The sequence below is a fragment of the Amblyomma americanum genome, chromosome 6 (genome assembly GCF_052857255.1).
Source record: "Amblyomma americanum isolate KBUSLIRL-KWMA chromosome 6, ASM5285725v1, whole genome shotgun sequence".
Taxonomy (NCBI): Eukaryota; Metazoa; Arthropoda; class Arachnida; order Ixodida; family Ixodidae; genus Amblyomma; species Amblyomma americanum.
The window spans coordinates 95530613-95602324 of NC_135502.1; the positions used below are offsets into that span (position 1 = coordinate 95530613).

General features: G+C 48.9%; 1 protein-coding gene across 1 annotated transcript; it reads left to right on the top strand.

The window, feature by feature from the left end:
* The first annotated feature begins 4065 nt into the window (after positions 1-4065).
* Positions 4066-26767, top strand: LOC144093869 (uncharacterized). The gene is made up of 10 exons (XM_077627606.1): positions 4066-8552; positions 11224-11512; positions 12251-12412; positions 12740-12969; positions 16101-16243; positions 20897-21051; positions 21811-21889; positions 22410-22578; positions 24457-24616; positions 25811-26767. Exons 1-10 carry the CDS (start codon positions 8433-8435, stop codon positions 25987-25989), a joined length of 1686 nt encoding a protein of 561 aa, XP_077483732.1. The 5' UTR covers positions 4066-8432; the 3' UTR covers positions 25990-26767.
* Positions 26768-71712: the final 44945 nt, after the last annotated feature.

Here is a 71712-nt window from a genome sequence, read left to right on the forward strand (position 1 = left end):
AAGAGTTTAATTGATTAGTTCTGATGTGATTCTACGCCGTTACCTGAGCAAGTTAACGTTTCTTTAGCTTCGCAGCGCATCTATTGCGACGAAAGTCTTGCGGTCGAGATTGTGATGAACGTCTTCGACTTCTGTGGGTGAAACTCTTCTTCCCTTTTTCTCCTTTCTGCGCACGTCTATACGATCGAGAGTACGCGTGATTCGTACAAACCACGACTGCGATGCGCGATGAGCCGTGACGCCAGCGGTCGTAGCCCAAGGAATGCCACCTTCGAGTACCACGGTTGTCTTCGTGAACTGTGGGCGCTCTTCGAAAATGCTGCGCGCCAACAAATGCGCACTCGTGTAGTGTGTCCATGCGTCTGTAACCAACACGGAGGCACCGACATTTCAAAGGAATCCATGTTCAGCATTCTTTTCAAGCGGGACAAGCGGCCTTCTCAAAAGTCCGATGTAATGACTTTTCAATGGAGGACATGGTTGCAAGAACAAACGCAAAAATACAAGGACACAAAACTGAGAAAGACTTGGCGCTCGTGTAATGACAAACTCAGTGACTATACATAAGCCGCTTTATAAGCATCACCATTGAAAAAAATTGCTAGCTCGTTGAGACATAAATGCCATGCAGCCACCATCCAGGGTTCAAAGCCACCAGCTGGAGTCTGAACGATATAAATTGAATGTTTTCTTCTTCTTAACGCGGCGGGTGCTTTTAATTTGCCGTGTCATTGTTCCAACAAACAATCTCGACCTCCTGTTGCCATATCTCAGCTACTCTTGTAGTCAGCACCTTGCCACAAGCCATAGTCAAGGTAAGCTGCGCTCAGCGACCGGCATAACATAGGCACCGGATATCGAATTAATAAAACATTCTTGGCGTCCCCCCTCAACAGCCTGCCTGGCTCTTTATAGGACTGTGCTGCACAGCTCGAGAGATACGCTGTGTAAGAAAACAACGCTGATCGAAGCCACGAACAAAGAGACCCAGAGGGCGGTTCTGGGCGCCTCGAAAGCGCGCACGTGTCAATGCGAGGAAGCACCTTGACACTCGCGCAGAGAAAGCGCCTCTATTGCCAAAGCGGCAGCCTTCGATTTCTGCCGCGACGAGCGTGGCGAGCGGGGGGGTGACACAAAAGGGCACCGCCGGAAGAGCGCTCGCCTTGACACCACCGCGCTCGCCCGTCCCGTTCAAGCCGGCGCTGGGCGCTCACTGTACGCGGCTGCAATTGTCTAGACCAACTGGGTTACCCGCCGAGACACGGGAATCCAATGTCGCCGCCGGGCGGGGGAGGATGAAAAGGGAGGGGGTGTTCGAATTAATGAGGGGCTCTGTGCCTTCGGGCCTTGGCCCTTTAGCACATGCAAAGATGAGCAAGAAAGAAGCCCTGCAAGCGGACGGGCTTGCGGAGACAATGAAGACCACGCAAAGGTTACTGGTTGATGAGGCAACGGTGTCGGTATGGGACACAAATGCTTAAGCGCTGTGGTTGGTAATGCAGTGTTTGGTTCCGATCCTGCTTAGGAGCAACATTAGACTTGCGAAGTTGAATTCGTGAAATTGAAGCTGAGGTGTCATAATTTTGTGAAGGGGAACCGAGTACAGCTGAACCTCGTTATAATAAAGTTTAAGAGGACCGGCGATTGCTTCGTTACAGCCAGAGCTTCGTTGTAAGCCTGTGTAGACCAAGTTTCCAAGAGGAATCATCATTTCTTCGTTATATTTATTATTTAGTTATTAACCGCTTCTTTATAACGAGGTTCGACTGTATATGCACTCTGTGGAATTAAGCTGGCCGCGACTAGTAGGCTGAGTTTGCTTAAAAATTCTGCGATAAACTTGCGCTTCTTTTTCGAATGTTACCACCTCGTGTGGGCAAGCCTTTCGTCTTTCGAGTATGTCTACGATTAAACGAGAGAAAAGGAAGAAATTACTGCCTGGCACTTGAAAACTGGTGGCGTGAAAGTGGAGTGGTAGACCGTCGATGCGCGTTTTGGAGAGAATTTAAAATCTGTGCCGTTGGCTATGCAGATACGAGTACAACGGGCGAATAACAAAAATAGGAGCGCTACTGGTAAGCGATACTCGGCCGCTGTCATACTGCTGGCGACAAAAAAAATGCTAGAAAAGCTTGTCATTCACTGTCGTTTGCGTCTCTAGTAATAAAGCGGCGCCCTTTTATGCTTCTTCGTTCTCATAAATTTAATTGATCACATTCTCCTTCAGATACGAATGTAAATTTCTAATGTGCGTACGGGTGAAAAGCGAGAACTCCTGGCATCGCCTCCTGCGCAATTTTTTTTCCCAGAGCAATCAACCATGTCTTCTGCCCTCATTTTGTTTGTTAGCAGTGGATGTAGGCATGTAATGAATGCAAGGCCGCCACGAAACAATTCAATTCGTTTGATTCTATTCGATTATTGCCATCTGCCCAGCTGTCTGACTGACTCTATTGACAACGAGGGCATTTGGCCATTAAGATAAAAAGAGCAAAAATTAAAGCAAATTCTAATTAACTCACCGTACCCACCCTCTCAATTTTTTCTGTGGAATAATCACCATACATCACCATACCACATGTCGTATAATGCCTGTTTCACATGCGAGCGAAAATGCTAGCGAATCCTGCCGCCGCGACGGAAAAACCTGTTTTGAGTCGTCGCGGCGGTGAGCGGCGACGTTCCAACAAGTTGGAAATATTGCCTGCGACGCGTCGCTCAATCGCTCAATCGCTTGCACGTGAGCCAGCCTTGAGGCCTGTCTTTGCAGGGGAAGTCATGCACGAACTATTTACTGTTGAAATGTGCCCATTAAGAATGCGTGCTCAGATATATTCAAGAAACAGCGTCTCATGTTTTAATAGACTCCTCTAATCCTCCAAGTCATCTTTAGAACTATAGGTGCGGCGCCTGATAAGAACTGTGCTGTTATGCTCCTGCAACCATTTCACCACAGCAGGAAAAGTATGTTGGCATGTTCTCTCTCTAGTCTCGGCATCAGACAAATCACACAACTAAACCTGGCTCATCTTCCATGTGGTCAGCTTGCAAACAACCACACAAGGAATATACCTTTCCACGAAAAATATGACAACAAACGGAGTGTGCCGACGAAGCTCTCGCAATGGAGAAAACGACGTAGTTTTTCGGGAGAGCAAGCTGCCGGGCTAGTTGATGTTGCATGTTGTTTACTAGGAAGCGCAAAAATCCCCTACTCCGTCCCTCGTCCGTTCTTTTTTTTCTGCGCTTCGTACTAAACGACGTATTTTTTTCACCCGGCGATCCTTCCTAGACTAGTTCATGGCGCCGCTACAGCGTAGAGTTTATTACGTTAAAATTGCCAATACTGCACTTTCAGAATAAGAGCAAAGCAATAAGCCCTTCGCACATGTACCAACGTAATAATAAGCTCATCGATGCATGTCATGTGCGTTACTGAGTTCTTTCTTTTGTATGCTTTATGTAATGATTTGGTTTATGGGGGTTTAACGTCCCAAAGCGACTCAGGCTATGAGGGACGCCGTAGTGAAGGACTCCGGAAATTTCTACTACCCGGGGTTCTTTAACGATCACTGATAACGCACAGGAAACGGGCCTCTAGAATTTCGTCTCCATCGAAATTCGACTGCTGCGGACGGATCTAACCAGCGTATTTCGCGTCAGCAACCGAGTGCCGTAACCACTTAGCCACCGCGGTGGCGCTTCATATAATATACACTCCAACCGCAAGTCCTCGTGGAAGACACAGATGCAAACTCCGCGGGAGTGAGAGGAGCTGTGAGTTATTAGTTTAGATGTAGGGCTGAAGGGTATATGGTATAAGTGACCCTGGGAGCGGGTGCTTTAGAGTGGGGGGAGGGGGAGGAGGGAGGTGGTGTTTAGTTTGCGCAAACCATTTCTGGGATTTTCTGCGTCGAAACGCTGGGGTTTCGCATAGTTTAGATTTCCCATTGAAAATTTCGCTATTGCATGAGGCAGCCATCCCCCCCCCCCCCCCGCCCGCGCCTCCCCCCCCCCCCCCCCACGCGACCCTGAACGGTACCCTTAACGCTTTCGCGTTAAATGTTCCAAATTTCGGATTTTCTTTTCAGGTAAATTTTTCACCAAAAGAAAATTTATTGTAATAGTTAGCCTTTGTGCGAAACATGCAATGACTTATTTTCGCCCTTATTTCATAAAGTACGTCGTAATCGCTGGTTGCACCTGAGAACTTCATTAAATGTGTTCTTTTTCTCCGGCCAAGACCAACGCATTTTTGTTTGTGCAGCTCGAAAATATTCCTTTACCATCACGGTGGCCATTCTGAATGCGCAAAAACGTTGGAGCAAGAAGTCGTTATCATGGATACCACTAACAGCAAGACGCTGCCCAGTACCCGTGTTGTGGCCTGAAGCTTCTGAAACTTGTATTTTGCAGTTGTTTTAAATTAGGTTGCTTCATGAATAAAATATGTTAAAAGAGGTCTTTGAATCACCATTTGACGGAAAACTCTCGCATAGAATAGGCGGAGGGTATCCACTAATTTTTAGCTCGATTTTAAAGAAGCCTGTTCGGTCTGCAAGAATCGGGTAAAATCGGATTTTAACAAACACGAAAGGCCCTATTTATAAATTGCAATTACCATTGGTTTTATATTGCCTACAAAAGCCTATCGAGGCGTCTTGATCTAATAGGTGTAGTTCTGCATAATTTTGAATTGTTCATAACAGAGTTGCACATATTTCTTAACAGGCGCAGATCAAGTGTGACCTAGTATGAAACTCTCGTGTTTGCCGCCTCGTTGTTGTTGCTAATACTGCCCAGTAGTTTATATTCACGAGGTCAATATGTCTATTGCCGTTTTATGTTTTTTTTATCCTCATATGCAGCTAGCTAGCTGCCATCTTGAGCGTTAAGACACCTAAGTTTACTTGATTTTGATGCTATCGTGTCTAATATTTATGCAAAGACGGAGTTTTATGGAAACTTGGACCAGCACGTCTACAGAAACTTTCGCGTAAACCACTGGGATACAGAAAACTAATAATAAGTATTTCAAAACGTGATTTTTAGCAACAATTTGTGCCCAAGTCATTAAAGGAAAGACATAGCAACCATAGTCCTGGTAAGCCCGGTTCCAATCTTCACGAGCTTACATGACTGTAGAAAGGCCATGCCGGTTTTGAAATCAAGAACAAGAATGATCCTTCCATGAACATCGATTTCCTGTCGTTAAAGAACGTTTACCTTTCCTGGTCTACAAGAGAGCGGTCTTTAATATCACTCTAGAATATGACACGCTGAAAAGTCGAGCGGAATGTCAGCACAGGAAGATGTCCCACTTGTTTCTGCAGGAAGCTTAATACAGAGGGAGAATGCTCGCACATTCTCTTGTGGCGGCACTGTTGCATCACGGTCAGGGTGGGAGTCACCCGAATGGCTGGTGACGCAACTCACCACTGCTCAAGTGAACGGGCACGTCCGCACACACACACACACACATACACACTAGCGGTACCAGGGCAGGAGGCGCCAAGGAACCCTCCAAGGCTGGCTGACTGCGGGTCCGGCAGCGTCCGTCTGGCGGTAGAGGGAAGAGAGGAGGGGACGGGTTAGTATGGGCTTGCAGGGATTGCGTCGTTCATTAGGGTCAGCGCTCTTGTGGCCGCTAATTGGGCGCTGTCAGCTGCTGGAGGACGCCGCCGCTGTGGCCCCGAGGACCACTTTCGCCACGGATGCGGGCAAAGCAGCAGGCAGCCAGCGGGGCACGGATCGCCTATGACCACACCGCGACACGGCGAGCCGCCACGCTGGACAGGTGAGCGCCCCTTGACAGGTCCCCTCTGCCGTGCACGTTGGGTGAAAACTTTGAGACGTCAAACTCACTTCTCTGGCTCAAGAGTTCGTCGTCCTCAAGTCTCCGGCAGCAAGGATTTCGAAAAGGATACTTCTCCCCGGTACGTTAGGATATTTGCTTTGAGGACAAGGTCTGTAACGTTGCCTATTTAGAGCCTTGTTTTCTACCAGTACGCCGCTGGTTAACGGTTCACGTATGGTGCTGGTTACGTTTGTCAAAGAACGCTCGGCTCAGCATCGTGGGTTCTGTAACTGTTTTACTCTCCTCGGAAAACCGCCACTGTGCTGTCATTAAGAAAGAGTGAATTGCAAAGCTCAAAGAAATGGATTTCAGCCCACAATTCTCTCTTCACGATGATAGGCCGGCAAAGCTTGAGCTCAACGATCAGTCAGTCTGTGTAGTCATGTCTCATTTTTAACATCTGGACGTGTCTCACCTTTAAGCCAAAGAGAAACGCCAGAAAACCCAATACCTGAGAGTATGTCGGAAATCACATCGGAGTTACAATTCTAACACTACGGGTGCCTCCTCCTTTCGAGTTGCTTTCGGAGCTGACACCCAGGTAACCAACATGAGTTGGAGATGCTGGTTCATTGCCCGTATTTATTTCCTGCATGTCTAGTCTTCTGAAAGGGTTGTTCTGTAGTTGGGAGCAAGTGTACTTCAGCATACTGTCCTATTATTACAAGCTTGAATAAAGTGTCTGTGAGGCTTTGCACTGCATGCATAATGACAAGGCACTGGCCTTGCCTTCAGGAATGTGCCTGTGACACTAAAAAAAACTAAGACATGGAAAAACTCTCTGCAGTGTTGTTATGCAGTGTAGCGTTGTATTTTGTATTGGAGATGGCAATGCGTGATATACTGCCGATTCCTCATAATAGCCCTGTCTACATGAACCCGACAGGACCGGGTAGAGTCAGCGTCGGGCTAGGTGACTCGCCTCTGACTCGCCCCGATTGGCGTCTACATGAACTCTGTTCAAGCGCGTAAGTATCGCAGCGGCGCCTAGCGTCGAGGTTCGCAGTTATCGTGCAAGTTTCCGGTTCCTGTTTTTGGCCCGCGGGTTCCCGTAGCGCGCTCATGTGGTTATACCACTTCCAAGCCGACGGTGCAGCTCCACTTCTCTCTTACTCCAACCGTTCCTGTCACACAAGACATAATTGTGCTGCAACGTCGTATCATTCCGTATGGGTGTCGAAATTCGGGTGAGGGAATGTTTATACTCACGGCCGTAAATCTCTTCTTCAAATTCTTCCAGCAGTTCCGCAACTGCTGCCCCGTCCAGTGGTAGCCGAGATTGGCCATTTCGGCCTGCAGATCTTTGAACAGATCTTGGTTGCGGTGCCGTCTGCTGTCCAGCGCCTCACTCACTTTGTTTTTCATTTATTAGCCCCAGAAAACATTCCACTTCCCGGTCGGTCCAAGAAGCTCGGGTGGAAACAGCGCGGGGTCCGACGGCGGCTGCAATTTTGGTCGACTGATCACATGACCGAAATCTTTCCCAGGGTTCCCTGTTACCCGACTCTCTGACCCGACTGCGTATACATGGTTTTTGGAAAGGCGGGTTAGGCGAGTAAACCTACCCCCTGCAGGCGAGTTAACTCTGCCTCTTATTTTACTCTACCCGACAGCGTCTACATGAAACCGGCAACTGGTTTTTTACCCGACAAGCAAACTCTACTCGACTCTATCAGGTTCATGTAGACAGGGCTTATGTGATCGTAGGCGTAGGAAACGACCGTCCATGGCATGCCGCATGACCGCATGTAGGCCTGGTCGTCGTTGCTTGTCAATTTTGTTCGTTCGCCAAAATTTCCAAGGAGTAAATTGCAGCAGATTGCTTTTGCAATTCTGCTGGTTCAAACGTTAAGTTACATTACCTTTAGTAATTTTCGTTACGTTTTTCTTGTTTTAAACAAACACTCTCACTCTAATGTGCATTATCTTAAAGTTGAGCATGCATGCGGTTGAAATAACTCTTGAACCAGGGAGTTTTTACATTTTCGAACATTATGTGCAGATATCTGAAGTCAAACATATACTTCTTGAAGAAGTTTTCTCTGGGCTACAAATTGAGGACACAGAAAGAAAGAAGTACATAGGACGGCCGCTGACTCCAACCAACTTTAATGAAGCAGACACATTCTACATTTATACAAAATGAGTGACCAGAGCGCATAGGGGTAGGAAATTTCCGGTTGATTATGGAGAGCAGACTGCGTGTTATCGTCTATCGTTATCGTCTTGTCAATTTTGTTCGTTCGCCAAAATTTCCAAGGAGTAAATTGCAGCAGGTTGCTTTTGCAAATCTGTATTCGCTGTCTCGCAGGGAGACTGATGGGATGCTGACGCAAGTGTCGCCCCTTTGTTTGATAAAAAACGCTTCGGACAATTCGCGTGCTAATCTGTCCTTATTTCTGCTTCGAATTTTGATACGCTCAAATATTATACATTATGATTAGGGTGCAACAGTTGTACTAAAAGGAAAAAAATACAACCATATAGCTGTGAACGCTCTTTTCGTAGCGGTAATTTCATTTGCTTGTTTGTCTCATCCACGTTTTCTCTACAGGTCTCTGGATTGTCACAAACTATGAGCGATGCCCAGTATGCAGAGATGACCAAGTATATCACTGTTTCTTGGCGGCGACTACTCGACTCACCGAGGACAGCATTGGTGTTAATTCTCGCGCTGGAATGTTTCCTTCACAAGGTAAATCAACCGCTAATTCTGAGCCATGTTGTTTTATAACATTTCAGAAATATATATGAATCCGGACAGCACATGTTCTGCGACTTCTGTGCGTTAAATAGATCATAGAGTGTACCACTAAAACGCATACTAACTTCAGTGCAGCACCGTGCAATTTCTACAACATATAATTCGTTGGACACCAATTATGAGAGGGTTGCTCATCAATTCGTCACAACTATATATTTTACGGGCAAATAGATTATTACAGGAAGATCTAATTGTAAATATGACAAAAGGCAAAGTATAAAGTGAATCAAGGACATTTATACAAGCAAAGAGTTGTGACAGGTGAGAGAAAAGCGGTGATGCCAACACACGCGCCTGCTCGTCCCGTCACAACTCTTGTCCCTTCCCAGTAACAAAAGCGCACTTGATCACTATGGAAATCTACTACCATCGCATTAATGTTCTTTCAAACAAGCACCTTGGAATACCTATCACTCGGTGCCGACGGTGAGGGAGATGGTGGAGTGTACCCCACCTGGTCAGGCCCTAAGCTCGAACGCGGCACGATAAACGCCTGAATAATCACTGAACGACCTTTAAGGTGCCTTTCGGCACACGCTACACTCCAGCGCTAGAGTGGTGCAACCCAAAAGCTTCCACACTCTATAGATAATTATGAAATTCTGTGGCATACCTATAGCAGTGTTTTTTCTCACAAAACTGTAGCGGGGAGTTTTTAACATTGTTCCAAATGATGGACGTCTCTTCGCTACTATAAAGTTCAACTCACAACTACCGTTTGCATGTGGCAGCCTTCATGCTCATAAATCTATAATGGCATATTGTAGAGCTCTTCAAAAGCACAAGCATCACTGGGCCAATTATACATTGCCGCATCATTGTTTCGCTTTAAATTTTTCCGCACTGGCATGTTGACGTGACTTAGCAAGTAACCCTTGTACCCGAGTCGTTAAATATTTGAGGCATTCAAAACAAACAAAACGAATTTCAAACTAAAGGAAGTTCCTTGTTATCTACGTGTACTAATTATTATTGGGCACAGTAATTCATGGTGTTCACCTGAACCTTCACGTCTTCAATTCTACGGAGAGGACAGTTTCTCGTGAAAAAGTCCGCTCGTTACACCTCCTCCCACGTTGCTGAAGATTGCGGAGAATCCAAGATTCTCGGCGGCATGTGTGTTAATTTCGAGTGCAAGACTCCTTGCGTGCTTTTACTTTCTCGGCGAAGTCGTCGTGAGTTCCATTTTTTTTTTATGCCCAGGACCTGGGTACTTCTTAATCCTAGTTCAAAGGTTAAGATTATGATGATGGCAACGATACGACAGTCTTAGGAATTGGTGGCAACGGCATGGTAGAGATTCCAGTATTGTACACTGTGAGGCCAGCCCCATGACAAGGCACCAAACGATCACCGCTTATAGTGGCTCGCCGGTCGATACCGTTCACAACAGCCCAACCAATCGCTCGCGTTACGTCCATCTAGTTGACCATTATAGTCAATGCTTTTCTTTATTCGTATCATTAGAAATTTCTAAGAGTCATTAGCGTGTTAAAAATTGGCTGAAGGCTTAGCTTGGTTAAGCCTGGAAGATTGCGAAAGCAATACCCTTGGCTGCGCCTTGGGTCGGCTGATGGTGTGGACACGGTTGCCCTTTGTTAAACTTATGGCTATACATTGTTTTGCTTGGTTTCTGCTATTGATATCCTTGGTACACTTATGACTTATCTGTGTTATGACTTATGACATCTATGTTATGTCGCTTGGCCGCAGCAGATCGTTCCAGCCTCGCCTTGCACACATCATCCGACATTGCGCAAGGCAGCGCGCCGACCACTGCGAGGAGCCGAGCTGTAGCCTCATTTATCCTCCTAGCGTGACGTCACACCAGCGAGCGCCCTCTCTCGGTAGCGCCGCAGCAGCGACGCGCAAGGCTTCGCCTCTACCATCGATGCCGCGAGCTGGGGCCCCGTCTCTCGGTCTGGCGTGACGTCACACCAGCGAGCGCCCTCTCTCGTTAGCGTCGCAGCAGCGGCGCGCAAGGCTTCGCCTTCACCATCGATGCCGCGGAGCTAGGGCCCCGTCAGGTTCAGAAAAGTCGTTCTTCTCGTTCTTCTTCCGTCTCCGTAGCTCGCTGATGCTTCCTCTTTGCATTCTGCCGAGCTGCCTTGTTCGTAGGCACCATCGTAACATCTGGCTGTATGACTGCCTTGGCGAGAGGAGCGGAGCTGTTTTATACAGCTGGTGTGACGTCACTCTGACCGTAGCGCCCCTGGTGAGAGGAGCGGGAGTTAGGCCGCCGTTGGTGGCTGCCGCCTCGCCTCGCGACGGCGTGAGATGGGGCCCCGTTTTTACACATTATCGCGCTGTAACTTCGTTAATTTATCTTTTACCATGCATTTAATGGCGCTCCTAGCCATTGATAAATGCGATGCTAGCTTCTAGAAAGAGGTAAGCCCCGTCTAAAAACAAGATAATTGTCGAAGGTGCCCTTTTTTCAGTATAAATTGAATTTTGGCTGGCACCCTATTCTCAGCCATTAAATTTTGTGCCTCAATGTCAAGTCAGCGAATACCGCTGATACCTCCATAAGCCGCCCTTTATCGTATGTGTGTGTCTAAGATTAATGTTTGCGCAGCTATACATTCATGTTGTTTTACAGGTGTCTTCCCAAGGCGTCACTACTACCGTAGCATCCACAAGCTATACCTTGTCAAACGAGACAACGCAACCTTTGGAAGCGTCCAACTTTACCCTGGTGAATTTTTCTTCAATCCTGTTAGAAAAAGAAATTTCGATTACAAACTCGTCACTCGAAGGCGAGCTCAAAGCAGAAGCAACATCAGTTTTGAAGACAAGTAGCGGATGGCAAGAAAATGTCAACAAAACAAACTCCAGCGTTGATTGGCCGCAACGTGACGACCCTGTAATAAGAGGTCCCACAGGTGAAGGTAAGTGTATATGCATTAGCTTTGCTGCCATCTTTTGCATGAGCCTTGAAGGCTTTAGTCAGGTACAGTGGCGCCAAACTCAGCATTTACTACGCTGAATAACGGTTCAGAGCAAAATACAGCAAATGTAGCTCGGACCACATAAGTCAGTTTAGGTATGTCATAATGTTCTTTGTCAAAGCAGATGCACTATGCTGAGAACAAGAGTGAAGTCTTAGATAAGGAGAAAATGTTAAATGGGGTGTATAGCCTTGGTCAACTCCACGCAAAAACAATTTTATACACTATTTTTGGTTACAGATCCCGAAAAGTTTTCTTAAATTAATGACTCACAAGTGTGAAATTGTGGGTACATTGGATTTTTGCTGGCCCATGTAAAACGCTCGATCTATGGTTTGTTTCATGCTTGGCTGCACCGGCACATGTTACCCCCCGCCCCGTAGAGGGATGACGGAGAAAGAAAAGAAAGAAAATAGGAAAAGGCAAGATGTAAATTTATTTCCAAGACTTTTAAAGCTGCTAAGCTACCGAGATAAAACACTGACTTCAGCTGTATTGAGCTCCGTAGACTTATCCTTGCCGCTGCGGCGGTCGCAATAGTATAATCAGGCCAGATAAAGTGCTAAATGTGATGCAGTATATATAAAATTCCGCCGCATAGCTCCTGTCTTCACTTTTGGGCGAATTTCGGCAAATGCTGCCACTCAACTCAAGCCAAAAGCTGTTGTGTGTGCTCAGGCACTGTGGAAAGACTGCCAGTAATCAAGAGGGTGAAGAAACGGCCTACAGGAGCAGCGGCGCGGAGAAAGCCGCTCTACGACCACGGCCACGGGCACATTGACGAGCCTGGGTACACGCCTTTCATCAAGGACGTCGGAGACGTGCCAGTTCGTGTCAAGGGTAAGTGTTTTCCACGAAATTACACTTTACCACCATTATAGGCAGTGTTTGTACGCGTACTTCCAAAGCCAATAGAAAAGTCATGTCCCAAAGATATCCAAAAAACATCCCAATATCTTGTTTCGTAGTGGATATTATGAGCACATGCCGTGCATGTGCTAGCTTGGGACATCCCCCGAAGGGGATCCACGGGATATCTTCTTAGCCTCCCTCTTGTTTAGGCACTCTAAATGCCCAAGTTCTGCAGCCGCCTCTGAGCGCGCTCGAAATATGACAGCGACAGTAAACGTCGTTTCTCTCTCTCCCTCTACCCTCGCCCTCGCGCAGTGATATCTGCCGAATGCCACGAGGGCGTGATGCGCATCGAGCTGCGCTTCAACGGCTCCTTTCTGGGCCTGGTGTACAGCACAGGCTACGCTCACGACCCGGACTGCGTGTACGTGAACGGCTCCGGTGGCGCCACCTACACGCTTGACGTGCGCGCCAACCGCTGCGGCACACTCGGCCGGAGCGACCTGCTCGTGCAGCCCGCGCAGCCTTCCTCCGCCGGCGAGAAGGCGAGGGCTTTCTGTTTCAAAGACGCGCGTTGTTGCCTACATCTCTGCATGATGTGATTGGGGCTAGGAAGCGTAATCGCCTTGGCAGCCCTGTCCTGGCCTTAATTAGTACCCTTGTATTTAACGTCTAATCCGGCTCAGAGATTTTGTCACGGATGAGGTGCTTCAACGACGTTCACGTGCTCGAACCGCGGCTGGGTCACTTCTGCGCCAATATTTCAAGTACGAACACTGTCCCATGATGCCACGGATTGTGCGCGTTTGAAACTCCAGACCGTCTCAGGACGGGAATAACGAAATAAATGCTCGGTGGTTAAGCCAAAAGACTAATATCAAGTACAATTCACGAGGCGAGGTCCTACTCCGCTGCGTAACGCAGTCTTCTTGCATATCGTAAGATTTCACCAAAATAATAAATATATCAGCACATCCCCCCTCGGGGCGCTTATAGTTTTCTGCTATTTATTGTTAAGAAATGCACCCCATTGGTTTTGAGTAGCAGCCTTGCTTACTTCATTCGAGCGCAGGACAAATTTTAAAAGCGATATTTTGTGACGCACTGGGCGATATGATCATTCCCATCAACATCTTCATAACAGTATCCTATAATATTCCACAGTTGTCTAAGAATTAAAAGTGATGTGCAAGGAAGGTGGACTCGTTACTCGCGGGGCTTCTACGCGTCGCGCATTGCCTAATTATTTCACGCTATGCCCAGACTTCGTGCTCCGCTCAACCTTGCTCAGTTTATTCGCCGTGGCGCCACAACGAATGGCCAAACTGCAGGCACAAGCTTGGTTTCATGGGGTTCATCGTCCCAAAGCTGCTCTGGCCATGAGGGACGCCATAGTGAAGGGCTCCGGAAATTTCGACCACCTGGGGTCCTTTAACGTGTAACTGATATCGCACAGTCCACGGGCCTCTAGAATTTCGCCTTCATCGAAATGCGACCGCCGCGGCCGGGATCGAACCCGCGTCTTTCGGGTCAGCAGCCGAGCGCCGTAACCACTGAGCCACCACGGCGGAAGATGCAAGCCTGCTTATCCTAGAATATGTTTCCGCACACGGCACAGGTTCGTATGAACGAATGAAAAAAAATATAACGTTGATCATATTGGAAGCACTGTGCTCTCTGTTAAGCAGTCGTCCTTGCCGAGGGCTCCACCTTCAGGTGTTTTTACTTTCACATTTAGCATTACGAGGTAATTCGGCAATACAGCTAGTTTTTGCGCACAACATGGCCCTTCTAATAACGTCGTCCCCGAAAGTTATCGACATCTGACCTCTGCAGCCCTCTTGGGCCGCTTAGCGGTGGTGTCAGCGATTCTCCATAGAAAGCCCACTTTGGCGACGAATAGCACAAAATATTATGAATCTTTTCATTTACAAATTCACGGCTTAGCAAGGTGGTCTCAGAATTGTTCTGTGCAGAACTTGGTAAAGTTATTAATGGTTCTGTTTATTCATATGCTTATACTGCGATGAAATGTTGTGCACATATTTCAGTTTACTGCTTCTTTTGCACACTTATTGCTGTGTGCCAAAGAAAAGTACAGCCTTTTATATCTTGCAACCTCTCACACTTTATGAAATGAACATTAACTGTTCGCTACGCTAGAATTTCTCTTAATAAAGCAAAGCAAGCGAAAACTATATGGACTGCTATATAGCTTTCAGAAGCCCGAGATAAATGTAGGACTGTAGCTTACATTAAGCTATAAATTTTTCGTGTGGGTCAATCGCGGCATCCTTGTGCTATAGCTCTGCGGCTATTGCATTTCACTAGTGAGAACAAGGACCTGGGTTCGATCCTGGCCGTGGCGGCTGCATTTTGATGGAGATAAAGCTAAAAAGCGGTCAGGTGTAATAAAACTTCGGCGCATGTTCAACAACCTGTGCTGGTTTAAATTAATCAGGTGCTCTTAATTCAACGCCGCATACCCCGATAATTATGGTGCAGCTGTCAATGGTATTTGGTTACCACAATTAACAGCGCCAAGAGAAATCGTTTTCGAAACAGCAACCTGTGCACAGACCCCTTTAGACTCGCGTGGAAATACTAACATTTGTCTCAGATGCAAATAACACAGTTCTGCGGCTCGAAATCACCAAATGCGGCGGTCATATTGCTCGTTTTGTTGCCTACATTAATACAACAGGACTTTCCCCCGTCAGGGCTACAGCGGTAATCCCTTGCATGTATTAAAAGAGGTTATCCTGGTTTCCAGTTTACACTAGTTGGATAATGGCGGCAGTGAGTACGAAGCGGTGCGGAAAGAACAAAAACCCTGCAGCATACTCTCGCGTAATGGTGAAGCAGTACGGCGCGCAGGAAGACAGCGAAAAGGGCTTCCAGACGAAACTCTTTATTAGGTTGAATTGCGGGACTGAATGACTCGGCGGCGGCGTAGCAATAAGCGTGCTCGGCGGTCGTCGAGCAGAATACCCGCCGCTCTCGGGCATTCTGCTGATAGCGAACTTTCGAGATACGGCGTGCAAAGTTATCACAACATCCTGGAACAACGTAGAATCGGCTTCGCCTGGATGTGATCAATCGAGATAAATATGGTCGCGTCCTGCATCACAAACAAAGCGATAAATCCGTGTGCCGGCAGCTTGGAAGGATGAACGAACAAACAGTACGAACATTTGTGGCAATACTCACAAAAGGCGACAATGTGGCGGTTTTGAAGGATTTTTGCTCTCTTGCGTTGCGTCAAAGACGATCTGAATAAGTACGCTACTGTCTTCGTATACAGCTATGGAATAGTACTTGATGGGTGCCGTTCATTTCGACAGAAAAGGAGCGCGAACGTGGACGTTAGACGAAGAACGGGAAGTGCTCACTACAAGCGAGCAGTCGCGAGACAGCGCTTGTAATGTGTATTTCTCGTTCTTCTTCCGGCGTCTCCTTTCGCGCTGTGTTTTTTCCGTTGAAATATCTTCGTATACTGGAATATGTTACTGAAAGGGTGTACAGGTAGCCCGCATTTTCAGGAAACTTTGCGAGGTGTTCTGTAATGAATTTGATTACGATGTTATTCTGGCTGAAAATGGCTGCAGTGGCAGAGGTTACGTTCACTGCTCTATGCCTAACATGCAGCCGCCCATTGGCCGGCCTTCAACCGCAGGTGCGTGGCCACCAGCTGTGGAACTCGCTGACGGTGCAGTACGACCGCCAGATCGAGGACTCGGCTGACGAGCGATTCCGCGTCACGTGCGAGTACGCCTTCGACTACTGGAAGACGGTCTCCTTCCCGCTTCTGAACGTCGAGTGAGTCCACGGGTGTCTAAGGGGAAAATTGCTGAGGGATTAAGTGTTTCTGTTGCCTTTTCAGGGGACACATACTACACCATTGTGGTCCGGCTTGGTAGCGGTATTCAAGCGTTGCTACTGTCGCTCGGAAGGTTTTCTGTTGCATAAGAACCTCTACGCGATCAAACTGTGGAAACTCTTGAAAACAGGAAAAAATAGCTGTTAAAAGAGTGTTTACATATTGCCTACATTAAAGAACAGACACAGGAGTTAACAGTGGCCGCTTTTTATATAAATGCGGCAAGTTGCGAGTCGGATTGCATCAGTCGTCGAGCGCATCGTGTCCATGTAAACGAAAATAACGCGCTAGAAAGACACATCGCATAATACGCATCACTCAGGGGAGGACTGACAATGGCAAGTCTACCCTCGCGACGCATGCAATCGATGGGTAGAGAGAAAGAGTGTGTGTGATTATTGTGCGACGGCTCGTGAGCATTCATTGCTCGCCTTATGTCACCTGGCAGATGACGAGCTGCGTGCAAACCCTGCATGACGTGTGGCATTACAGCGACGCACCAAGACATGCGTTGCACTCCTGAGTCCTGTTCTGTTAATGTAAACACCAAAAATGAACATGTATATTATTTAGAATCATTTGAAAGTCGCTTGTTCGCGTTCACCTTGCATTGTCGCACTTGCTAAAGGGCCTCGTTATACTATCTCCCCTTATTAAATGCCTCTTTCAGCTCCCTTAACTAGTCCCGACTGATAGCCCTCTCACTCCTTCTGCTTTGTCTTACAGCTTAGAAAAGTCACGAGCTAACTAAAGCACCAAATGTATCATCGCAGATCACTGTTAAAGATAACAGAACTGCGGCAGCATTAGTTACACTTATCGCAGCCAGCTTATGAATCAATACTTATTTTCTAGCTTGGAGTATACCTTATTGATCTTTTAATTTCCCGAAGGAAGTTGCGTGGAGAATCTCACGCAGCTAACTTAACAGATTTATCTGGTAGTTACGTTACTGCGCTTTTCCGCAGTACGTAAACGCTGTGAAGGAAGCAGGCGACTTTTTCATGAGCAGAAAATAAACTCGGTCACGTCATGCGTGGAGCTCTATCCATAACAAAGTAGATTAGACTCGAGGGAAAAGGAAGTGCGTTTGAGTAATGGTCGCATTAAGAGCACGGGAAGTGCGCGAATCAATGCCGCTAGGCGATCCGCCTCAGAGTTATAACGTTGCCGTATATTGCCACTTTGAACCACTACCTCCAGCCGCCAATAGCGCATTCCCATAGGTCACTTTCCCGCCAATGGGAATGCGCTCTTAGCGGCTGTCATCGAAAGCTCTGTATTAACGCAAACTTAACATCAACTTGCAGTGTTTCCACTGGACGCGTAGGCCATCGCGTGAGCAAGAGGAATACTTACCTCAGGCTTTTTGTTTTAGGGCAATTTTCCGCGTCGCGTCTACGGCCCGACACATGTGGAGCAAAGGTTAATGGGGGAGCTCTTACTCAACGACTGTCCCGCACGGTCGTCCTGTTATGCAACGGGGAGTGCTTACTTTCCGCGCTGCCTGCGAAATCGTGAAGCGCACATTTACGAGTGCGCAGTTTGTTATTTTCTTCACCCTTTGCTCGAGGTATTCATCTTTGTTTTATGACATTTTCTTTTCTGCCGTCCTTCACGCCGACTCCGGGAAACCGACTTCGCAAGAGGCAGATACTCTTCTCTCTCTCTCTCTCTCTCTCTCTCTCTCTCACTTTCCCGTCTAGATGTCTTCCTCGTGTCCTCTTCTTCCGGATGCCATTACATGAATCGCGTGTCGGCCCCAGTTTCCTTCCCCGACAGTTCCGTCCTTGTTGGCAACTGCGGTGCGGAAAGGAAAGTTGCGCGGCGCGACGGTGTTGCGTTTCCCATGAATAAAAATACTCGCGTGCGATTGAGGCCCGCTTACGTGACTGGGATGCGTCGAAGAATCGCAGTTCCCCCTGATCGTGTTTTAGACACATGGGAGGTTTTTGGCGAAGTTATGGGATGGTGTTTATTTTTATAAGTTACGCCGTTATTTCCTGTCCCCTAGGCCCTAACAAGTTGGGATGTCGCTACCTACGTACGTAGAGCCGGCCGCGCATCGGAGGATTTTCTTATGATAATGATAATAATAATAATAAAAATAATTGTTTTTTAGGGAAAGGAAATGGCGCAATATCTGTCTCATATATCGTTGGACACCTGAACCACGCCGTAAGGGAAGGGATAAAGGAGGGACTGAGAGAAGAAATGAATAAAGAGGTACCGTAGTGGAGGGCTCCGGAATAATTTCTACCACCTGGGGATCTTTAACGTGCACTGACATCGCACAGCACACGGGCGCCTTAGCGTTTTTCCTCCATAAAAACGCAGCCGCCGTGGTCGGGTTCGAACCCGGGAACTCAGGATCAGTTGCAGGCGCCTTCACCACTGAACCACCGCAATGGGTTTTTCTTATGACGATGATTTCATTTTAATGGTGCCTAGGCATCTTGGCCGTAAACAGCATGGCTAAAGTATTCTAGGTCTGCATGAGGTGGGGGGCAAAGAACCATTTTCCCCCAGGAGAGCCTGGCAGCAGGCCTGGGGAAAGCTTGACCCGCTGGAGAAGGCGATGTGTACCCAGCGGGACTGGGGATTCACTCCCCCCCCCCCACCCCCCCCCCACCCCCCCCCCACCCCCCCAGCCCCCCACCCCCGCATTTGAAGCGTGGGCTCAAACCACTGGGCTGCCTCTGCGGTCCCAACAAGAGAAGATTTTCTAAGCGGCCAAAATCCATGATTCCATTCATCTGCAATCTTGAATTTGATGCATTTTTTGCGATCTAATTATTCTAGCACGCGCCGCGACTACCCTGTTTTCGGCGTTCGGCTGCTGTACATGAATTCATGGGTGCTAGTCACGGGGCGACCGCATCTGCATGCAGTCGAAATGCGACAACATTGTCGTATTATAATTTTGGTGTGCCATAAGTGTTCAAAATTATTTCGGAGCCCTTATAGCCCACACTATACCTTCTAGGCCACGCAGAGCTGCTTGTGTAACAGATGTAGACTTTGAATCATTATTTATTGACCCAGCTAGCACCGGCATGTGTCGCTTTCAGGAACGCTAAATGGATCGGAGCGCTTGCAACACTCCTTCAGTTATTCTCAGACAGCAGGCTTGTGATGCTTCCGGACAGCTGGACGCTTCCTTCGAATTTTCTTTTCTCAGATCTACTGAAATTCTGGATTCACCAAATAGTTTGTCACAGGCGTCATTCCTTTCTATTTACGGCGGCTAAGCTGGCGGATGACAGTCCTGTCTTTGGCTCATAGCGAACCACAAATGGACGTTGGAAACACCAAATTGACTACACTGAAACTTCCTGCAAAAAGACCCAAATAAAATACGCAGCATTTCTACGGTTGCGTTAGTATCGATAGCAGACGCATTATCAGATAAAACGTTCCTGCGTTTGAGCGAAAGCGAAGGTCGGTTTGATGTTTTATGTTCTCAAAAGCTATGTAAACTTCACTCGTCGAGTGGAACTTGGAAGGAAAGCAGACGGAGAAAGACTATCACCAACACAATTCAAACCTGGCTGCACCAGCGAATGTGTTCACCTGGAGGTCCACCTGGGCTATCAGGACGATACCGGTGTTCAGGAAGAGGCAGATAATTCATTATCGCCTCACCTAAACATCCCGGTTTTGGCCATATATAGGCCCAAGAGAGCGACATTGATCAGTGGTCGGTTGTTGAAGCGCGTCAGGGTAGCTCCAGCAGCCTATCGGCGTTGTGGGTGATGAGAAACGCGATGAACAACAAGTGCCCGCCTTCACAGGACTAAAGGCTTGCATGAGCAATAATGCGCACGAAATGACTTACGAACGCAGGCAGAGCAGCGTAGCACTGATCAGCGCAAAGCTACTGTTTTTTTTTTCATATAACAGCGGCCGCCGTTACAATCCCATTGGTTCAGAAATTATTCACTGTCCTAGGACGTCTTCCCGAGTTTGCGTACCTAATTTATTCGAAAATATGCGTGTGCCAATTCAAGAAAAAAATTGCCAGAGTTGGCATCCGCACTGAAAGAAAATATTAGTTGTGTGCACAGGGCTCACGAGTAAGTTGTCATTTACTGATGATAATGATTGTGGATATTTGTGGCGCAAGGGCATCTATGGCCAAAGAGCGCCTTGGCACAAGGTGTTTTCAACTACTCAAGGTGGGGTCAAAGGCCCATTTTCCAAGCGTTTCACCCCATATAAGCCAAGCACCAGGCCAGGGTTAAGCTTATACATATTTTATCACCGGTGGTTACCAGGCGGCACTGGAGGTCGAACCCCGTACCTCCCGCATGCGAAGCTGTAATTTACGGTTGCTGGCACACTTCTGGTGGCCTCAGATTTGCAACACGAACAGAACAGACGGTGACAGCCATTGTACGATGCAGGACTTCTGTGGGCGCAGAAAAGTTGCAAGTAAAAAAATATGGTTAAACAGGGCGAAGAAAGACGCTATAATGCTAAGGCACGCAGAGGTAGGCGTTCGTGGTTCGTCATAGAGATGGCCCTATCAACGAAACAGGGAATGGAAGTGTTCCAATCACTCTGGCGTCGTGCCACTCCTCCTGTCGCAGGGTGAACACGGGTACGGCGGTGGTGTTCACGCTTCCGCCGCCGCAGTGCAGCATGGAAGTGCGTCTGGGCTACGGACTCTCGGGACCCCGGGCGCAGGGTCCCGTGACGGTGGGAGACCCGCTCACCCTCGTGATCACCATGACCAGCGTGCTGCGTGAGTGCCAGCTGGAATGCAGACAGTGTGAGGCAGACGATGTAGCGCAGTCAGAACAGGTCTGTCCACGGAGGAAGACTATATAGGAGTGGAAACTCTCCCGTCTGCGGCGACCAGAAAAGGTCACAAGCCCGTGGCGCCACTATCATGCTGGCGGCGCCTGGCTGCCTCGAAAGAAACTACTGAAATACAACGCCACGGCGTGCCCGCTGAAGCAAACACCCGTATCGTCTGCTTGTCGTACCGCCTGCCCAGGCGCTGCATTTTTTTTCCCCTGCTGCTTCTACGAGGCGCCGCATGGCGCCGCCACTGCATGCGCCCCCGTCGGCGCATACAATTGTAACTTTATCGGTCGCCTGCGCTCGCTCGCGCTGGCGGGAGTTTCACCTACTATACAGTCTTGCTCCGTGGGTCTGTCCTTCACCAAAAAGAGGGTATAGATGTAAAGAGAAACCATAAAAAAGTAGTGAAGGTTGGAAAATTTGGAAGAACCTTCCTGGCTGAGAAAACGAAACATGAATTTTACAGCTCTGTTAACGGTGATCGCAGAGATCAGTGGGAATTCATTCGAATTGAAATTGAAAATGCGGAGCGGAGAAAATCCGAGCAGATGCGTTTTTATCCCGTGCGGATTCTGCCGCCTCCTGAAGTTGTTTGGCAACATCTATACATTTATTCGTGTATTTAATATTGGTGCTGTACAGTGAAAATCAGATTAATACTTGGTCGCGAGTACCCGCTGATCTCAAATTCCCGCAGGTGACGTTGACATCCTCGTCAGCAACTGTGTGGCTCACAATGGAGCCGATCAGAAGCTTCAGCTCGTCGATGTACACGGGTGAGTGGCTGCTGCATAGTTATGTGCAGCATATACTATATTAAAAGCTAGCTAAGCAATGAACTATTTTTTTTATTTTAAACCGTCACTACGAAAAAATTTGCTGCGAACAGTAGGAAGTTTACCAGACACTTCTAAACTTTAACACTTCGCATCTCAATGCATTTTTCCCAGGAAATCTTCGCAGATACAGCACAGAGGCACAACTTTCTTTTGAAGTTTCGAATCAGGCTCAGGCTCACGTTGTCGTTTTTGCCAGCTCGAAGAACGGGCTGTAACGGGAAAGTAATTGAGCATGTAAGCCTGCTGTGGTTACACCCACTAACCTAAATTGCTCTTCGGCCTGCGACGGTGCTCTAAAACTGCCTCGAACCATATCTCTAACGGCGGACAAAGCGGGCAGTGCTATTGCGCAAATATTACAATATTTATAGTTGCGCCCGGACTTCGAGTCTCTGCTCGAAAGCGTGTTTATTCTTTCGACCCCCTCCCCCCCCCCTCTTCCCGTCTGCACTCGCAGGTGCACCCTGCAGGAACGTCTCTTGAGCGCTTTCCGCGGCTCGCATTCCACTCGTGCGGAAGGGGGTCAAGAGGTGGCGCTGTTTGCCTTCCTCAAGGCCTTCCGCTTTACGGGCAGCCGAGCGCTGTACATCGAGTGCGATGTGCACATGTGCCACAGTTCGTGCCCGGTAAGCGCGCAGGTGCATTTTCTTCTACACCGTTGCTTTCTGTGTGGAGCGTGTATTCGCCGTCTTCCTCCCCTAGAGCTATTAAAAGGTAGAATACAATACGGTTGCATGAGATTGGGATGCTTGCCTGCGCTTAAGCGGTTATACAGGGTGTCCCATGCCACATAATCTATGGGTTTAAGAAAAGAACTTTTACACACTGACGGAATTAAAGTTGTGATGATGATTGTTATCATTGTGTTGTTTGTGGTGGGAAAATGGGGATAATGTACGATATTCATTCGATTCTGTAAGCAGTTTGTCCCGTCTGTGAGGGGCCCTCAGTCCAGTGCTCTTACAGCAACTAGCGTCAGCCTGGTCCGGTTATGTGTTAGCTACGTTAGGTCATCCAGGTGCGAGCTGGACACCATAGCTTCCCTCCTGGCGGGGGTAGTTTGGGGATAGGGGCTACTGCCGGGATCAAATGGCCAGCCCAGGTGGTATTGTACAGAGAAGGGTGTTCGTTACAATGCGACAGTTTTAGATGTAATGTGCGTAGGAAGCTGTAATTAGCATATGTATTGGTTTGTAGCTGTCGCCAGACGACGGCCTCGTTTCGCTTGAGTCGTTTGTGTGGGGGTGAAAGAACTGCGTGCTCCCGCCTAGAGTGGAAGCAGAATTATAGTTTGGTTAATGCCATCGGCACTAATTAGTAAAAACCAGTAATTTATATCTTAAACCAACAGAGAAGCGCGAAATGTTTCCATGGAAAGTTGAAGGCTCGAAAGATGTAAATTGGACTTAAAACAACGATTAAAATTATCATAATTTAGACATGTCCCAGGCAATAACTACAAATGTCTACCGCGTTTCTAAGCCCCTGTTGCCGGCTCGAACAAACGGTGATTAAAATGGAATATTCATGGCCGTGTGTGCCCGTCGCATAATTAGGGCGCTAACCTCTGCGTAACCGCCATTACGTTATTTATTAACACGCTATTTGATTTCAAAACATAACACAAAACAGAGAAAATTCAAAAGGGGGGGGGGAGAAGCCAGACGCACCCCTACAAGTAAAATAATTTTTGTACAATTTGCCGTCCGTGATATTTGCCATAGGTAAAGACTGTCACTGGTTGCAAATCACGCCCTGTAAAAGTACTCATCAGATAGACGCATCTCCGATACTCGGCAGCACATGCTTTCGCAGAGGATGAGCCATGAATTCCTCGCGCTTCCTCAATTGCATGCCTGGTGGTGCAACTAAGCCTCATATTCTCTCTCTACCACTTTTTTTTTACCAATCCTGATTAGTTAACGAACACGGCAGATTTCGACTTCGATGATTATTTGAGAAGAGAGCCTCTTGCATCAAACTGACAGACGGGACAAAACTTGTGAGTAGTCCGCCTAATGTCTATGGTGGACTTGAAAATGAATTTGAATATCGTCGGCTGCAATAATTATGGCCGGTATATAAAACTTTTGCAATGTTTCCTGCACAGTAACATTAAAAAGCATACAGTCACGTTCATCATCATAAGGCTCTTGCTGAAAGATAAGAAAAGTTTCGAAAAAGTCCTTCCGTCCTATCCTGAGTTCAGAAGGCAAAAATAAACGTCTCTTCTTTTCCCCTGCGCTACGGACTCGCGCTTCTCCTATGTCGACAATACGCCATCCATCATGGTCGGACTCTGCGGAGGTTGGGGTGGCTATTCCCATTTCTTATCTGTAATCACGACGAACAGCGCACGTTATCAAGCGCGAAATACGTACTCGTAGCGTATCAAACGAATTCAGCCGGCACACAATAGGTTGGCATTACGCGCCCTTAGCAACAGGGCGTATCCGCAACGATCGCTTCGTGACTCTTGCCCGCCCATGCACTTTGTGTTTCAGACCCAGCAATGCTCGTGGCGTCAGCGCCGGAAGAGGTCGGCTTCGCCAGCGCTCGCAGCGGCCAACGACTCGGCTACACCTTTCGAGACGCTCAACCTGTTCCAAGCACTGGAAGTGCTTCACACCGACGCTGACGCGCAGCAAAGCCTGCCCTACTCCGGTGCGTTGCGCGCTTGGAAAGGAGGGACTGCTCTCGGCCTTTTCAGTTTCGTGACCCAGCCCTGTCCCACTGCCACGCCCTGACAACCCTTTTCTTTGCTACTTTCCACCCTTATCAGCCACTGGGCCCCGTTAACCGGGTTGCTTTCCGGTGGTCACGTTCTATGTGCTTCCGGTCGATGCCTTGCCTCGCCGACAGCATGCGTAACGCGAACGCTCTAGTGAGCTCATGGTGGCTGAACAGCGCAACAAAGGCGGGACAAAGGCAAGACAAGCGCTGACTGGCAACTGAGTTTATTGAGGAACGAAAAGTGGCAATATATAGTGAACATGAACAATAGAATATAAAAAACAGAAAAAACGACAAAAAAAGGGGGGGGGGGGGTAAACAATCTAGGTCATGTGCAAGCTATGTCTGTGACATTGACAAGGAAATTCAATATCTGGACTTGCACATGACATAGGCTATTACCCCCCCCCCTTTTTTTATGTCGTTTTTCCGTTTTTTATATTCTATTGTTCGTTTTCACTATATATTACCACTTTTCGTTCTGCAATAAACTCAGCTACTAGTCTGCGCTTGTCTTGCCTTTGTCTCGCCTTTGTTGCGCTGTTCAGCCACCATGAATGCTTACCAACTCGCCCAAATTTCAGCTTTGCTCTAGAACGCGTCCTACGCTGACATTTGAGCCGCTGAGCGCTGGATCCGAGAACATGCTGAACGGTGTGTTTGTGGCGGTCGGAGACAGCTGGTGCCCTGCTTCCATTCTAACATTGTCTCAGATCCAGCGGCTGACGCCCAGCGACGCTAATGTCAGTTGAAGACACGCGCTCGAGCGTTCGCGTTAAGGGTGCTGCCTACGGTACAGCTCAAGTTCGATGCAACCAAGTCGGAAAACGCACGGCGTTTGCAATTATGCATCCAATGTGATGACTTGGGTTAGCTGGTGCGCTTACTCAGCCGTAAAAAACAGTTCGAATAAAACGTGAAGACTGGAGATAGTGAACAGCACAACACAACCTCTGAAACGCTTCGAACTAGCAGTAGCGTCGTACCTCTCTGTAAAGCTGTTCTACGCAAGGAGCTGATCGAAAATAAATCAGCAATACAAGGCTCATGAACAGATGCAATGTTTAAACGAAAAACGATGGTGTAATTATCTCTTGTTGTTTCTTTTTTCATTTACGTTTGCAGATCCCAGTGGCAGCTTAGTGTGCCTGAAGGCGACGGGCTTCGCAGCAGGAGTGGCGCTCGTTTTTCTGATGATGTCCGTGTGCTTCGGACTCTCGGCTTGCACTGTCATTAAGCTCAGGGGGAAGAAACCGGAAAAAGGAGATCCACTGAGTGACGACAACCAGCCTCCTGACTACTGACCTTAAGAAAACTCCCCTGAAAGCAGGCAACGACCGATCAAACGAACGAAGGCGACGTGGACGCCTAACGAAAATTCCCTGGGAACTTGGGGTCGCCAAGGTCATTACACTGGTGGTTTTGTTCCCAGACAGGCAGCGTTGAAACGAAGACAGTTTGGTAGAAATGGTATGGTAGACAACTGAGTGTGGATGGCACCCAGAGCAGGCCTCTGCTATTAATTTTTGATGAGTAGAACACAGAGGCACCGAAAAGGTACGTTTAAACGCCGTGCACTGTTCATACTCTGTAGCCCTCAGGCATTTCCGCTTTAAAGTCAGGTCTCAGGACTGAAACGCTCATCATTTATCAGCATACGAGTTTTCACAGCTTCGTCATGTCTCGGGCAGCGGTAAACTGCACAAATGCATGCACCTGATTTACGCCACCCTTATTTCTAAATGGCATAGGCTTCAGTGCCTTTCTCGGTTGTTAATGATGGCTTAAAGGATAAGCCAATACAATGTCTCCTGCCTTCATTTAGTGCCGCTATTTTTTCCGCTCCTGGACTTCTGCGGCACACACAAATAGATGGCATCATTTTTCTCTTCATTTACTTGCACTAACACTGTTTTAATCGACAGCGCTAAATGAAGGCCGAAGACATCAAGGTCGACAGAGTCGACGGTGTGGAATGACGAAAGCCGCCAACTTTGACAAGTGTTGTACATTCTGCATTTAAATGAAGTTTTCAAGTTTCCTAGGCAGAAAATGCGCTACTGTGTGCAAATAAACGTCAAATCACAGCATACGAGAGTCGAGTGAAAATATTTTTATAAGAAAAGAACAACCGAGAGAACGGAATCATTTTTTTAGCTGCAGCATTACTCACATTTTTTGGGCGTTCGAAGAGTTCTAGCCGAAAAAAAGAATAATGCTATTTGCTCCTCACACACTGACCCAAGTTGACCCGAGATTACTACACGTAATTGCAACGGTTACGGTGCAAAGCGAAAAACAACAAAATTTGCTCCACATTTCCTCGTAAACTCATTCCGTCGCATTGCTCGGGTATTACGCTCATCGGCAACAATGTGCGAAAGCCCTTTAGGCAGATTAATATCGCCTCGTTAAACTTCAGATCACGTGCGTCGATAAAGACGTCCCTGCGGCTAGCCACGAACGTGCTCGGTTGTTTGTATTTGTCTTGTTCTTCATCAGCGAGCAGGGAACTCGCCGTCCAGTTCTATATACGGTACAAGAAAGCGAAATAGAAAGTATGCGGCAAGGGCATTGGGAAAGGGTTTTCAAGCACTGCTCGGGGTTCGTTCTACGTTCCACACGAGCAATATGCGCCCCGCCCCCCCTCCATTTGGGTTTCCCCGAACACTTTTCTGTAGATGCGACGATCATCAAAATAGCAGTTTAACGACGACGAAACAATCAAGCCCCCGGTATTCGATAAAAAAGAGAAGGCGTGGAACAAGCAAAAGAAAAGGAAAGGGAGAGAGGCGCGCAGTGAAGGTACGCCGCCCGGCACAGATTCGTTCCTGCTATGCCAGTCGACCGGTATAGGGCCCTTCGAACACAGGCACGTCTCCAGGAAGTGGGCCGTACACAAGAAAACAAGACGGCAGGCTGCTTCCGCCGTGGAACGCGCCGCGTCTATGGAGCTCCGCTCGCTCGATTTAGTAACCGCTCTTATAAGGCCGGCATTGCCAATGCCGGAACTCTGTACGTACACATACGCACGCACACACGTATATATTCGTACGCGAACTCTCACCCACACAAGGGCGGACTCGACGCGTGCCTACGCGTACGCTTAGTCGTATAAACTTGACTGACGTTTGTCGTGAAGGCTGCAGCTCGCGTGCTGAAGTGTGGCCGGGCGAGACTTCGCGAGACAAGGGAGGGAGTGACCCGCTGCTCTGGCGTTTTGAGGCCTCGGTACAGGCGGGAACACCCTAACTGATTCGACTAAAGCGCCGTCTTCTATAAGGGCTTGCAAGGGCTCTACGGCGGCGGCGGCGTCAGCTTCGCCACGCTGCCGTGATGTGGGTCAAAGCCCCCGTTTCTTTCTGGAGCCGTAATGGGTTCCGCCGTCGACTGCGAGTGAAGGAGTGACGTATAGTATGCGTTCCTATCCTGTCACTGCTTTAGGAGGACGGCCAGCAGTGGAGTACTGAAAATAACGACGGCTGACTGCCCAAATCGGACTTGGCGACCTCCGGAAGAGGATGACCGGGTCGTCGTGCGGTAGGTTGGGGTCAACAGGAAAGGCCGGGTGGAGGCGGTAGACGACGAGGACGTAGGGGGGTGAAGCTCGTTATAGGAGAGCCTTTCGTGCCTCTCATGTCCTGAGGGCTGACGCTGTCGAAGAAGGAACGTGGAAGGCCTGTCCACTTTCTATGCATAGACGTGTTGCGTCGGTATGCATTTGGGGGGCTGCTAAATGCGCGTTCTGTCAACGGGGACCACCAGACAATTTTAAGCGCATGTGACGATGAGGCTCTTTTCTTTTTTTCGATGCTGCATCCACAGTGCTCCCTAAATATATGCCTGTCGTTGCGCAATCAAATTTTCAAAGAAGCTCGATTCAGTCACGCGCGCTATCGCTTTTCCTGGCCTCTGTAGAGATCGACGCTTCACACCTCGCGAGAGGTTTTCGTTAGAAGCTTCAGTCCTCTGGAGTTAAAAATAGGAAAACTTCACCATTGCCGCCTTTTTTTGTGATGCGTTTTGCGCCCTGCTTAAATTGCTAGAGAAAATCTACAGCTTCTTTAAAAAGAGTCACTTGATTGCCCTAGCTGTGCGAGGCGAGGAAGATTTGTCGGACTTCCGATACTTTTACGGAGCTTTGATCTCAGCGTCTCTCGTTCGCGTCAACTTATATCTCACCTGTGTACGAGAACCGCACTTATTCCGTATAATGTGACAGATCTCTTTATTTCCAACACGCCCTGAAACTCGAAACACCAGGAATTTTTAATCAAGCCTTTGAAAACACGACGTAAACACTAACTGCGATGGAAGGGCCGGGACCATCATCTCTGGGGAATTATCTAATATATTCTTATTTCCTAAGCAGTGAAGTAAAAACGCATCACTGCGCACTGGCGCTTGAAAAGAGAAACTTCAATGGCAGTTGTGTGGAGTCAACTTTGCGGAACCCCGAGTAGTTGTGGAATTCCAACAAAGCCGCAATAGCACCAAACGTCCACAGTCGACATCATAATTTTACGGGACGCATATGATCGGAATTGAATCCTGGAGTCTAGGTAATCACCTGTAATTCATGCCATCAGATGGAGCACGCAAGTACCCTCATACTTATTGCCATTTTATGCGTTGGGAATGCGTAACTGTGCAGAAATAATTAATTTTCCTTCCGCTCGCATCCCGTAAACTTTTGCTGCTAACTGTGCCCCATAGAGAATTCAATAAGCACGTTGTGCAAGTGTCGGGTTTCGCACGCACACCGATAGTGAAGGAGTCAAACTACGAAGTGCCCCTGAGCACTTTGGCGTCCTCGTACTCTCTTATATCATTACTTATATCTCCCACTAACGTTTAACGCAACTAAACTGCACGCGTGGGAAGGTTTGGAAGGTTATCGAATCGTTACACTAAGCGTAGACAGCTGGGCTAGTTGGTTCACAGTCGCATTATGATACATCGTTCTGGCGCACGAAAAACACGGACGAAGGAAGAACAGACACACAATCGCCGGACATCAACTGAAGTTTATTCACAGAAACCAGTCCTATATGTACAGATGTGACCACCAGGTAGCTGATATCAAAAGCACAAAATCGGGAAAACCAAAAGGCAATCAACCAGAGCCACAGGTTCCATATCGCACACGTGCCTTCATGCAAATCGCCCACAATTTCTGTGCCTAGCTGACACGATCAACACCGTTAGCCTTCAGATAATCGAGTTCCTTTCTTCTAAGCACAATAGAGGGAGTACTGACGCAGTTATCTTTATCATTGGCAATACAGAGGGCTTCAAAAATTTCCCGGCTTTTCTGAGTCCTGAACTTTCTTAACACACTTGTTTTTTCCAAAAACGCCTTGCATGCTGGCTTATACGAACAACGGCGAATGTGGTCAGCTAAATGACCTCCGCCACTAATCGAAGTTACTGTCCTGCGATGCTCTAGCAAGCGTTCGTTGATACAGCGCCCGGTTTGTCCAATGTAGCGTTTGCCACAGGCGAGAGGGATGTTGTACACCACGCCAACCTTGCAGTCGACGAGGGCTTTGGTGTGCCTAATTTTGCAGGCAGACCTCTTTTTGGGTTCGTTTACTATGCGGCACAGGCGTCCCAGCTTCTCCGGAGCTGAAAAAACTACACGGACGCCGCACTTGTCCCCGACCTTCTTGAGGCGGTGCGAGACCTTGTGCCAGTAAGGCACAACGACAGGTCGCTGTTGCGGGCGTGTGTTATCCACCTGCCTGTGCCGTCCACCAGATTTTACTTCGCTAATCTGGCTTTCGACCACTGAGGCCACGATTTCTCTCTGGAAACCTGCCTTCTCCAGACGCCTTAGTTGGGCATGGACGCTCTCCCGGACTCGATGCTCACACGACTTGGCTAGAGCAGAGCGGATGCAGTTTTTTGCAATAGCTCTCTTCACGAGCTTAGAATGAGCCGATTTGTAGTTAATAATTTGTTTTCTCGACCGTGGCTTGTACTGCCAGCACACGCGCGTTTCCTCAAAAATAAAGCACACATCTAGATACTGGATGTGCCCTTCCTGCGGCAGTTCGTGCGTGAACTTCATGCCAAAGGCGTTGCAAACAAAAATGTCAATAATGTCGTCCACGACAATACCCCTATCCCGAGCCTCAGTCGCGTTCATTACTACAAGGTAGTCGTCTACGTATCTAAAAACTTTCAGCACGCTGGCGTTGTAAAGGGACGCCTGAATGCGCTTGTCAAGGGTGGATAAAAATATATCGCTTAAAAGCGGTGCTAGGCAAGAGCCTATGCACACTCCTTCTTTTTGGATGAGGCAACGATCATTGAAGGTGACAATGGTGGATGAAAGATAAAATCTTAAAAGCTCTAGAAAATTGTCGGTAGATAACCCTGTCATATTCTAAAAAGCCACAGGCCCGGCGTCTTCAATGAAAGTTCTGACCGCGCAAAACAGCTCGGGGTGAGGTATTGAGTAGAATAAATCTTCAACATCAATTGAAAAGGCAAATCTCTTTGGGCATGAAGCTTCTACGCCAGAAAAATATGCAATGACTTGATTGGAATTTTTTACCAGAAATGGGTCGTCTAAAGAAATGGCACTAAGGTGCTTCTGCAGGAACCTTGACAAGGAGCCCTGCCAGGATCCCTTTTCCGTAACGATAGCGCGGAAAGGCGCAGATTCTTTGTGGGTTTTTACCGTGAAGAAAACACTAAGGGAGTTTACATCAGAAGCGGAGATACTCTTTCTTAATCTTTCCAAGTTCATTTCTTCACATAAAGCGATGGCCTTTTTCTTCACCTTGGCTGAAGACACCTTCCTATCAGCAAAGTTTTTGGTCAAGGCCTCGTTTGCCTTCTGACGGTACGTAGAATTTGGCATCACCACGAAGCCTCCCTCTTTGTCCGACACTAACAGGGCAAGATCATTGCTCTTCAGAAAGTTGACAGTTGATCTAACTGGTATTTTGGGGGCAAAAGGTGCACCACTATACCTCAAACACTCTACACCTTCAGCAATACAGCGGTCCTGTTCATCTGAGCTTGCTGCCGCCGCCACGTTCCTGACCATGGACAGTAAATGTACAGGTTCTTCTTTTGGTTCAACACAGAACTTAGGACCACGAGATAGTGCAGCTTCAACCCTTTCGGGCAAATTACACTCACCAATACAGGTAACTTGGTTCGTTGCCAGTTGCTGGTGCACTGGCGCTTTCTTTAACGCACATAGGTTTGCAAGACACATGTTCCACAGGAACGCGGTGGTTTTTGCAGCTTCACGAGTGAACGTCCGGAAAAGGTGTTCACCACTCTGTCCAGGCACTAGAGAAGCTGAGAAGGCGTGCAGGTAGTTTTGCAGATGCCGAATCTGTCTCCACAGCTCGGAGCGCAAGATCTTCATCATTCTCCTGGCATGACGCGCAGACGGGAAGCACGGCGAAAACAAGGCATGAACACCCGGCAGGACAAGGCGATGGTCGAGTGCAAACGTGAGTTCCCTTGCACGGCATGTGGTCACAGCTAAAAGGTTGACGAGCGTCGTAGAAGGATTCGCACACATAAAAGGAGGGAAGACAGGGCCCAATGTACTAGAAAGTATATCGCTAAGCGTAGACAGCTGGGCTAGTTGGTTCACAGTCGCATTATGATACATCGTTCTGGCGCACGAAAAACACGGACGAAGGAAGAACAGACACACAATCGCCGGACATCAACTGAAGTTTATTCACAGAAACCAGTCCTATATGTACAGATGTGACCACCAGGTAGCTGATATCAAAAGCACAAAATCGGGAAAACCAAAAGGCAATCAACCAGAGCCACAGGTTCCATATCGCACACGTGCCTTCATGCAAATCGCCCACAATTCCTGTGCCTAGCTGACACGATCAACACCGTTAGCCTTCAGATAATCGAGTTCCTTTCTTCTAAGCACAATAGAGGGAGTACTGACGCAGTTATCTTTATCATTGGCAATACAGAGGGCTTCAAAAATTTCCCGGCTTTTCTGAGTCCTGAACTTTCTTAACACACTTGTTTTTTCCAAAAACGCCTTGCATGCTGGCTTATACGAACAACGGCGAATGTGGTCAGCTAAATGACCTCCGCCACTAATCGAAGTTACTGTCCTGCGATGCTCTAGCAAGCGTTCGTTGATACAGCGCCCGGTTTGTCCAATGTAGCGTTTGCCACAGGCGAGAGGGATGTTGTACACCACGCCAACCTTGCAGTCGACGAGGGCTTTGGTGTGCCTAATTTTGCAGGCAGACCTCTTTTTGGGTTCGTTTACTATGCGGCACAGGCGTCCCAGCTTCTCCGGAGCTGAAAAAACTACACGGACGCCGCACTTGTCCCCGACCTTCTTGAGGCGGTGCGAGACCTTGTGCCAGTAAGGCACAACGACAGGTCGCTGTTGCGGGCGTGTGTTATCCACCTGCCTGTGCCGTCCACCAGATTTTACTTCGCTAATCTGGCTTTCGACCACTGAGGCCACGATTTCTCTCTGGAAACCTGCCTTCTCCAGACGCCTTAGTTGGGCATGGACGCTCTCCCGGACTCGATGCTCACACGACTTGGCTAGAGCAGAGCGGATGCAGTTTTTTGCAATAGCTCTCTTCACGAGCTTAGAATGAGCCGATTTGTAGTTAATAATTTGTTTTCTCGACCGTGGCTTGTACTGCCAGCACACGCGCGTTTCCTCAAAAATAAAGCACACATCTAGATACTGGATGTGCCCTTCCTGCGGCAGTTCGTGCGTGAACTTCATGCCAAAGGCGTTGCAAACAAAAATGTCAATAATGTCGTCCACGACAATACCCCTTTCGTGCGCCAGAACGATGTATCATAATGCGAATCGTTACAATCCGGTCGGAATGACGCAGGCCGCAAACTTGCGGAAAAGGGAACAGGAAGGTCTGCGCACGATATTAGCGCCACGCACGACGTAGTTTCGAAAATGAATGCAGGAAGAAGAAAAACACGACTCTTCCGGAAGGCCGAACAGTTTCAACATTGCCCGCTACCTGCCGCGCGGATCGCGCCAAGGCATTGAAGTATGCGCATGAAATAAAATATAAGCTAAAATTGACGCGGTGTCGCAATGATGTCACATACACCGTATTTCGCTTCAATGCTTTTCAATGTAATGTAGAGAGGCTCTTGGCTGCTGCCTGCGAAAGCCGGTAAGAGGTTTGGTTGCGCGAGAAATTTATGCTGCAGGAAGTTGATTTGTCTTCATAACATCGTCTCATTACTTGTGCAACGCTGCCTGTTTATACGGTGTTGGTTACTGAGCAGTTACCAGGAAAATTTCAGACAAACGTTAACATTCCACAATCTCTGACACCCGGTGCATTTCCGGTCGCTCGCTTCGGGTGCCTTTCCACTGGCAGGAGGCTGCAAAAAATCCCATGTTCCATGCCTTCAGTGCTAATTGAGCAGCCCCATGTAGTCTAAATTAAATTGCAGCAACCAATTATTTGCCATGCCTCCCAGCCCATATGTTTATTTTTATTTTATTTATACATACCGCAGCCCCTTTATGGGGCTATTGCATGAGTGGGTTAGACCGGACGACGTCAAGCCCAGCTATTATCAGCTTCTGTAAGCAGATAGGCTTCCTATCAGATTGCCAATTTTCTCTTCTTCCGTGGTCAAAGGATGCGTAATTAGCGGTTCTTTAAAAAGTCAAAAGATAATTTGTCATTTTTTAGATTACTTTCCTTCAAACCGATAATGCTCAAAACGCGTCTTCAGCTGGAGCACTGCGATGAAAACTAATCGCGCTATTTTGCGAAAACTGAGCGCTTACTTTTAGATTGAGTCTACCTGCACATATTTTGCACAAGGCGCGCACGATAATTAAACGTAATCTTTGTAATTGTAATTGTAAACTGTAATGTCCCGAAGTGGCACATCGGCTACGAAGGACGCCGTAGTGGAGGGCTCCGGATTAATTTAGTTCATCTGGGGTTCTTCAACGTGCACTGACATCGCACAGCACACAGGCGTGTTTTGTATTTCGCCTCCTTCGGAATACGGCCGTCGCAGTCGGAATCGAACCTGCTACCTTGGGACCAGCAGCCGAACGCCAAAGCCACTGAGCCATCACAGCAGGTTCACGCACGGTTGTAACAATAAACAAAGTATGGATTCCGTAGCGTGCTCTTCGCGCTAGTTCATACACCCAGGTAGCCCTATCGCTCAAATGCTTTCCTTATTAATACAATAATGAATGTTAATGGCATACAGACACTGGAAACTCGAAGAAAGCTTTTGCGACTAAAATTTCTCTTTTTGTTGAAAAATAAGTTATCAATGAGCCCGGACCCTTACTTAAAACCACTAGTGACGCGAATAACAAGACATCGTCACGCCCAGTCCTTAAGACCTTATCGTGCGAGAACAAACTTGTACAAATATACCTATTTTCCCCGTACAATAACTGAGTGGAACCAGCTTCCTTTGAGTGGACTAATAAGCACTGAGAGCATTGCCAATTTTTTATAAAGACTGATGTATGTTGTATGTCCAGTTCTAGAGGAAAAAAATTGTGCTCAATTTCCCTGTTTATTGTTCGAATCATGCATGTGTTGTCCTTGGTTTGTTTATCTTTTAATTAGTGTGCTAAATGTTACCATACCTTGTATCTCTTTGTATTTCCCCTCCTGCCCGGGCCTACCAAGGCTGGCAGTATTGAATAAATAAATAAAAAAACAACTACGCGAATTCTCTCATAACCTTACCAACCCAGGCATGGCTTCCACAGTGGAAAAAAAGAAAGTGCGGATGGGCACGCGCTTTGCACCTTAATTTGAAACATCAGTTGGGGCCAAATTATTTTCTCACATGCCGCCAGCGCTGTTTCAAGCTTTCTATAACACTTTAATCACCAGTCCAGCCACTGTATACTATATAGGGAGCCGAGGGCAGTAGGCAGCGGCCAGACACTACGTGTCCGGATTACGATGACTCCCCAGAGAGTACAGTGCAGGCGCGTTGATTGTTCTGCAGCGCACACACAATGAACGTTACTGCGCCGCGCTGGACGGCGGCCGGTGAAGAAGGACCCAACAGTCCTTGGCGCGTGCAGGCGTTCCGGAGCGTGGGCAACGCGGGCGCCGGGCACCGCCGCATGCAAATTACGCGCGCGTGGCTCGGCTATACGTGGCGACCGCCGAGTGGATGACCTCCTCCGTCACGCAGGGTGCGGGAGACGCCGGGACACAGCGCCGGCCTTTTCACACACCTGAAACCCACTCCCTCCCTTCGCACTGGACGAGGATGCGCCTGTCAACACCGGAGCTGTTATATTTGCCCTTATCTATGGTTTATGTTATATATATTTGGAACGTATGAGTCAATTGACGTTATTAGGGAGAGGTTACGGACGCTAGCCTACTTTTTTTGCGACAGTTCGTGCGATGAAAGAATGTAAGAAAAAGAAAGAAAGAAGTAAAGAAAGAAACAAAGAGAAAGAAGGAAAGAAAGAAAGAAGAAAGGAGGAAAGAAGGAAGGAAACAAAGAAAGCAAGAAAGAAAGCAAGAAAGAAAGAAAGAAAGGAAGAAGGAAAGAAAGAAAGAAGAAAGAAAGAGAGGAAGAAAGAAAGAAAGAAGAAAGAAAGAAAGAAAGAAAGAAAGAAAGAAAGAAAGAAAGAAAGGAAGAAAGAAGGAAGAAAGAAAGAAAGGAAGAAGGAAAGAACGAAAGAATTATAGGAAGAAAGAAAGAAAGAAAGAAAGAAAGAAAGAAAGAAAGAAAGGAAGGAAGAAAGAAGGAAGAAAGAAAGAAAGGAAGAAGGAAAGAACGAAAGAATGATAGAAAGAAAGAAAGAAAGAAAGAAAGAAAAAAAAAGAAAGAAAGAAAGAAAGAAAGAAAGGAAGAAAGAAAGAAAGAAAGAAAGAAAGAAAGAAAGAAAGAAAGAAAGAAAGGAAGAAAGAAAGAAAGAAAGAAAGAATACCTTTTCGCCAGCATTAGAGAAATTTAGTATAGCGCGATCCCCGATCCGCTGCAGTGAACCGTTCCTCGAGGAATGAACTACGCGTGCGCAGATGTCTTCGAGGTGGACCTCTGCCACTGCACAGGTGCAGTCGGGTCCCGGCGAAAGCGGATCACGGTAGCGAATCGTGAATCGCACTAAGCAAAATCTCACTGTTGACGTGACCTTCACAGAAACAGTACAATGTCCAAAAGGTCAGCGAACCTCAAAACACTGTTTATAGCTGCCGGTTGGCGCGTGCAAAATGGGTTAGTGCAACTTGTGAAGGATGTGCTATACTTTCTAATTCTGATAAAAAGACTACAGCAAAATTTCTGCTGGTTTCGCTGGCCTTCGATAGAGCACAACTGCCAAAGGCGTATATACTGTCATGATGACAGGAAGGGAAAACTACGCATCCGTCATTGCTGCCTAAATTCATCGTTTCTAGACATCCGGCTTGCATGACAAGCACTTGTCGACCGTCCAACACGGTCTTGACATATATGTCCAGGCGACATATATGTCGCGGAACGGTAGGTAAGCATGCACGCATAAGTTCGCATCACATGGATTGAAGAGCGGACATCACGGTTGTATCCGCCATTACAGTGGCTGCTTCATGACATTCTGGACAGAGTGTGCCTCAGACAAGCGGCTTGTTAGTAAAGTTTTCGACTACGACTACCACAACAACCATCATTAGCACATGCTCATACTTGCAACCGCCATTGCGACTAAACTTGCTGCTTCTAACAACAGCTGTAGTAGCAGAGGCTGCTACTCATGCTACCCGTACGGCTACTGCTGCTACTATTGCTGTTAACTATCGTACTTACGACAATACTACCTCTTCTGGTATTGCTGAAAAGTACTGATATACTGCTAACCGCTGTACTTACAGTACTACTACGGGACAACAACACACTCTTTACACGGGCACGAACCCACGCGGACTTGGCAGACATGTAGCATTCGACGACCTCGGCACTGTGGCGCTCGCGCGGTGCTTTGTAGAGAGCCTCCCTGTGTTTGTAAACACGTGGCGTGCACGAGTGGGATAGCGCTCGCTTTTCCTGCAGCGGGTCATTTACGGTTTCTCCCTTCGCGGCGGCATAAATACCAGCGTTTCTCGGTCAAGCGGTTCGTCCGAAACGCGGGGAGGAATGATCACGGAAGCGTCGTTCGGGGGAACGAACTGGCCGGCCTGTCCGCGCGCACGTCCTACCCGTGCTACACGCCGCAGCAGCCCTCCGCAGTGCAGCAAGGTTTCGCTTGTTGCGCGCAAGTCTGCAACATTACCGACGATGACTCGATGTGGGTTTCTTTTAAAAAAGAAGGCAACCTTTTGTGAGGTGCAGGTGGAAGGCACCCCCGCGGAACTGCGTCTGGCCGCCGTGTATTACGGACGGTCGCCGCCCATTATCGCTATCGAAGGAAATGGGGAATCCCCGCCGCCAAGCACTCGCAGAAGCATTCAGCTCGGCGAACGCCCGCCGCTTCACAGACCTCTGATGATATCGCACTCTGCCGGCATGAGGAAGTGGGCCAATCGCAAAGGGTTTGCCTCCTCCTGTTAAGAGCAGGAACGTTAGCATGTGGGAGAGGTTTGACAGGAGAAAGAACCTTCGGGCGGGCTGGATTTTTTGTGCCAATATTCCTTCGCTCTGTATTACACCAAGACGGATGGATTAAAGTAGCGTTTCTATTACGAAATATAGTAGTTGATGTACCTAGCTAGTCGCCTCGCTACCTGCTTTAGTTAGCAGCCCTTCCGGATCCCTTCATTTGCACACGTAAAACAATACAAGGTCGAGTCGGGAAGAAAAGATAGCCCGTTGCTTTCGCAACACGAACCCCCTCGGTTGTGTTTGCGTGAATGAACGCAACAGCGTCGTAACACCACCGGCGACGCAGCTGGCCCTGACGCTTCGTCCCTGTGCGCGGCGCCTGCCCCGCCTCATTAAGGAGACGCCGTGGAGGCCACCGCGGCCATCGGCACGGGTTCCGCGAAAGTGGACTACATTCGCGGCCGCCGCCGGCATCGATCGAGGAAGCGAGCGGGAGACCAAAGACGCGGTGCCACTTCCTGCTGCAACGCGGTCCGAACCAGCGCTGCCCCAAGTCACGGTCGCCCTGCGCCAGGCCGCTCTCACCGCCACACGCAAGGCCACTGCCGCCGGCCGCGGGACACGCGTCTATGCGCCCTCGTGCGTCACGAAGTCGCCCACATCGTAGTTGCTCCGCGGAAACCGCGCGGGAAGGATGTGCACCTCATTCTACATCTCTGGTTTTCTCTGCATGGCATCGTTATGTCTACACGTCGGTGCAACGTATGCAATTCTCTGTTGTAAAAAGGCCAATGTCGTTGCCACGGATGCCCAGCACACAAACCACTCTCCCACGTAGGAGCAACTCTATCGGCGCCAGGAACAGGAACCAGTGTGTTGATCTTGCCCTTCACCGGTTTCTTAATTTGCGAAGTTCCCGCCAGGTAGTCTTGCGTTGCCAGGGGTGTTTTGTGTGTTGTATGAGCAAGAAGTGAAACGTGAACAAGACAACTGAGACACGAACCGGAAAATAAGAAGCTCTTAGCTAGGCTAAGCTCAATACTAGCTCAGGTTACTTTAACTCCGAAAGCGCGAAGACTCTTCTCCAGAAGTGTTAACCAACCTCGCCTGTATTTCCTCTCCAGGAGCTAATGCGTTGGTATTTTTGTGTTGTCACCTCAGTTCTTTGTTCACGTTTCATTCGTTACTGATAGTAAGTACATCTTAGAAATAATTTTTAACAGCATCTCTCCCCCGTCAAACACAAGCGTGCCTCTATCCAACGATCGATCTAGGCACCTTAGAACAAAAAAATAAAAGCTGCAGTAGTGCAGTAGTGGGGGGGGGGGGGGGGGGGGGGCTTTGGGATAATGTTGACGACCTGGAAATCTTTGCCGGGCGCTCGCCGACACCACACAGCACACGGTCGCCTTTCATGTTCCGCCTCCACAGAAACGCGGTCGCCGCGGCCGGGTTCGGACCCGGATACTCGGGCTCAGGAGCCGAACGCCTAATCATTGATGCACCGCGTACCGAGGCGTGTTTGTGACGACGCGAAGCGGCGTCATTTAGGTGGCGGTTGAGAGTCTAGCTCGGTGTTAAGCGTGAGACGAGTTTCCTGCGATCTTCTAGTGTGTTTTAGAGGCCCGTGGCTTCTTCAAGGTTGTTGGCTGCGAAGCCAGGAACTCGTGTTTGAGGCGTGTGAATTTTCTGAGGATTGTGTTAAGAACTCTTGTTTGTTTGGTGCTGAGCGGCGTGTAAGGCACTGGTAGAGAGGATTCTGGAGCATACAGATTCCTCTTTTTCACGTTGCAGTTTATTGTCCTTAACTCGTGCACTTTTTTTGCCGGTTATTTTTGCAGATTCTGCGCTACTTGTGATAAAACTGGAGAGAATACACGAGCGTGCATAAAGTGCATGTCGGTTGTAACCTGTTTTGCCACTTAGTTTAAGCGCGTTGCGTTGCGCTAGTATTATATGCTGGCCGGCATCTCACAGATTTTTGTTTCCTCCTTTTTTGTTTCAAATGAAAATTTAGTTGGCTTCATTCTAATCTATTTATTTCGCAGTACGGCCGTCTAAGATGCGGCCAGTTGAACACGAAACGTTTAATCTTATTTGTCCCCCATTATTAAATCTTGTCTTCAGGCGTACTCCTAGTTCCACTCCGTCAATATCAAGTTGTTTCGTCGATATCAGCAAGCGTAAACAACTGATTTCGTTTCGCCTCTCCATTGTTCGTTTGATTTCCTCCCGTGGCGATCGATTCGACGTCTGCGATGTCTTTGCTTTATGCTAACCATGCTATTCGTCGCTGTCCCCACATTCCAAGGGTCCAAACCGTATTTGACTCCGCTTAGCCTGCCTGTCTATCCTTTATCTTCTGCACTCTCTCTCTCTTTCTGGCTGCAGTGTGTCACAGGGATCATAGAGACGTGAAGTTTGGAGGGTCGCAGTTCTGTCTCTGGCAGTGCGTAGACGATCGACGACATCTTGTTACCTTAATAATCCTGAGCTGTGGGCAATGGTGAAATTACGAGCCGTCTCCTTAAAAAGCCTCGAGTGTATTAACGTAAAAATTGCTTCAAGTTCAAAGGCTGCGAGCTTGGTGTGTATGTGTGATGTACCATACACAACGATGCAAACTTTCACGAGGAACTAATTATTGGACGCGATTTACTTATGTTCGCCTGCTATTGCTCTCGACCTCTTTTAGGGCGATCTGTCGCGACCGCGAACGTGCTTACTTCGAGCTCTTCGTCGTGCTCAAAGCAAGCTTGTTGCGGTTGCTGATACAGACTCTTTCAATGCTTTTCGATATTCACTTCTGCATCGTATTATCCTCTCTGTGATTTATTTTACATTTCTTTACTCACTGTACAGCGGTGTGTGAGGGCAGTGAGTGGCCCTTCGGGGCGGCGGCCTTCCACGGGGGGCCTGCACGGGATATGCGTGTACTACAGTTGCTCGCAAAATAAACGCAATTGCCCCATTCAAGGCAGGCGTAAAGATTCACCTCAAAACAGGCACCCATTTGTGGCATAGACACAAACAGACGTTTATTGAGAAATAAGCTGCCTCTCTGCTTACACATGCGCATTGCGGAGGTGATCTCGAACCTCACTGCTTCCTGGGAGGTCGAAGGCCTCCCAGTACCGGAGGTACAGAAACTCCGCATTCTGGGAATGTTCACCCAAAGCAACGACCTCAATATAGACCATCTACAAACTCACGCACATCAAACCATCAGGCTAATCAAAAGAATAGAAAACAAGCACGAGGCATGCGAGAACACGACCTCAGGTGGTTAGTGCAAGAATTCGTGATTAGCAGAATGGTATACTCACTCCTCTATCTTCACCTCACAAAAGATAGAAGTTGAAAGAGTAAACTCGTTAATAAGACAGGCGTACAAATCGGAACCTAAATTTCCAACAAGTGACCTCAAACAACTTACTCCTCCGTATGGGGGTCCACAACACACTCCAAGAACTGACTGAAGTCCACCGCACAGCACCAGTTGGACAGACTAGCCTCCACAAATACGGGCAGACACATTCTAGCCGCATTAAAGATTCTACCAACGGGTCCCCCTCCGGACAACACCCACAACATTCCCAAACAAATCAAGGAAAAGCTAATCGTCCACCCACTACCCAAGAACGTACACGCAACCCCCAACCGGGAAAGACGCGAAGCACGCGCCAAAGCCCTGTATAAAAAACACGCGGACAACGAAAACGCAGTCTACGTAGACGCGGCAGAATATCCATGCAACCCAGCCTACGCCCTAAGCGTGGTGTCACACGTGCTCAAACGCAAGGCCTCGGGCTCGATAAGGGCAACCACCTCCCTCGAAGCGGAAGAGGCGGCCATAGGACTGGCCATTGCATCTTACACTGACACACTCATAACGAGTGACTCCAAAACCGCAATCAGGAATTTTGCAAAGGGACAGATCCATTCTGCCACCTACAAAGTTCTCCAGTCAGGCCCCCACGACCCGAGACCAATTCAACTAGTTTGGGTACCAGCCCACGCAGGCAACCCAGGAAGCGAGGAGACGCACTCTATTGCTCGAGCATTCGTCAACCGAGGAGGCCAAACACTCCAGAGGGATTGCGCGGGACAGACTAATCACCTACAATGAAATCACGCTACACTATACAGAGAAAAGGCTCACATATCCGCCACCACACCGCACCCTCACGAAGGAACAACAGACTATATGGAGGCAACTCTAGTCCAGAACGTTTCCTTCGCCGGCCTATTTGGCACTAATACACCCAGGTCAATACAAGCACGAATGCTCTATTTCTGGGGCTCTGAGAGCAACCTTCGAACACATTCTCTTCATATTCCGAGAACTCCAACAACCATCTCGTTGGAACCTCACAGACCTAGAAAGTTGGGAGATGGCGGTCTCTATCCCAGAGCCGGCCTCACAGAAGGGGCTGGTGGAATGGGCGGAGAAGGTCGCCAGAAGTCATGGACTGATGGCCGCCAACCTGGATTAAGAACCAAACCAACCAAATCTCCCCTAACGCATTCCCTTACTTGGTTTATCAATAAAGCGTTTACCTACCTACCTCTTCTTTCGCCCTCCAGGGGGAATAATAAGTCTAGCCTCCCTGTAATGCACCCAGTTCTTTTGTTCGCGGGTAATAGGTGATGGTAGTGGTTTTATTAAAAATAATAGTAAAAAGGAAGGAAAAGATTTTTGCTAGCCCCGGCATCTGCCATCGATACTGAAGCACCTGAGCTGGGGCAGCGGAAATAAAGGACAGCAGGCAGAATGGAGAAATGAAATGAAAGAGGTGAGGGGACAGGAATAGAGGACAGGGGGAGAAGTAATATGTACAAACTATTTACACAATAAGTAATGTGTCCAGGTTGTGCGCGTGATTAGTTCAGTTTAGAGGAATTAAATCACACACGCGCACAGCACTGTGTAGGTTACAACTGGAGTGGGGCGTCCAGTTATTAATCGTTCAAGGTAGAACTCGCGGAGCGTTCGGTCACTGCGTGTAACTACCTGACGGAGAACAGACGGGACGTCAAGCCCGTGTGTTCGAGGAATGCACAGAGGCTCACCAAAGTTCGCTCACGAGTGCGCGCACTGCCCTGCGGCCACAATAGCGTCTTGATGGAGTCTGGTAGTATGCCCTGCGCCCTATACGCCGCGAGCATATCGCGACGAGCATCGGTGAACGCGGAGCAGCGAAGGAGCAGATGTTCTAGTGTTTCCACTGCACCGCATCCGTCACACACATCACTCATCGCGATTCCGTGCCGCACCCGTCGTTCCCCGGGCCACACGCAGCCAATGCGCGCGCGGAGGATCATTGCACGTTGCGACCGTGTAAGTGCGCGACAGCCGGTGACACTGTCGATGCGCTCACCTCCCGGGATGCGTGGGTCGGGGTGCTGCTTTCGGAGATGGTCGTGAATGGCCGCACGCACGTCCTCCAGCGCAAGGGGCAGATCGCTGGCAGGTAGTTGGTGTGCAGCGGTCGCGAGGTCGTCAGCTTCTTCGTTGCCGGCGATGCCGCAGTGACCGGGCACCCACTGTGCACGCACGGCACAACCTCTCTGCGCGAGGCGCTCGATGCGCGAGCGAATTTCCCGCACTAGTGGGGTACCGCGGCCGTTAGATTGCAGGCGGCTGAGGGCGGCGCGGGAGTCGCACAGCAGAGCACTCCTGGGCGGCGGAGGGCCGAGGGTGAGCAGCAGGTCCAGCCCGAGCCGGATCCCCATCAACTCCGCCGTGGTGGAGGAGCCCAGGAAGGTTGCGTGTTGCTGGCTGTGCAGTCGCAGGGCGGGGATGGTGGCCGCCGCAGCAAGGGAGCAGCTGTCGCGGGCCACTCAGCCGTCGGTGTACACGAGGAGATGGTCCTGGAGCTCCTCGTGTATGACGGCTCTGGCCAGCTGCTGCACAGCGCAGAGGGGTGTGCTCCGCTTTCCCGCGATGCCGACGATCTCTCGCTGTACCTCCGAGGCAGCAGGCCAGGGCGCGCAGGAGCCGTAGGGGGGTGGGCCTTGGGTCAATTGCTCATACTCGAGCAGCGCCGCGGCCATTCGTGAGCGCGGGTGCGAGCGCATACGCTGCAGCAGCGAGCCGCCGTCCGGTGCGCGGTGAAGCCGGTCGATGTGATTCAGTGCCCTGCGCGCTGCTTGGAGCTCAAGGGGCCACGCTCCTGCCTCGGCCAACTTTGCGGCGCACTGCGAGTTTTTGGGCAGGCCTAGGCACACGCGCAGGGACTTGCGGTGCTGAAGCTCGAGCTTCTTCCAGCACGGCTTGCGCACCGTGACGAGCGGCAGCGCATAGAGCACCGCCCCCAAAGCTGCGGCATTGTATAGACGCAGCGCGGCTTGCTGGGAGATGCCCTGGCCTCGAGCGGTGAGGTTGTGCACGGCGGCGGTGATCCTCTTCATCTGCAGACAGGCCTTGGTCGCCGCGGGGCGGAAGGAAAGGCGCCAGTCGATGTCCAGGCCAAGGTACCGCACCGATTTACGCCAAGGAATCGGAGTCCCGTCCAGTGACAGTGGCGCAAGGTGCGCGCGCGAGCGCGAAACGCAGGCCATGGCCACCGATTTGTCCGCGCTCAGTGACAGACCAAGGCCGCGCAATCTGGCATCGATTGCGGTCAGGGCTCCCTGAAGGCACCCCCGCACGCGGAACGCCTCGCACGGTGGTCCCCGGCACCACAGAGCTATGTCGTCTGCATATATGGACATGTACACATGGTGTCGCCCGCTCGTGGGGAGGGAGGCCGGCACCACCGACATGGCCACATTAAACAGAAATGGTGATAGGACAGAGCCCTGCGGCACGCCCATGTCGACCGGGCGAGGCTTGGAGAGCTTACCCCCTACTCGTACGCGCATGGAGCGCCCGCTCAGGAAGCCATGAACGTATCGCAAAAGGCAGTATCGCATAAGCAGTTTTACTTTCTTGATGACCGCACTGCTCAAACCACATACGTGGCGATTATACTTTGCATGCACGTGGCTTTGCAGACGACCACAGCAAGTTACTTGCAGAGTAGTGCAAGAGAAAATGCGCCTCCCAGGTCTCTTCCTGTTCCGTGGCGCGAATAGGTGACAGCGATCCAGTACAATAGCGATGCCGATGTCCTTTACTCCGACGAAAGTCCCATGCTCACCTGTAGCTGTGGGGAAAAATAGATGGGACGAAGACAATCAAGGCATGTGGAAGCGTTACCGACGTCGAGAAGAATGGGCGGCGAAAGAGACACGTGCCCTTTAGGGTCACGCAGCTGTCACGTAGTGCGAAGCCCACCCGGCTGCGGTTACGCGTGCTACAGACCCCCGCGTTGTACTCCTCCTCACAGCTGCTGTCATCATCTTAAGCACACGGAAAATCACGCACTCGCGTGCTTCGCTTCCGCAGTCACCGGGCAGACACCGGAAGCCATCGAGGCGTTGCGTTCCGCCAGAAACCAATAGCCTCGTTTCTCCCGCAGGCCTCGCTATATGCCTTGGGAGACCCCGGAGGACCTCCCTGCTTTGTTTGCAGGGCGCTTTCTTCATTGCTTTCCAGGTTGACTTCCTGGTTCTCGCGCCGTAGTTCCGAGTGGCGGAATGTTCCGGCTATGTAGGTTATGCAATCAGATACGGGCAACTCTTGGGTTGGTCGTCGCTCTTTCACCCACAAGGCAGTCGCTCGTTGCGTACTCGCTTCACCTCAACAGCTATCAAACGAGCGTCAGTTCCACCCTTTATGTTTTGGTGTGTCAGTGATGCTAATGAATTAATGAATTATTCAATTAATCAACGGTGCGTAGAAACGAGTTGGCAGACAGCGTTCGTGTTTGCCCTTCAGCTTATAAGCATGCGCAGCTGTTTTAATGTGTTGCTGTCCCATAATTCCCGAAAAGAACGCTCGCATAATTGTAAGTTTATTCCCCCCAACCCCTTTTTTGTTGGACACACAAATACAAGAATACGACAGCAAGCGTCCTTAAATTACGTGATGGCGTTTCATTGTACTACCCGCCGTGGTGGCTCAGTAGTTAAGGCGCTCGTCTACTGATCGAAGTACCTGGGTTCGAACCCGACCGCGACGGCCGGGTTTCGATGGAGGCGAAACGCAAAAGACGCCCGTGTCCTGTGCGATGTCAGTGCACGTTAAAGATCCCCAGGTGGTCGAAATTATGCCGGAGCCCTCCACTACGGCACCTCTGTCTTCCTTCCTTTTTTTTGACTCCCTCCTTTATCCCTTCCCTTACAGCGCAGTTCAGGTGTCCAACGATATATGACAGATACTGCGCCATTTCCTTTCCCCACAAACCAATTATTATTATTATTTTTTTTAATACTCCAGGTATTAACTGGAATACCTTTACATATTCTCACAACAATCATTATGCAGTTAGTAAGTGCAACCTGCTTTTAGATTTCACAGCTTTTAACACCTTTTAGCAACACAATTTAATTGAAAACCGTTGCGGTAATGTTCTCGACATTTGTTTATCTAACCTTGAAAATGTTTGAGTCTGGACCTCTGACATCTCACTTACTCGCTTTGACAAATTTCATCCTCCACTTCTAATAGCAACTTCGGTTTCTGTCCAACCTTCTGCTAATTCAAATCGTGCAGGGAATTCCCCCCGTTTCGCTTACGCACTTGGCGACTATGTTGGTCTCTTCGGTTTCTTCTCTTCTGTCGACTGGTCTGTTTTAAGCGAAATCAGCGATGTTGACGAACAAGTCAGCCGCATCACTGAAATAGTTCTCAATGGTATGCGCCAGTACATACCTCTGCACACTCCTACTCGCAGCAAGTTTCCGTTCTGGTTTTCCAAGGAACTTAGAACAGCGCTGAAACTTAAGGAGCGGGCCCACAATAAAGCGAAACGCCCTGGGCTGGATACATGGGCAGATGAATTTCGCCGCTTGCGTTCCCTTTGCAAACGCCTGTACAAGCGGGATCATGAGTCATATCTTGATTATTTAGAGAATAGTGCCTCTAATCGTCCTACTAAATTCTGACGATACGTTCGCAAGTCTTCGTATAAATCTGATAGTCATATTCACTTAGTTGACTCTCATGGGAATGAAATTCGGGATGTCGCTGATGGCATTGCTCAACACTTTTTCTCCGCGCACAAATCTCCACGTTGCGATTCCGTATGCTTTCCAGCTGGCGCACCTAATTCCGTTCTTTTTGACGAGAAGTTGGTAAGTGAGAGTTTTAAGTGTTTGAAACCATCTTTGTCCCCTGGACCTGATGGCATTCCATCCGCCATAATAAAAGCCTTCAATAGTACCTTCGTCCCTGTTTTAAGCACGATATTTAATAACTGTTCGAAAAATTCTGCCTTTCCCCGCGTCTTTCTCCGCGTGGGGAAAACGGCGCGTGTTTACCCTGTCTTCAAATCAGGAAACAAATCTGAGTTTCGAACTACCGCCCCATTTCTCTTCTTTGTGTAACCTCCTAGCTTTTTGAATTAGCTTTGCACAAATTACTTTCCTTCCACCTCTAACATGTAATCATACATAATCAGCATGGTTTCATGAAAGGTCGTTCTACTACAACTAACCTTGTGACTTTTATGACGTATACATCAGCTGAAGTCCTTCAGAGGAGTAACGTAGACGCTGTGTACTGTGATTTGAGCAAAGCTTTCGACGTTGTTACTCACTCATTACTTCTTCAAAAGCTTCTGCTGTCTGAGATCGACGTTTCAATTGTAGCCCTCCTACGCAACTATCTTCTTGATCGGTCCTGCTTTGTCAGTGTAAATGGACAGACCTCATTTGTTTACAATCCAACCAGCGGAGTTCCTCAGGGCTCGGTATTAGTCCCGCTTCTGTTCTCTGTTTTTATTAATGACGTTTCCTCCGTGGTCAAAAACTCCTCGTTTCTCCTTTATGCGGACGATATAAAAATGTTCAAGGCAATACATACTCTTCATGATTGCTTGTCATTGCAATCGGACATATCCGCCTCCTCTGATTGGTGCTTGAAGAATGGGCTCACTCTCAATTCATCTAAAACCAAGGTTGTCTCATTTACGCGTAAAACGCACAGTCTTCTCTTATTCTCTACTCTTATTCTACTCTTATTCTGTGAATGGTAGGCCGCTGCCCAGTGTTGATGAAATTAATGGCCTCGGCGTACTTTTCGACCGTAGCCTGTGCCTGTGCAATGTCAGTGCACGTTAAAGATCCCCAGGTGGTCGAAATTAATCCTGAGCCCTCCACCACGGCACCCCTTTCTTCCTTTTTTTCTTTCACTCCCACCTTTATCCCTTCCCTTATGGCGCGGTTCAGGTGTCCAACGATATATGAGACAGATACTGCGCCATTTCCTTTCCCTCAAAACCAATTATTATTATTTTTTCTGGTCGGGATTCGAAGCAACCACATTTGCGGCGCCAAGCAGGGCGTGGTATTAGTGGCTTTTGAGGAAAAGACAATGTGCAGTAACTGTCTCACTGCACGGTGGGCAGCTCAACCGCGCATTTAGGGAAGGGAGGCCACACTGATGGATGCCTCGATCTCGATGTGAGGGTACGGACTAGAAAGGGGAGGGGATGAAACGCGGGAAACAGCCCGCATTTGCTCTGAAATATGGCCTTGTAATGAAATCACATCGTTTCTCGATTTCAAATCACCTTCTATTGGTATGTTATTTAGGCCAAGTGTCTGACGTGTTTTCTTAATCAAATGGTCTGGAATGTTTTCGACAGCATTCAAGTGAATGAAATAAAAACAATATTAACCAACGTTTACGCGATACTAGGGCAGCTACGCATGTTTGTAAGGGTAGCATGATAATTGCAAGCTGCTCTTCATCAGATCTTCAAACGCTTCTTCGTGCTGGTTTTTCCAGTTCATTTGCCGTCTATACCAGTTTCAAACACCGAGTGCAACGCTGTAAAGGCTACGGAAGTAGTCCGGAAAAAAAAAAGTGGAGAGGTGTGTCACTCTGCCCTGTTCTATGGCCGTGGGCTTTAACGCGTCGGTTGGGAGAATCGACATGCAGCTGGGTGTGCGTGGGTTCAAATCCCGCATAGTGAAACTTTTTTTTCGCACTTTGCAAGTTGCATTTCGCGCGACTTGAATGAGAAATCTCGTTTTGTTCAGAATCGCTTGAATATTATGCCGTGTTCTGAAATGAACTGCATGCATCTGTTCATTTGATGCTTCCCGCGTAAAATGTGAGCTGTCCAAAATCCGTTGTCATTGAGCTCGCACCGGCTTTTGATCAGCAGTGGCGGTTTTCTTCCCGAATCTGCGTCTATGTAACTTAGATGCAATCGAGAGATTTGTGTGAAAAGATGACGTCCATTCGTCGGGTTTAATTAATTAGCGCGTGGTGAGTGCTCCGCCGTGCCCCGATTAACAAGTGGCCGTCTGCAACTTTCGATCTTGCCGTTGCCGAGGGACCCACTCCTTTGTGGGCCTCTCTTAACGTACCTGGCATGTTATGAATTGTTCCGTGCAACCGGCTAGCGGCGGATCCAGTTCTCGCCAAAAGAGTCTGAGACCGACTTTGGCACTGTGGTGTAGAGTAGCCCAAAGCACTTGGCGAGAGTAATTATTTTTTACTAATCGTAAAGTTCAGAAGGAAGATCTCTGTTAATTTATAAAGCTGGGTTATCATACATGAGCGCAGAAAACATATTCAAGACTTCTTAATCGCCTATTTTCTGACTGTATATACGCGACATTCTTGTGCATATCTGAAATTCTTTTGTTTTTGTTAAGATATCTTTCGTTCTTAAGCAAAGCGCGTTCTCCTTTGTCATTGAAAAGAGATCTCCAACTGGGCTATGATATGTGGCAGAAGAGCAGTATATTTAAATTGATGGGTCAAGTTATTTATACGCGAACCACCCCAATATGGCCTGTTTTCCCGTGTTAAGTGTTGAATTTAGAACATAGTCTTGATTCACACAATGACAGAAAATAGTACTGCCTCAAGAGTCACAGATTTGTTGTGTACAAATGTGTATGAATCCAATACAGAGGCAAGTCAGCTTGTCTCGATTTCCCTGCTCTCCTAGAAGAGCAGAAGCTGCTCAGGCAGGATTTTCATGCTGCCAAGCAAAAAGAGTTCCGAGCTGTGGGAGCGCCAAGTAAGAATGCAGTAAAAGTTGTACAATGCTATGAAGAAATATTTAGAAAGAGCAAACAACGAATGAGACAGGACAATAAAGAATGTTGACCCCGCAGTGTTTGCGAGAAATGGTGCATTCTGGAAACAGGCAGTGGCATATGAATCACAGAGCATACAAATTAAAGGACACGTGCAGTGGAGTTACACCAACACACAATCAGTCAAGTGCTCCAAAATTGAAGGAAAAAATGTGCAGGCCATCGAACAACATTATTTCATACAACAAGAACCTGACCAATGTCTGGACAGGGTTCAAAAAGCAATGTATTTTAGTCAACGAAATCAAACTCTGAGGACATGTACTAACAAAGCCATGACTCGAAACAAATTCACACTGAACCTAGCAAGAGCCAGCTTGAAATCCTTCACACTCCCAAAAATTAAGGACAAAACATACAGTAATGGCTACCTCAACACTGGCACTGCAGCTTTGCATAACATGTCAAAACGACCAGAGATTGACAGTAACGCAAGACAACATCAAACCAGGACTCCCTTTTCAGGACATGAAGATCAGACACCCATGCATACCATTCCCAACCCTCACACAGAAAATGAGACCCATTCTTAGGAGTGTGTGAATGTTCGAAATTTTTGGACTGCAAATTTGAATAAATTCCTGTTCAATTAGTCGAATGAATCAAGCTGTACATGCTCAAAATTATTTTAAACAAATCGAATTTGCTGTCATATATACAGATACATTTCGAATAATTGACACAACGCTTGATTAAGCTCCACTGTATTTTTCTGCAATGAATCTCCCAATAACTGCGCACGTTGACGACATGTAACACTATTCACATTCTAATTAGAAAAAGCTTTATTTGAACTCCATTACAAGTTCTACTTCTATCCAGACACCATTAGCACGACCACGCACCATCACCACCACCACCGTCACCACCAAAACCAACACCAACACCACCACCTCCTCCTCCACCCCCACCACCACGTCCTTCACATCCACCTCAACACCTACACTACAAGTTACCGCCTGATACAATTTGATGGTAATGAGCATGTGCTTTTACACACATGCACACACAAGAGTGATCACAGCATGCCGATGAGTCCTCTCTCTTTCTTCGGAAAACTGACCAACACACACCCGCATGCACACATATTTTGTCGTTTCCACCCACACACTCACAAAGTTGATCACAGCATGCTGATTAGTCATCTCTCTCTTCTCAGTAGCATGTGTACTACACATGCATCCGAAGTCAAACAAGTTCCTTTTTTGCTCTGAAGAAGTCAGCAGCGTCTTGGACGAATCCTGTTGCACTGCTCCTAGCATGTACAAGGATCAAACGGGCCCCTTTGCCCGAAGGCGCAGCCAATCCCGTTGTTAAACCTTTCAGGAAGACATTCTGAGATCCTGGCAGCGCAAAAAGCACGCTAGCTTTAGCAGCGTTGCAAATTATCTTTGAAATTATCTCCATTGATTCTGTCCTCTGTCACATTCTGTTTAAAACTGAAAATTGCTTTTAGAGGAAAGGAAATGGAGCAGCAACTGTCTCACATATCGGTGGAGACCTGAACCGCGTCCTAAGTGATGGGTTAAAGGAGGGAGGTGAAGAAAGCACGAAATAAGAGCCGAAGTCGAAGGCTCCTCTATTTTTGCAATTCCATATCTGGTTACGAAACTGTTTACGAAGAAACGGCGCTACGATTGTCTCACTTCTCAGTCGACACCGTTGTACGCGCCGTGAGGGAAGGGAAGGTGGGAGTGAAAGAAGGGAAAGAAAGAGGTGTATTGGAGGGCTCTGGAAAAATTGCGCAGGGCACTTAAGACAACTTATGTTGTTGTTGTTGTTGTTGTTGTTGTTGTTGTTGTTGTTGTTGTTGTTGTTGTTGTTGTTGTTGTTGTTGTTGTTGTTGTTGTTGTTGTTGTTGTTGTTGTTGTTGTTGTTGTTGTTGTTGTTGTTGTTGTTGTTGTTGTTGTTGTTACTGAAGGAAAGATGAAACGGTGAGTGCACGGGCCGGCCCACTAGCTAGTGCTGAGCCGCAATCGCTGCCACGTGCAGAGGAGAGTGAAAAGATGTTAGAGGAAAGATAGAAAGAAGAGACGCGGTCGCAGCAACCATGTCCCCGGAGAGAGAGAGAGAGAGAGAGAGAGAGAGAGAGAGAGAGAGAGAGAGAGAGAGGAAGAGAGAAACAACTTTATTGCCATAGAATGTCGGGCAGTTGGGCTTGGTGTGGCTCCCAGGTGGTGGCGACTTCCTGAGCCCACGAAACGAGTGCCAATTGGATGGTCTTGTCTTGCCTTCCCTCCTCGCAGGGAGCTGACAATTAGGTTAATGGGGGCGGGTTTCCAGCGCAAACAGAGAAGATATGCGCCTGCGCGGCGATTTCTCTCTGTTTACAGTTTTGACAGGCCGGGTCGTATTCCCCGTCTGTGATTAGTGAGTCTAGAATGTCTAAGGATAGAGTGTGTCTGCAACTTGCGGCGCATACTAGCTTGCGCTCGATTTAAGTCGGAGTAGGGAGGCGGGAATCGGCGTCTCGTCCCTTTGTGGAGGTTGGCGATTTCGGCAAAGGTCTGGGGAACCGCAGCAAGAGCGTCTGGATCCGTGGAGACGGCCACCCGGTTGGTTAGGCCTCGGGCTAGTCGGTCGACCCCTTTGTTTCCAGGGCTTTCCGCGTGGGCGGGCACCCAGACTATGTTGATATTATAATCGGGAGTGCAGCCGCGAAGGATGCGTGCAGCGGGGTTGCAAATAAAACCTGCAGAGTAATTTCGTATCGCTCTTTTGGAGTCGCTTAGGACTGTGCGCGTACGTGAGTCAGCGACGGCCAGGGCGATGGCGGTTTCTTTCACCGTGGTGGAAGAGTGGCTCGTACTGTGGCGGAGGTGACGAGAGTGGATTTTGGCGTGGTTGCACAAGCCCCGCCGAAGCGGACGCCTGTTATACCAGATACCCCTATACTACTTACGTACTTTGAAAGCGAAAACATTGTTTTTCCTCATTTCCTTTTAATTTACTTGTATTTTGTTTTTGTTTATCTTTTCTTTTTAATTGCACGTTATATTTCCCGCATCTCCGAAATAAATTTTATTTTATTTTCACGGGGACGTCATCTGGAACTTGTGGGGACTTTCCTTCACGACTTCCCCGTTGCTTTGCTTTCCCACGGTACACCCTCCCACGGCTTCACCTCGAGGAGGGGCGCGCCACGTGACTCTCCCTGGTTAGTTACCTTAAGTAACAAGAGAGGGTGCTGGCTGCGCAACGCCACTAATGGCGTGATTGCTGCACGCGGGGGCGGGGAGGGAGGGATTGGAGGGGGGAGGGCTGGGGAACATCGTTGCGTGCGGACGACATGTAGTCGCAGCGGCCCGCTCTCCGCCAGCGGGGCAAAGCTTCGTGGGGGAGAAGGTTCTCTCACATCTTGTCCCGTCCGGCTTCGGAGTTTTCCCCCTGCCCTAGTGTGGGCACCCGCCGCGGTGGCTCAGTGGTTAGCGCGCTCGGCTACTGATCAGGAGTTCCCGGGTTCGACACCGACCGCGGCGGCTGCGTTTTTATGGAGGAAAAACGCTAAGGTGCCCGTGTGCCCTGCGATTTCAGTGCACGTTACAGATCACCAGGTGGTAGAAATTATTCCGGAGCCCTCCACTCCGGAACCTCTTTCTTCCTTTCTTCTTTCACTCCCTCCTTTATCCCTTCCCTTACGGCGCGGTTCAGTTGTCCGCCGATATATGAGATAGATACTGCGCCATTTTCATTCCCCGAAAACCAGTTAATAATATTATTAGTGTGGGCGAACATTCGCTTGTAACCTTGGTGGTGAGTCGGACTACCTCGATTCCTTAGCGCATTTTGTTGCTAGCTGGCGTTATTGCTGTTGTAGCAATAAATGCCTGTTTGTGTCAGCCAAGGTGTCGTTCCTTTGTTCCCTTAGAGCAAGGTCTGCCATGGTCGGCGTGCGCTCAGTAGCGTCCGTAATCACTCGGTGGGGTCTGGCGGTACTAAATGGTGTCAGCCACGGCTGAGCGAGGAAAACGTATTTATCCCCTATTAAAACAAAAAAAAACGTCGGCACCACTGCTGCTGGTTAATTGGTTTTTTTGGGGAAAGGAAATGGCGCAGTATCTGTCTCATATATCGTTGGACACCTGAACCGCGCCGTAAGGGAAGGGATAAGGGAGGGAGTGAAAGAGGAAAGGAAGAAGGAGGTGCCGTAGTGGAGGGCTCCGGAATAATTTCGACCACCTGGGGATCTTTAACGTGCACTGACATCGCACAGCACACGGGCGCCTTAGCGTTTTTCCTCCATACAAACGCAGCCGCCGCAGTCGGGTTCGAACCCGGGAACTCCGGATCAGTAGTCGAGCGCCCTAACCACTGAGCCACCGCGGCGGGTTGCTGGTTAACGCCGACGCGGGTTTCGTAGCCGATGAGCCACATAATGGTTTCGCATTTATAATTTGGTTTGGCTTATGGCGGTTTAACGTCCCAAAGCGACACAGGTTAAGAGGGACGCCGCAGTGAAGGGCTCCGGAAATTTCAGCCACTGAGTGTTCTTTAACGCGCACTGACATCGCAGAGCACACGGGCCTCTAGAACTCCGCCTTTATCGAAATGCGACCGCCGCGGCCGGGATCGAACCCGCGTCTTTCGGGTCAGCAGCCGAGCGGAATAACCACTAAGCCACCGCGCCGTCAACCACCTGGGGATCTCTAACGTGAACTGAGACAGAGAGAGAGAGAGAGAAACTTTGCTGTTGGAGAGTAATTCGGGGCGCGCCCCTGGGCACGCCATTGCGATGGAGGCTTCCTCTGCAGCCTCTGGGGTGATGTATGGGGGAAAGGCAGTGCGAGGATGGCTGATGAAGAGGTGTCCATCACGGCTGCGGTTACTTCATCACCCGTGCAGGCAGAGTCCACCTATACGGCGTCCGGCTCGGAGCCTTACACTCGATGGACTGCCTACGCACGGGCTCTGCTGCACTGCTCAAGGTGGGAGGGGTGCATATTTCTCGGCAGCGGATTGATGACCAGCTCTCGGTGAAGGGGTCGAGGAATTGACGTTGCACAGCTCACGAGCGCCTGTTGCGTTTCGCCTCCGTAAACGACGCGGAGGTTGAAAGCCATTTGGGGTGCCTCTGTTGTTTTGACTGAAGGAAGAATGAAAAGGAAAGTGCACGGGCCTGCCCACTGGCTCAAGCTGAGCCACATTCGCTGCCACGTGCAGATAGTAGGAGAGCTGGAAGAGATGTAAGAGTAAATATTGAAAGGACGCGCGTCGCAACAACCGCGCCATCTGAAGCGACGACGACGGTTTAGCAACATTTACCCCCGGTGACAAGGATCCCCCGCCACATGTGCGAGAGCCCCTAAACCCCAGGCCCTTAGGGCCAGGAAACCACCCGCCTCCCCCTCGCAATCTTGGTGCCTCACTGCATCGAGGCACTTTAAACGTGATGCGCACGCCGTGGTGTCAGCACGCAACGGCAAACTTGGGTGAGCCCTTCACTATGACACCTCTTTCTCTCTTTTCTCTTCCACTCCCTTTTGTTCCTTACTCTCACGGCACAGTGTAGGTGTTCACCGATAAGTGAGACAGTTACTGCGCCATTCCTCCTCCCCCCCCAAAAAAAACTAATAAAAACACTTCAGGCATGTACTGTACATGAGGACGCGCCAAGCTTTCGCCTCTCCACTTCCCTTGTAAGCAAGGTAACTTTTCTAACTCATCACGACGACGGTTCTGCGGCCTCCCACCATCTCTAGCGGAGGCCAGAAAAAATGTGAGGCCAATGTTCAGCGCTTATGGCATTCGACTGCTGACCACAAGAAGACGGGATCAAATCCCCGCCACGAAGGGCGCATTTCGATCTGTAGTGTTTTTTTGTTACGCCCAATGGGCCCTCGCGGACTCGGAGGGGTGGGAGATCGCGGTCTCTAACTCCGACCCGGCCTCGCAACTGAGACTGGTGTAGTGGGCGGAGAACGTCACCGTGAGACACGGGCTACCGGCCACCGCCCCCGACCAGGAGCCAGCCCACCTCTGAAATTGTGAACTATAAGGGTTCCGCCAGTAATAAAGTTTTTCACCACCACCATTGTATATCAATATCTGAAAACCTTAGAAAGGATACTGGAAGCCATTGAAATTCAAGACGCTGGCACAGAAGTAAGAATTAGATCGTATAACGCCCACCAAGTAGATCCGTCCACCTGCTCCCTCGTGCATAAAGAATGTACGGTCAACGGTGTATATTTGCAATTATAAAAAAATTCGAGCTCACATTCCTGAAAATCCTTCCGAACAAGCGTCTCCAGCAAGGAGCCTTAGTTTTAAACACATATAGCAGAGCACAAAGGCGTAAGGACACTTTCCCGGGATCTTTCACAAAGCCATTCGAATAGCTGGTAGGGCACCGTTACTAATGGTGGGAGACTTTAACGCCTGCAGCTATCAATGGGGGTACCACAATAAAGACATTAAAGGCAGGAAATTAGCAGGGGCTATTACTGACATGGGTTTCACCATTCTCACAGATTCCCTCCATCCGACCAGAATAGGAATCAGCGTGACTCGTGACATATGCCCGGACCTCTCCGTAGTGCGAAACGCAAAAAGGTACAAATGGGTAAACACTGACGAGACGCTAGGGAGTGGTCATTGTCTCCTAAAGGTAGCGATTGAGGCGAACAAACTCAGGAAAAAGAGGGGCCAAGCGCGGCTCACTGACTGGACCAAATTCAGGGAGTCGGAAATTCCAGGGCTTAGTAAGGAAGGGGGTATAGAGGTTGGACTTAGGCACTCATAGACAGCAGAGAGCAATATACAACCACGGTACGAACAGATGAGGACACACCGGCGATGGACAACCACCTCATGCATGCATCTGTGGGAGGCCAGGAGGGCTCTCGCTAAGAGATGGCGTAGACAAAAACATAATCTGATATTGAAACTTAGAATAGTGGATCTCAGCAAGCAGGCTGAGGCATACGCGACGTCTCTCGCAAAAAGCAGTTGGATGGCCAAATGTAACCCCATGAGCGGCACTCTCGGCTCGAAGAGCCCCATTGAACCGAGTCAAACGAGCGGGGAAAGCAGTAGAAACTTAAGACGATCATTACAATAATTTTAAGGTACAAATGAACAACTGGCTAGGGCGCTACAAGACAAGTCCATATGCACCACGGTAGACCAACACGAGGACGCAGTGATATACACCGGGGAATAATATGAGGAGCTGGATGCGAAATTCAATAAATGGGAGGTCAAAGCGGCGTTAGCCAGTATGAACAGAGGCACGGCACCGGGAGATGACCACATAACGGTCAGATTGCTGGCAAACCTCAACGAAAAAGCTACCGAGGACCTCACAGACTTCAATAAGATACGGGAAGGGCAACAAATACCGAAAAAGGGGAAAACATCAATAGAGACTTTCATGACCAAACCGGGTAAGAAAATCAACACGGATAATATAAGACCCATTTCCCTTACGTCGCGCGCGGGCAAGCTTGTGGAAAGGTTGGTGAGGAAAAGACTATCGTTTACATAGAGGTCCAGGGGCTTTTCTCTACAGCTCTGTTTGGCTTCCAGGCACGCTTGTCAGCCCAAGACATGCTTTTACTACTTAATAGGGCAGTCATAGGCCCCTTTACGGCAGTCAACGGGACAGAGCTGCCTTAGCTTTGGATTAAAGGGGGTCTTTGACAACGTTAAACACAGTAAGATACTACAGAATACCAACACCACAAACTGCGGAAAGCCAGTACGTCAAGGACTTTCTCATGGACAGGAAGGCATCCATCAGGATAGACGACAGTAAATTCGGGCCTATAGAGATGGGAACGCGAGGCACGCCTCAAGAGGCGGTAATATCGCCTCTGCTCTTCAGCATAGCCATGATGGTCCTCTCCGGGGGGCTCAACGCGATAGATGGCGTGAGACACTCCATCTACACGGACGACATCCCTCTGTGATCGTCGGGTGGCAGTGTTGGTTAGATAGAGGACGCCTTACCGCAAGCAGCGTCAGCGCTTACATAAGTATGCCGAAGAGTGTGGTCTTAGGTGCGCACCCACGAGATCAGAGCTCCTTCATATCACAGGGGATAAAAAAACGGCAAGAAAAATTCAAATAAACATAGATGGAACTCAGGTCTCGGAGGCAGAAAACATCCGCGTGTTAGGGCTACAAATCAACAACAAAAGTAATAATGCCATAGCAATTAACAAATTAAAGTCTTCGTGCGAGCAAATCAGTTATCCGGCAAGCATGGTGGACTCATGGAAAAAGAGGCGTTTAGCCTGGTTAAGGCTTTCGTCATTTGCAGAGTAACATATGCAGTGCCCTATACCTCAAACTGCGGCATCGCGACAAGACGAAATTAAACGTAATAATCAGGCTGCGTTTAGATGGAGGCGAAACGCTAAGGCGCCCTTGTGCTGTGCGATGTCAGCGCACGTTAAAGGAGGAAGAGGAGGAAAACATTTATTGTTCTCTAAAGAGTAGTGATTTTCGCGGCTTCAGACGGCTTCCTCCACCTTCTGATGGTGTCTTCCGCCTTCTTCAAACAGGGTCGGTTCCCCTAGTCCAGGGCACCGCTGAGGACCGCTGCCCAGTGAGCTCGTCGGGCCAATCCACGTTGGATGTCTAGGCTGTCACTGGAGAGCATCATCTCCCACTGTTCCGCACTCGGGTTTTCTACTTTGGATACCTGGTCATTTTTTTGACAGGCCCGTGTCATGTGGAAAAGCGTCTGCTTATCCCCACACCACGGGCATTTGTCGCCGTATAGTGTGGGGTAGGCTTTACTGAGGGTGTTAAGGTTAGGCCCCTGTCTGCAGTAGTCTCCATCCTACTGCTTCTTGTCTGTTTAGCTGTTTGCATGGTAGTGGGCACTCATTCTCACTCCTCTATGATAATTTAGAATTTCTGAGTAGCTCAGGGGGACTGGGTTGGGTTCCTCGAGGCCGAATACGTTGGACGCTCGGTTAGTGTGCTCTCGAGCTATCCTATCGGCCTCTCGGTTCCCTTCGGCCCCGGTGTGTCCTGGCACCCACATTATGACGTGCTGTATTTGTTTTTCTGTTGCAGGTCGCTCGAGCAGAGAACGCTGATTGCTTTGCGCCCTATCCTGCCGTTTGTGTAGTTACGGCACGCTGCTTGTGAGTCTGTTAATATTGTTAGGGACCTTTGGGTACGATAGCCCTCCGCTGCCGCTAGAGCTACGCTGCCTCTTCGGCCTCGACTACTGTGCAGTCCTCTATAGAAGCGCTGGTGATCTCCCCATATTTCGAGTTGATCACTGTTGCTGTCACCCTGTTCTTGTTTCGCCCGTTTGTTCTGGTGTATACGGCTGCGTCCGCGTATACTGTGTTCTTCTTGATTGCCAATGTTTGTTGTGTGTACTTTGCCCTGGCTTCCCTGCGTTCTTTGTGCAGATTCGGGTTCATGCTCTTCGGAATGTGTGCTACCCTCAGTGTACCGCGGTACTCGTCCGGTATCTGCCTCGTTCATTAGACTTCTCTGGTTGCTCCTTCGTAGCCGCATCTTCTGAGAAGCTCCCTACCCGTGGATGTCTGTTTTAGCATTTGCATCTGTGAGATTAGTTGGGCTTCTCTCAGCTCTTCAAAGGTGTTATGCAGTCTCAACGCGAGCAGTTTCTCGGTCGAGGCTGTTTGGGTAGGTGGAGCACTATCTTGTACGCTTTTGTTAATAATGTGTCTGCTTGTTGCATCTCGCTCTTGATGCAATTGTAGTACGGGAGACTGTACGCCACTCTGCTGACCACTAAGCTCTTGACCAGCTTTAGTGTGCCTCCCTCCTGCATGCCGTGTCTTTTGCCAGAAACTCTGGTTATCATGTGGGCTACTTGGGTTGCCGATGTTTTTAGCAGTTTTAGGGTATGGGAGCATCGCTGATTGCACTGAATCCACATTACTAGTATTCTAATGAGGGTTTTTTTCGGAATGGGTTGCCTTTCGAGGTATGCGTTGAGTCTCAGGTCCTCGCTCGTGGGGAGAGTACGGTTTTGTTTGCCTCTCCAGACCCTTAAAAGTTCCGATTTTTCTGTCCAGCAGGCCAGGCCCTTTGCCCTGACGTAGCTTTCCACGCAGGTAGCCGCCTCTTGCAGTTTGTCTCCTTTCCCACTGAGCGAGCCCTAATTGACCCACACAGTGATGTCGTCGGCGTACATGGCGTGTTATATGCCGTCGATGTTCTTCAGTTGTCTTGCTAGCCCAATCATTTCCGTATTGAAAAGAATGGGGGAGATCACCGCCCCTTGCGGAGTTCCCTTGTTTGGCATGTGGAACATTTCGGATCGGATCTCTCCCAGGCCAATGGTTGCTGTTCAGTTCGAGAGGAAAGCCTTGACGTAGCCGTGAATCCTTCTTCCGCAGTTCAGACTGTCCATCTGTGAGGATGGCTTCGTGGTTAACGTTATAGAAGGCGCCTTTGATATCTAGTGCCATCATGATGTGTTCCCCGTTGTGCGGGATATTGCTGAGTACTTCGTCTTTGATTTGGAAAAACACGTCTTGCGTCGATTGCTTGCTCCTAAAGCCTAACATGCTGTGGACGTACAGCTAGCGCTTCTTCTTCCATGTAATTTTGTAGCCGTCTTGTCACCACTCTCTCGAACAGTTTGCCTAAACACGAGGTGAGTGAGATCGGTCTAAGGTTTTCCACCAGCAGCTTTTTTCCGGCTTCGGGATCATAACTTCCTCCGCGTGCTTCCAACCTTCCGGGACCGTTTCTTCTTCCCAGAGCTTGTTGAGGTATTCGGTCAGCTGCGCGATCATGTCACCGCTGAGGTTGCGGATGAGCGAGTTGTTTATTCTGTCCGCGCCCGCCGCCGTATTCCTGGTTGTGTTTCTGATTGCTGCATAGACCTCCTCGAGTGATTGGCCTGGCAAAATTCGCGTTTTTTTGCCTTTTGTAGTCTTCCGTTTACGCTGTTGGGTTGCTGTCTCCGAAACACTTGACTCTTACTTTTCCGAGGAGCTCCGAATCTGGTCCTTGGAACTGGTGGACCAACCTGTATATGGAATTGTTATTTTCGAATTTTGTCTTGGTCGGATCAAGAAGGGCTTTGAGTATGCGCCATGTCTTAACGGTACTCAGGGTTCCGCTGAGGGAGTTGCTGAACTGCTGCCAGTTCGATCTCGCCAATTATGCCGCATATTCCTCTGCCTTCTTTTTTTATATCCGCGACCTTCAATTTGAGCTTTCTATTGTAAATATGCTTCTTCCACCTTTCGGTTAGACCCCTTCTTGCCTCCCATAGCTTGAGCAGTATGGAGTCGACCACAGGTGTTCGCTCTGTTCGGTCAATTTCCTTGGTGTGCTTGCGCTGCCTCTCTTTGAGCATGTTCCCCCATTCCTCGATAGACCGGATTCCATCTTTCGAGTATCCACTGCATGCTTCTCTGAAGGCATTCTAATCCGTTATTTTCGTTGTTCCTATCCGACGCTTTATGTTTTCCGATGTGATCTTCGTCTTGATAATGTAATGGTCGCTGCCCAGATTTTCAATCAGATTTTCCCATACTGCCTGTCTCGCCCCCTTCACGTACGTAAGATCAGGGGAGGTGTCGGTACTGATGCTGTTGCCTGTCCTGGTTGAGGTGTCTGCGTCCGTAATGAGGCGGCAACTTGTAGTTTCTGCTGCTTCTTTGGTGCCTTTGCATTTTTCCAATGCCTTGTACCCCCAGCTGTGCACGTTAAAGATCCCCAGGTGGGCGAAATTATTCCGGATACCTCCACTACGGCACCTCTTCCTTCCATTTTTCTTTCACTCCCTCCTTTATCGCATCTCTTACGGCCCAGTTCAGGTGTCCGCCGATATGTGAGACAGATACCGCGCCATTTTCTTTCCCCAAAAACCAATTTTTTCAGATCAGCTATCAAGAAGGCCCTTAGACTCCCCTCCAAGACGTCCACTGATCGCCTTCTCCACCTAAGGATGCATAACACGCTGGGAGAACTACTCGAAGCTCACCAAACAAGCCAGTTACAAACGATGTAACTGTTTTTGTGTTGAGTGAATGTATTTTTCTGCCCTCCCTGCCTGGACTCAAATGAGGATCTGCAGTATTATGGAAATAAAAATAAATAAATAAATAGTGCGGTTATCAGCGAGCAAAGTTGGTAGACGAGTCCTCGAGGATCTGCACATAGCGCTGTCACCCACAACAGAAGACAGAGGGGACACTCCCAAGGACTGGAGAGATAAACTACTAGGTAAATCAATACCAAAAACATGCATCCCGAGCACAATGAAGGTAGGAGAGAAGCCAGGGCTAGAGCTGTAGAGAAGTATAACGGTAGCAAAAACGTCAAGCATTATGTAGACGTGGCAGGCCCTACGCAAGAGGGCATCTGCACCGTCGCTGTCATACACGAGGGAAAACAGATGGATGGACGCTCGGTCAAAACTAGTAAATTTGCGTTAGCCGAGGAAGTGGCGATAGCTCTGGAAGCCACTCACTCTGACGCCACGCACATAATTCCTGATTCTCAACACGTCTGTCGAGATTATATAAGGGGAAGAATAGCAAGAAATACTGAGTGAAGCGACAGTGATAAATGAGAGGGGAGAGATTCGTACACTATTTAAAACATTTAAAAAATAATAAAAAGGTGAACAAGTTCGCGCGTGAGTGCCCAGGTGCTGTTCCAATTATATCCGTATGCAAGCGACCGCAGCACATTTTTGAAACATAGAAACACTGTGCGCCAAGCAGCACGCACGTAGCGCCCTGTAGCTAAAGGATCGAGCGCGCGTCGCAATAACAGTAACAATTGGTCTTGGAGGAAAGGAAATGGCGCAGTATGTCTCACATATCGGCGGACACCTGAACGCCCCGCCGCGGTGGCTCAGTGGTTAGGGCGCTCGACTACTGATCCGGAGTTCCCGGGTTCGAACCCGACCGCGGCGGCTGCGTTTTTATGGAGGAAAAACGCTAAGGCGCCCGTGTGCTGTGCGATGTCAGTGCACGTTAAAGATCCCCTGGTGGTCGAAATTATTCCGGAGCCCTCCACTACGGTACCTCTCTCTTCCTTTCTTCTTTCACTCCCTTCTTTACCCTTCCCTTACGGCGCGGTTCAGGTGTCCAAAGATATATGAGACAGATACTGCGCCATTTCCTTTCCCTCCAAAAACCAATTATTATTATTATTATTATTATTATTATTATTATTATTATTATTATTATCACCTGAACCGCACAGTAAGGGAAGAGAGAAAGGAGGGAGTGAAAGAAGAAAGGAAGAAAGAGGTGCCGTAGTGGAGGGCTCCGGAATAATTTCGACCACCTGGGGATCTTTAACATGCACTGACATCGCACGGCACACGGGCGCCTTAGCGTTATGCCTCCATAAAAACGCATCCGCCGCGGTCGGGTTCGAACCCGGGAACTCCGGATCAGTAGCCAAGTGCCCTAACCACTGAGCCACCGCGGCGGGTGTAGGAGCTTTATAGTGTCCTCGCCAATTTTTTGCGATGCATATTGCAATCACTCAGTTCAGCCCTTGGGCGCGGCCGGGCAGCCACCATTGACCTTTAGCGCAACCACGTGACGTGACGTCACGACAGCCGGAGGAAAAGCTGGGCCCCAACTGGCGCGGTCGCGCGCGGCCGCAGCCACCACCTGACTCCCGCTCCTCCCGCTAGGGGCGCTGCGCTATGATTGACGTCACGGCATATGTATAAAAGAGCTGCGCTTCTTCGCCGGGACAGTCTTATACCCCTGTCACAAGGGCATTTCGAGGGCCCTCGAACCGATAGTCTATCGACTCAAAGGCGATCGAGCGCTGCTACACGGGCAGTTTCAATTGCGATCGAGTCAATAGCCTATCGAGTCAACAGAGCAGCACGGAACTCCATCGAGATATGCAACGCATTCTTGGCTTAACCAAGCTAAGCCTGGCCAGTTTTTAATTTAAATTTTTTGCAAATTGAAAACTGGTTTCTGAGGAAAGGAAACGGCGCAGTAACTGTCTCACTTATCTCGGTGGACACCTGAACCTCGCCGTAAGGGAAAGGTTAAAGGAGGCGGTGAAAGAAGAAAGGAAGAAAGAGGGGCCGTAGTGGCGGTCTCCGGAATGAAAGAAGAGCTTTTGAGAACAGGAAAGGGCGCAGTAAATGTCTCACTGCCAGGTGGACACCTGAACCGAGCCGTGAAGGAAAAGAGGAAGGAGAGAATGATAGAAGAGAGACAAAGATGCGCCATCAGCGCCGTAATGTGGGGCTACTCGTGTGGCTACAGGGCCTAGAATATACTGGTATATATTCTAGGCATTATAGCGTAACGCAAAAGGCACCCGTGTTCTGTGCGCTGCCAGTGCACGTTAAAGATTCCCCATCTGGTTGAAATTACTTCGGGGCCCTCCACTACAGTACCGCTTTCTGGTTTTACTCTCACCTTCCTGTCTTCCCTAAAGGCGTTGAGGTGTGCGCCAAGAAGTGACAGTTACTGCGCATTTAGTTTCCTCGCAAACCAATTTCAATTTTCGGAATAATTTCGATTCTTGGTGCCTATCGCTTTTTCTCGAGAACAGGAGGAAGGAAACGGCAGTTTTCTAAGAAACCTCCGCTTTACTGGAGAAAGCGCCATATTCACGATCAATGCAAAGCACAATTACTGGCTCCTCGACTGAGTACATGATTCAGTGAAGAACTTGAGGGGACACTTAAGCTTTGCCTTAAGCTTCGCCTTAAGTGTATGGTGCAGTAGCGTTAATGCGACATTGGTCGTTCTTTACTACACATTCAGAGAACCCTGGAAGTACTCATACCGTAGCTCGTGGTGCAGTGGCGCAGTGGCTAAGCGATGCGCAACTACTCTGCGATGGCAGGTGCTGCCACCGGTGTTGCTTGTGAGGCCAAGGTAGCTCTCTTCGAGCAACCTCTCGCGATCAGTCACTAACCGAACTTCCACCTGCCACAGAGTGCATTTTGATCGCAGTCCTGTTGGCAGGTTGTTGTGACATCAGAAGAAGTTCACGTGACTTTCTGACCAAGTGGGACACCCTACCCCGGCCTATTTTTCACTCACAACGCCGCCAACGACGGCGGATTTTCTGTTAAACGGGAAGTTTAACGTTATAGTGTTAATCCAACTTGTCATGATAACATCATCATCATCATCATCATCATCATCATCATCAGCCTTACTACACCCACTGCAGGGCAAAGGCCTCTCCCATGTCTCTCCAATTAACCCTATCCTTTGCCAGCTGCATCCACCCTTTGCCTGCAAACTTCTTAATCTCATCCGCCCATCTAACCTTCTGCCGCCCCCTGCTACGCTTACTTTCTCTTGGAACCCACTCCGTTACCCTTAAAGACCAGCGGTTATCTTGCCTTCGCATCACATGCCCTGCCCAAGCCCATTTCTTTCTCTTGATTTCGACTAGGATGTCATTAACCCGTGTTTGTTCCCTCACCCACTCTGCCCGCTTCCGATCTCTTAACGTTACACCTACCATTTTTCTTTCCCTGGCTCGCTGCGTTGTCCTTAACTTAAGCTGAACTCTTTTCGTTAGCCTCCACGTTTCTGCCCCGTAGGTGAGTACCGGTAAGATTATGCTGTTCTACACTTTCCTCTTGAGGGAAATTGGTAAACTGCCACTCATGATCTGCGAGAATTTGCCATATGCGCTCCACCCCATTCTTATCCTTCTAGTTATCTCCCTCTCATGATCCGGATCAGCTGTCACTACCTGCCCTAAGTAGACGTATTCCGGCACAATTTCTAGGCTCTCGCTGCCAATTGTGAACTGTTGTTTCCTTGCTAGAATGTTGAACATTACCTTGGTTTTCTGCATGTTAATTTTTAGACCCATCGATCTGCTCTGCCTGTCTAACTCGTTGATCATGATTTGCAGTTCACCTCCTGAGTGACTCAGCAAGGTAATGTCATCAGCAAATCGCAGATTATTTAGGTATTCTCCATTTATTCTTATTCCCAACTGTTCCCAATTCAGGCCTCGAAATACCTCCTGCAAACATGCGGTGAACAGCATTGGCGATATCGTGTCTCCTTGCCTGACGCCCTTTCTTATTGGAATTTTATTGCTGACTTTATGGAGGACTATAGTAGCTGTGCAGTTGCTATATATATCTTCCAGTATTTTGACATAAGGCCCCTAAGCTAATCGACGTCTCAGTCCTCGTAATTGCACTCAGCAACTAGAAACTTGCTTCCCGTCGGTTCGGTCATACCGAGAATGATCGGCGTATGTGACTTTTTCACCAGGAAGGAGCAGGCAGCAGATAGGCAACTGCGACTTCCAGCTAGACAAGCAAATGTATAGCCAGCCACACTACTTTGCCGTCTTGCACAATGCACTTCGCTCGTTAAACGTCTTGCAGAAAAAAAAGTGCAACCAAAACAAAAACTCTCCACCCCCGCAATTGGCTCACTAACCGCATCGTTTGCCGGCGCGGGTCACCAAAGCGTGCAGTATTGTGCCTCACACACAAAATGAAAAACACTTCCGCCGCGCCGTGCGGCAGTTTATTTTTAGGAACGCCATGGTGCAGTGCGTTCGCGAATTTTCTTTCTCGAGTCGCCGCTCTTCTTTTCCGGGAACAACAGAAGAAACGCGAGGGAAAATAACAGAGCCTATGGCAAAACAGTGGCGGCTTCAGAAGGGTACCAAAAGCAATGCTTGCGCAGTGCCGGGCGTGCGCTGTTGGAAACGGTTTGAGTGTTAAAAAGAAGTCTGCGACAGCCGAGCGCGTGGCGTGTCGTCCCCGACCTGAAGAGAGTTTGTACAGCGTGCCTCTCGACCGCTGCTCGAAGAAACAGTTCGTACTTCGTACCACCGGCGCCATTCAAAGCTTTATTTCTTTATTTATTGGCACCGAGAACACCAAAAAATTGCTGGCAGGTGGTGGTGAAAATATTTTGAGGAAATTGTTTATGAGGTTGTAGCGGCGGTTGGAGCTCTCAGTCCGGAACCCCATTGGAGTAGGCTGCTGTCCGGGCTCTTTCGATGAGTTCTTTTTTACTCGTTTTGTCCGAGCTGGTCAGAGCTGCCTCCCACCCCTCTTGCGTTGACTGGTTATTAACAGTGACAGCCTGATTTCGTTGGAAGGCCCATGCCATATGGTACAGGTCCGCCTTTTCCCCGTAGAATTTGCAGTGTTAGTCAAATGACTCCGGATCGATAGCATGTAGTCTTTGTTGGCTGATGTAAGTGTTGGTCTGTTGCTTTCAGAGGTGTGGTTCCTCCCCTTTGCCGAGCGTCTTAAATGCTGAAGTACGTCGGTGTTGGCAGGATTAGAATGTAAAATGACAGGCGCATAAATCTGCTGTAAAAAAGGCACAAAAAAAAACAGACTCGTTATTAGGGCAAGTTCTCTTTCTAAATGTTAACTCCATGGATAACACTTATCCGTGTAAAATTAAATAAACTCTGGCGTACGTGCAGCCTATATATACACAATATATCATCATCATCACCATCATCCTGACTATGCCCACTGTATGGCTAAGGCCTGTACCATATCTTTTCAATTAACCCTGTCATTTGTCAGCTGCGGCCACCGTATCGCCGCAAAGTATGCGAATATTGGAAATTTCCTGACTACGCCCACTTGAGGACCCCAATGGCCTCTCCCATATCTACCCAATTAATCCTGTCGCAGCGATGGCGTACAGGTGGAGCATTCGCCTCGCGTGCAAGAGGACCTCGGTTCGAATGCCGATGCCGCGCAATTCTCCCCCGCGTTAAATAAAAAAAGAAATCCGCGTGTCGATAGAATTACATAACCAGGCCTGGGGTGCGGCCTGAACTCGGCGACCAGAGCCGACAACGCACTCCCTGACCACAAGGGGATTTGGCCGCCCTGGTGTCGTACTTCGCCACAACCTCTTAAATGTTCCTAGCGGCTGCGGACTAGCTCACCAAGGCGGCTGTCGGAGTGGGAGAAAGTTAGGTGGGCGGATGAGGTTAAAAAGCTTGCGGGGATATGGTGGCCGCAAATGGCATAAGACAAGGTTAATGGAGACACAAGGAAGAGGCCTCTCCCCTGAAGCGGGCGTAGTCAGGCTGATGATGATGATGATGCCTCATCGGAAGCCGTGGCTCATAACTCTCGGCTCTCTCGTCAACTCGGATGTGGCGCTAATTCGGCGTCGTCGTTAATATCAAACGGCAATTTTACAAGGCGCGTGAAGTGAGGGTCACGGTGGTCATACACCTATACGGACTTCGTGCCACGGGCCTGGCAGACGAGGTAATAATAATAATAATTGGCTTTGGGGGAAAGGAAATGGCGCAGTATCTATCTGATATATTGGCGGACACCTGAACCGCGCCGTAAGGGAAGAGATGAAGGATGGAGTGAAAGAAGAAAGGAAGAAAGAGGTGCCGTAGTGGAGGGCTCCGGAATAATTTCGACAGGTAAGTGTTGCTTATTGACGGCTTCAGCTTTAACAGCATGCGCAATAGCGCTCCCGCCAGCATTTCCCTTTTTAACACGAATATTCATTTTGTGCGAATAATCGCACAATTAGCGAATGAATAATCGTATGATATATTGGATTCTTTCATCATTCCATTCGAATTCTATTCGGCTTTTAGCTACTACTGTTCGCATTCGCTTCGTAGGAGGCTGCACTGTCCGTGTTCAACTTGGTATACCGAAGCTTCGCCATACGCATTCGATTCGGTTTCGAAAAAGTATTATTCGCACGCCACTAATTTAGGGGTATATGCATCGTACATGAAATACCGTAAGTATAGTCAAGGGTCGGACATAAAATATTAGCAAGGAATTTTCTCAAACGCAATGAATGATGTCGTGTGGATAAATAAAAAAAATAAATGGATTCGTGCTGTCGAAACAGAGAGGGCGCAGATATTTATGCGTCTCACCTTGAATTCAGCAGCGCAACGATTCTGCCCGCGTGCTGGAGATAGCAGGTCATCGTCATCATCAGCCTGACTGCAACCACTGCAAGGCAAAGGCCTCTCCCATGTCTCTCCAATTAACCCTGTCCTTTGCCAGCAGCGCCCACCATATGCCTGCAAACTTCTTAATCTCATCCGCCCACCTAACCTTCTGCCGCCCCTGCTACGCTTGCCTTCTCTTGGAAGGAAGGACCAGCAGTTATCTTGCCTTCGCATTACATGCCCTGCCCAATCCCATTTCTTCGTCTTGATTTCGACTAGGATGTTATTAACCCGCGTTTGTTCCCTCACCCACTCTGCCCTCTTCCGGTCTCTTAACGTTAAACCTACCATTTTTCTTTCCATGGCTCGCTAGGTGGTCCTTAACTTAAGTTGAACCCTTCGCGTTAGCTTCCTCGTTTCTGCCCCGTAGGTGAGCACCAGCAAGATAAAGCTGTTGTACATTTTTCTCTTGTGGGATGATGGTAAACTGTCATTCATGATCTGAGAGAACCTGTCATATGCGTTCCACCCCATTTTTATCCTTCTAGTTATTTCCCTCTTATGATCCGGATCAGCAGATAACAAGAGCTGAACTGCTCATGCAGTACTGACTGGAGATCCTTGCCTCATACGTGTCGTAAGCGCCAGCGGATCCTTACCTTCGGCAAATACACAAATAACAATTGCTGCCGCACGCTTTGCGACTGCCTATATACAGTTGCAGCAAACGACGTCCACGTGCCCGAATTAGCTTCAGACAACGCGGCGCAAGTGTGCCTTGCTAACATGTTGCCACAGCTGCGGCCGACTCTCTTAGCCTTGTGCTCGATCAGCAGGCAGCTTTGGTCGCGGTGCTACACCCCAGTTCTCGCGCAGTGGTTGTCCTTGCATTGTTCGGAGAACGCCGTCTTCAGACTGGCAGAGCACAACGCACGGACACCGAATGAGCGACTTCCGTTGACCTGAACTTGGAGCTGTAGCTGTGCAGGAGCTACACATACCTGGAGTTCAGGGCTCGGGAAAGGAATCACCTCTACTTGAACGCCCTTGGCTTACAAAAGCAGTGCGCAATCAGCGATCCGGTGATACTTTCGAGTGATACCCGTAATCCAGGACATGTTTGTGGACGCATGGCCATAATCTGAGCATGGCTGAACAGAACGAGGGACAACGTGAAGCCAGTGATATTGTCACGTAGTGGCGACGACAGTCCGGCAGTCAGGAAGACAGCGAAAAGGCTTCAGAAAGATACTCATATCTCGCGCCCACAATGAATTGAATGACTCGGCGACGGCGTAGCAACGGCGGCGTTGCGGCGGCTCGGCGGTCGTCGAACATAATGCCTGCAGCTCTCGGTTGCGCTCAAATTAAAGCTGACGAGGAACCATAGAGATAAGGCGAGAGAGTGACTACAACAATCTGGGACAAAATGGACGCAGCTGCGCGTGGTTGCGATCGTTCGAGATAAGCCTGGTCATATCTCGCGTCACCAGCAAATGATAAAACGGAATGCCGACGGCTTTGGGCGTGAACCAACGAACAGTAAAAAGGTCCGCGGCAATATGAAGCGCAGAAACATTACACACCATTGTGCTCCTATGTAGCGGGGAACTGCCGGAAAAAGCAAGAAAATCGAAAGTTTACGTGTGTTGCTTAAATGGCGAAAATAAATGTTCGTGAGTCTGGGCTCATAAGAGTGCGCTGCTCCATCCAGACCAACGTATGCGAACGGAAACCGACCTTTTCATGTTGTTCATGGGGGTTTAACATCCCAATGCGACTCAGGCTATGAGACGCCGTACTGAAGGTCTCCGCAAATTTCGACCACCTGGTTTTCATAAACTTGCACTGACTTCGCACAGTACACGAGCCTCGTGAATTTCACCTCCATAGAAATTCTGCCCTCACGGCCGGGATCGAACCCACGTCTTTCGGGTCAGCAGCCGAGCGCCATAACCACTGATCCACCCCGGAGGCTCCGCCTATTCAGGAATGGTGCTTAACGCAAACTCTTCCTTTAATACATCAATTATACGGACACCGAGTCTTAACGTTTATCAATGCCTGTGTCTTCTACCTTCTAAGAGCTCTGAATGAGTGAGTCAACGAACAAACCAATGAACGAACGAACGACAATTTAAATATTTTCACACTAACACCTCTCTGGTTGCAAAGAACCGGTGCCTTGGTGAGCTAGACAGGAGTTTGGGTCTGTAATCCGAGAAATACTGTGAAGACTCTTGGCGAGGTGCATGATATACAGAGCTAAAAATACATCTGCGCGCCATCCCTGCGCACCATCTCCTACACCATTTCATTACAAGGAGATCGTCAGAGAGCATCATGCATCCCGCAAGTACCGCAACTGCGGACGCACAGCCTGGAGAGACAACTTCGGGAAGAGATGCCCATTACCGATACGACACGCCGGCACCGACATGGCGGTGGTCCCAGCATCGGGTAGCGAGTGTACAGTGCTGCTG

Excerpts from the sequence above, each read along its gene's own strand:
- LOC144093869 (XM_077627606.1), top strand. The coding sequence starts at position 8,433 with ATGAGCGATGCCCAGTATGCAGAGATGACCAAGTATATCACTGTTTCT. Across the intron at positions 8,553-11,223 it reads TGGAATGTTTCCTTCACAAG|GTGTCTTCCCAAGGCGTCAC; the intron begins GTAAATCAACCG and ends GTTGTTTTACAG. Across the intron at positions 24,617-25,810 it reads GCAAAGCCTGCCCTACTCCG|ATCCCAGTGGCAGCTTAGTG; the intron begins GTGCGTTGCGCG and ends TTACGTTTGCAG.